The sequence below is a fragment of the Nyctereutes procyonoides genome, unplaced genomic scaffold, assembly GCF_905146905.1.
Source record: "Nyctereutes procyonoides isolate TBG_1078 unplaced genomic scaffold, NYPRO_anot_genome, whole genome shotgun sequence".
In the NCBI taxonomy this organism is placed as follows: domain Eukaryota; kingdom Metazoa; phylum Chordata; class Mammalia; order Carnivora; family Canidae; genus Nyctereutes; species Nyctereutes procyonoides.
Genome location: NW_026575044.1, coordinates 1,003,716 through 1,075,804, shown reverse-complemented (window position 1 = coordinate 1,075,804; position 72,089 = coordinate 1,003,716). Strand labels below are relative to the sequence as shown.

Below are 72,089 nucleotides of genomic sequence, written 5' to 3'. Positions count from 1 at the left end.
TCTTCATGAGAAGACACAGTAGAACAGGAGCTAATTGGGGATACAGGCATACTGTCATTAGCTTGCCTACATGCAAAACTACACTCCTACTTTTCTATTCTTCTGACTTTGAGCAAACTATCTCATCTCTCAAAATTTCCACTTCTCATCTGTAATATAGGGATACTAATGGCACCTACTTAATCACGTTTGTGAAGATTAAATTTGATGAGATATTGAAAATGCTAAAAATAGTGCCTGGAACATGGTAACAGGCATTAGTGTTGACTCTCTTTCTTTGTGGGAATATATTTTTAATATTTCTTTCAGCAAAGGTATGATGAAAGTAAAATTTCTGAGACTTTATCCATTTGAAATAACTCTATTTTGTCCTCATTCCTAAAAATGTTTTTTGAAGAAGTAATGCAAATGACGTAAAATTCAACAAACACAGAAGGATATACTGTGAACAGTAGATATTCATTCTACCTTTGTTTCCCCACCCAGACATCCAGTTCTCCCGAGAAAATCACTCTGAATAGTCCTTAGCTGTCCCTACAGAAATAACCTATGTAACTGTAGTCATGCGTATATACATGTGCATGTGTGAGTCTGTGTATGTGCATAGGTACATGTATTTTAACAATCAATTATAACATGCTATCCTTGCTCTTTAAACTTAAAAATGTATTTCAGAGACAATGATGTATCTATACCTTATTCCTTTTAAAGGATTCATAGTATTATATTGTATTTGTGTGCATAACATTTAATTAGGGCCATATTATTAAACATTTAGACTGTTTAAAAATTTTTGCTACTTAAACAATACTGAAACAAATATCCTCAGAAATAGACACATTAACTGTGCTCATAGAGTAAATGTCTACAAGTAGAAACATGAAGACAAAGTCTTGTATGCATTTATAATTTGATAGCTATCACCATATTGGCCTCCAGGAAGGTTTTAACAGTGTACATGCTCACTAATTTTGTATGAGTACCTGTTTCACTCACCTTTAACAACAGATCATGCCATTAAACTTTGATTTCTGCCAATCTGGCAGGTGAAAGGGCTATCTTAGTATTGTAATTTGTATGTTTCGCTTCTATGGGCGGGGTGAAGCATCTTTTTATCAGTTTAAAGAGATGTGAGGGCTTTTTTTTTAAATTAATTATTCATTTGAGCTCTTCTAAGACATCAATTTTAAGCATAATTCATATAAAACATAAAATTGGGCTATTTTTTATGATCAAATATGGCTCTTTTTTAGTAGCTAATTTATCCACTTATATTTATGGAGGCCAGTCTTGTTTGGTTTTAATTCTGTCATTTATGTCATACTTTCTATTTTTATTGCTTCTACTAAAACACATTATACTACATGATCTATTTTCTTCCTGTTGTTCTCTGTTTATGTGTTCTTGACTTAAAAGCTCTGAATAAAAGGGGAATGATAGTTACATTTTATAATGCAAGGAAGTATATACCTCAAACATTATCTGACTTAATGGGGTATGTCTCCCAAATCTTTAAAAAGTTAAAAATACCAATGACAAACTGTTTCAGGGAAAATGTTTTATTAAAGTCGCAGATAAGACATAAATGTTTATTACCAGTACTTCCATTTCACGTTGTCCTAGAGGTATTAGCCAACACAATTCAATAAGAAAAATAAACTAGGGTATAGAAAGAAAAGAAAGTAAAATTATCATTTGTGGATGATATGATTATATAATTGGAAAAAAACAAGGGAATTAATCTTAAAAAGTATAATATCAATAAGAGAACTCTGTAAGGTGGCTGGGTTAAAAAATTAAAGTACAATGGCAGCCCTTATACATATAAACAACTTCCACTTAGATTACATACAGGAGAGGAGATCCCACTTAACAAAATAATAACAGCCACAAAAACCAAGTATATATTTAGCTAGAAATAAATAAGATCAATATGAAGAAAGTTGAAAAATTCTCTTGAGAATCACAAAACACACAGACACACATTCACATGCATATACACACACACACATAAAGAAAAAGGTATAGAATGTACCTGGAAAGGAATATCCAAAATATCCAAAAATATGTAAAAAGTCAAGATCACCTAAGTTAATTAATAAATTTGATACATTTGTTTTAGAGGGTAGCTGTGAGACTGGGCTACTCTAAAGATCATCTAGGAAAATAAACAAATAGGGGGGCACATGAGTGGCTCAGTTCGTTAAGATTTGCCTTCAGCTCAAGTCATAATCGAATATATATGTCTTGGGCATTGAGCTCTCTGCTCAGTGGGGAGTCTGCTTCTCCCTCTCCCTCTGCCTGCTTTTCTCCCTGCTTGAGTTTTCTCTCTCTCTCTCTCTCTCTCTCTCTCTCTCTCTCTCTCTCTCTCTCCCTGTCAAATAAATAAAATATTTTTAAAAAAGAAAAATAAAAATAAACAAAAACAGCCAGAATTTTTTTTTAAGTTAAAGCAGAGAAGGAAACTTTTCAACCAGGTTTCGATATGCATTATAAATTGAATAAAAATTTAAAATTCACTATTTGCACATGAATAGGCAGACAAGCTCATAAAAGAAAAAGAAAATCCAGAAGTAGATCCAAATACATACAAGATCCAAGAAACACTTCAAAATGGCATTGAAAATATGAATTATATAACAACTTGTGATGGGAAAGCTGGAGAGCTTTGAAAAATATAAATTTGGGTTCATAATTCTCAGAGGAATAAATTTAAAATTGATAAAAATTTGAGTGTAAGAAATAAAATCATAAAAGTAGTAGAAGAAACCATGGAAAAAAATTATTCCCTCAAGTGAGAAAAGGTTTTGTGAGTACAAACAAAATCCAGAACCCATACAAAATTGATGTTTGACTATATAAAAATTTACTTTAAAAGCATTTTTATGGCAAGAAACACAATAATCAAAGTCAAGATCAAACAAAAAAATTGAGAGAAATTGTTTGCATAAGAAACAAAACACTAATTTATCTAATATATAAATAATTTCTACTAATCAATAAAGAAAAAACCAACAATCCATTAGCCTAATGAGTATATACTGTAAACAGATAGATTACAGAAAATATAGACAATGGTTCAATACATACCAAAATGCTCAGGATTGCTATTTTAAAGCACATTATGATAGCATTTTTTTACCTAAAATTTTGGCAAAATTCAGAAAGTATGATACCTCTGTTTCGGCTAGAGATCAGAGAAATACTATGTGCATTGAAATCAATAAAACCTGTTTGCACGGTGTTCTGACCATAATAACCAAAATTACAAATACACATACCCTTTAACTGGCAATTTCATACTTAGCACTCTATCGTATCACACATGTATAAAGGGATATATATACACAAGATTATTCACTGTAACTTTGTATGGAAAAGCAAATATGGTAACCACCTAAATACTTTCCAAAATAGAGTACTCCTAATATAATTGTGGTGTTATACATATAATCATATATGTTAAACAGTTAAAAAAAGAATTTTATATATAGATATGGGATGATCTCCAAGATACGTTTTTAAAAGAAAAAAAAGGATACAGGATATTGTGTATAATATATAAACATTTAAGTAAAAATTAACTGATAGATTGAGAGGAACACGTAAAATATGTATCTTATCTCTAGCCACTATAGTCCATATTTCAGTAGTATCAGACTCCTACCATTCTTCACATATACCTTTTTTTCAGAGCCACCATAATTTTGGTTATATTTTCCCTGTGTAGAATGTCCCTCATCCTTATTTTTGCTTGTCAGAATTCAACCCACCTTTAGATGTGCTCCTGTAAAATTAATCTTTTGCTTCTTTTCTTTAAACATTACCATCTGAACTTGGGCTTTTTTCAAATAAATGGTAGTAAAATCTATTAAGTCTACATAATGCTGGAAGAAGAGAAGGGAGGGAAAAAGAACAGCTACTAAATACATGTCTGCCAGACACTTTAATACCCTATGTCATTTAATTTTATAACAACCATAAAACTCAGGTTTTATTCCAGTTACAAATGTTGAAACTAGCTTGAAGAGATTAAAGAATGTTCCCAATGTCACACATTAAGAACTGGACCTGCAGAGGTTTGAACTCAGGTATCTAGGATCCCAAGGATTTCCCTTTTCCACCATAGAACCTTATACTTTTGGGATTTTTGCCACTTTTCTGAAGAACCCAAAACTTTGAGCTCATCTAGTTCAACATTCTTGATTTACAAACAAGGAAAAGAAAGCTGGAGGGGTTAAGTGGTTTGCAAACTAGTTTGTAGTGTCATTGGAGTTGGATGGAAGGTCTATAAAAACACATGTATGTAATTAGGACTAGGGATGTAAGGTCAACCTGGTACTTTACACTTTTATAGTGGAATTTAGAATTAACAGGATAATTGATAGACTTTAAAATTAAAATGTTGTCCCATACCATGGACCGTGGAGGTTCAGGAATGAAAACGTAAACCTCTAAGCACAATATACTATATGTGAGAATTAACGTCCATCTATGGCATTTATAAAAATGCTTTAGTGTAATTAATTTTTTGCCCAGCATCTTTCTGTGCAAAACGAGTTCTTGACATTCTGAAACAAAGTCCATGTGCCTGACGATAAAATCCTGAGGTCTCCAGTGCTTACTTGCCTCCTCCCTCCAATATCTGGCTCCCATCCCACAGCCTCTACCACTCTAGCTCAGGAAGTAGGCAATTTCCTGCCCTAGCTGAGCCGGATATTAAGACCTCTTTGTTCCTTATCTCTGAGAAATAACACCTCTCTGTAATATTCCAAATGGCTGTCTGACTCATGGTCATACCTACCTAAAAGACACTCTTCTATTCTTTAACATTACTGTTGATTGAAGGAGAGCTATTTGCCCACATTCTAGCCATGAATGTTGTGGGGTAATAGGGAGCTCACTGGATTATTACAGTTTGTAGATTGTCTGATTCTAGGATAAAGGAGATTTTTAAAAGAATGATAAAGTTAGAGGATCTTCCTTTCCACCCCTCTGCTGCCCCCAAATCATCCACAAACCAACCTATGATTTTATGGCAATTTGCATTTGTGAAAGAAGCATCCTCTCTCATATGAGACATCTTAAGTAAATTCATTCATATTGGTACAGACAAAACCGAAACTTCTAGGCTGTGTAACACGGGCAATTTGACTATTCTCCTTGGAAGCAATACATACAGAGATAACAACTGCTGACAACTTCTTGGTACATCCCAATGTATAAAGACATGACATATCGATCTGTACACATAGGCTGTGTTCTCTACTTGACTGATGGTTAGTAATACCATCTGCACATCCACAGCTTGTCCAGTTTGCAGGCTTCTTCCATTTGGTGGAATGTTCTTAATACAATATTCCTATTCAACACTTCAAAGCCCTTTCAAAACATTTCACTTTTCATGTAATGCATGCCCTACATTCCAGCTTCTTCTGTTTGGAGCACTGAGACCAGGAAAAGCTAAAAACAGTTCATCATGATAACCAACCACCGAAAATACAATTCAGAAGCAAAAAGGGAGGGAGCACAATCTATTCTTTTCCTTCATTAGCAGGGTTAAAGAAATCAAAATATTTTAAAGCTGTGAAATCTTGGGATCCCTGGGTGGCGCAGTGGTTTAGCGCCTGCCTTTGGCCCAGGACGCGATCCTGGAGACCCGGGATCAAATCCCATGTCGGGCTCCCAGTGTATGGAGCCTGCTTCTCCCTCTGCCTGTGTCTCTGCCTCTCTCTCCCTCTCTCTGTGACTATCATAAATAAATAAAAAATTAAAAAAATTTTTTAAAAAAAAGCTGTGAAATCTTAAGGATCATATAGTCTCACCAGATCATTATATAATTGTGGAACTTAGGCAAGATAATTAAGAGCAATTTAAGTAGTGGTATGAAAAAGGTTCGAGGTAAAGGAAACTTATCTGCATGGAGACAGGGATGCTGACCGGGCCACCAGGAGACTCTGACTAGATGGGCCAATCAAAAAGGAATGGAACATAATATTAAATAAGTAGTGTTGAACAAATTTACAAAGGATTTTGAAATTTCCATTTCCAAATTTTCAATTTGGGGATCAGTTTCTCACTTTTCTGGAAATTTAGACATTGGATCATGTAGTTTAGATTTGGAAAGGAACTCAGAATCTCAGCTCTTATTTTTCTTCACTGTACTTAACTTTGTTCAGTTGTATTCTTAAATTTAATTTAAAAATCTTTTCCATCCACTAGATTAAATCTTTATAGCAGCTGGCACAATTGGCATGCATATAGTAACTGCTCCAGAGTTATTGTTCATCATACAGAATACACAAATTACAGATAAATGACATCTTTTTTATAGGTTTCTAAATGGTTGACTCCCTAATTATGGTCTCTATGAGTATCCCTGTTATGAAGCCTGGCCATTGCCAAGAACAAGAACCAACTTCTTTTGAAAGGAAGGGGTCAGACTTTAGATTATCAGGATATTGTAGGTCAAAGGACATTAGAATATCGAATGCTTCTTGTGTTTCTGGCAGGCACTAGACTTTAGGTAAGATAAAAAGAAATGTAATACACGAGGGCCTTTTAGCAATTATCAAAAAACCTTCTGGAATTAGACATTCCTATCCCTATTTTCCATATAAAATAACTGAGACTAATCTTTGAGTACTTAATTAAAGACAACGTAGCAGTGAAATGGATTTGAAACCAGGTCTGGCTTGGAAGCTCAGATTCTCCCTAAATTGCTATATGGCCTCTATTGTATAAAACAAAATTGCTACCATCAAATAAGACACAATATACTGGAGAGACAATGTGTAAACACCCACTGTAATGTTTGTCACAAGTGGGTAAAACGCACTAAGCACCCAAAAGAAAGCTATTAGTTTGGCCTGGAATTTGGAAATGTTCAGGGAAGTTTTCACCAAAGAGATGGCTTCTGACTGGAACTCTGAAGGTGACTGTCAGGTTGGAATTAACCTGACTCATCAGAAAAAGTCTTCCAAAAGAAGGAGTCAAAGAGCATTGCACAGCCAGACTTTCTCATGGGGCATAATATGTTCCAGTGAGGCTGAGGACACACCCAAATCAATATGTAATATCGTCAGTGAAATTTTTATAAGGTTTGGTTACCTGGTACAGAAGTACAGCCTTGGAATCCCTGGGTGGCTCAGCGGTTTAGCAACTGCTTTCGGCCCAGGGTGTGATCCTGGAGTCCCAAGATCCAGTCCCACATCAGGCTCCCTGCATGGTGCCAGCTTCTCCCTCTGCCTATGTCTCTGCCTCTCTCTCTCTCTGTGTGTGTCTCTCATGAATAAATAATAAAATCTTAAAAAAAAAGTACAGCCTTAAATCCCTCTACCTATGTGAACTCATACACACAAGCACACATACACACATCAACACCACTACCACTGCATACATCCCACAGTTGTATCTGAACAAATTGTGTCAGTGCCCTTTCTACTAAACTTGATACTTCTGAGCATTAATAAACAATGCACTCAGTTTGTGTGATATAAGAGTACAACCAAAGGAATTTTAAACAGCAGACCTGGTTAACTGACTTCAATGTTACAGACGCTTGTCTAGCACCAAAATTAAAATAGGGAATAAATACAGATTAGACAACAGTAGAGAAATTTCCTGAACTTTTTAAGTTTATAACAGAAATTGGTGAACGTCCTCTGCCATTTGCTTTTAACACAGATGAAACCGGTCCTCATGGAAACAGATACCTTCCTGTATGATGTTTGGTGCATGTAAAAAGTTAAAAAAAAAAAAAAAAGGACTGTGCCCGGCTTTAAGGCAGACACACAGACCACCTCCTTCTCTTGCTTAAAAGAGACTCAACAGATAATTTAAAACTCCAGCTTATTCATCATACAGAATACTATCCAATATGAATGGGCTAAGAGCAAATCACACTTGCTGGTATTATGCTATTCAAACAGAACAACAGGAGTTATTTGAAATATTCAGTGAGTGGTTGATTTGTCATTATTGCTTAATTGTTACTAGGTAATGCAAGAGTGATAACCTTTCAAAGAAAGCACTGCTACTCCTGAACAATATCCCCGCTCACTCCATAAACTTGGAGTCTTTGGTGGCAAATGTTAAATTTTAAGTTTCTTCTGCTCGACATAAATTCATTCAGCAGTCAGTGCAGCAAGAAGTGATTGTGTATCCAAAATGGGCTGGGTGAAACCCAATGAAACCCAATGAAATACTTTCCATTTTATAGCTCAGCAATGATATTGAATCTGAAGGTGGCATATGTCAGGGATTTTGGCACATTCTACTACCAGATTAAGAAAAATATTGAAAAATGATAGTGGGAAGTGATATGAACAGGGTGTGGAAAGAAGTCTAATTTGAGAGTGGACCTGATTTCCTTAGTCTTGAACTTGATATGCCTCAAATTCCCAACACTCCATAGTTCATACAACTAGATAGTCTTAATGAGGTCATGGAAGATGATGTGGAAGTGATATTAAATCTTTACAATGAGTCCTATGAGAGCAAGTGCTACTGCTGAAGAGAATTCAGAGTTTTCCAATGCAAAGAACTTTAAATGTGTTCAAAGAATACAGATATACTTCTGAAAAAGAAGTCCTAGAAATGGGAAGTGCAGTAGTGAATTGTTAAAGAAGATGCCAAAAGCACTGGCCTATAATGAAGTGAATTAGGCAGAAAGAAGAACTGGTACATCTTTAGAAAAACTCAGTTCTCTTTGGATTCACAGAAAGAAACAAGAATATTAACCCAGGAAGAGAAAGTTGAGGAAGAAACTATGCCTCTAAAGAGCATAGCCTTTGTTGCAGATTGTCACATTACTTTCTTAGAAAAAGTACTTCCTGCCACCTCAGAACTTTAGAACTAGAAGGAGTATTAGAGATCATCTACTTCAATTCAACTTATACAGTTGGAGGAACTGAGGGCCTAAAATTAGTGACTGACCCAAAGCTACCCAGCTGGTAACTGGTTAACCAGGACTAGAGCCCTTCTTTCAGACTTCTGGTTTAGACTTTTTTCCTCTGGTTTGGGATCAGAAGACTCTGGATCTAATGTTTGTTCCCATAACAACTAACTGTTATACAACAAAATGATTCTACATGATATCTTTGCTCAGCTTTCTCATCTGCCCTGTGTCATAGAATTATTAGTATAAAATGAAGATGTGGCATGTAGTATTCCTTGTAAAAGGCAAATAGCACTATTCAAAAATAAAGAATTCCAACCATATGGTATTTCCTGGGAGATTAAGGATGGGAATTAGCTTTGTATCTTTCCCACATCCTAACACACATTACATAAATAACAATGAAATACTTCCATTTTAATAAGATCAAAATAACTTAAGATTGTGTACAATACACAAAGATAAACTCAAAATGGATGAAAGATTTAAATGTGAGACAAGACTCCATCAAAATCCTAGAGGAGAACACAGGCAACACCCTTTTTGAACTTGGCCACAGTGACTTCTTGCAAGATACATCCACGAAAGCAAAAGAAACAAAAGCAAAAATGAACTATTGGGACTTCATCAAGATAAGAAGCTTTTGCACAGCAAAGGATACAGTCAACAAAACTCAAAGACAACCTACAGAATGGGAGAAGATATTTGCAAATAACATATCAGATAAAGGGCTAGTTTCCAAAATCTATAAAGAACTTATTAAACTCAACAGCAAAGAAACAAACAATCCAATCATGAAATGGGCAAAAGACATGAAGAGAAATCTCACAGAGGAAGACATAGACATGGCCAACATGCACATGAGAAAATGCTCTGCATCACTTGCCATTAGGGAAATACAAATCAAAACCACAATGAGATACCACCTCACACCAGTGAGAATGGGGAAAATTAACAAGGCAGGAAACAACAAATGTTGGAGAGGATGTGGAGAAAAGGGAACCCTCTTACACTGTTGGTGGGAATGTGAACTGGTGCAGCCACTCTGGAAAACTGTGTGGAGGTTCCTCAAAGAATTAAAAATAGACCTGCCCTACGACCCAGCAATTGCACTGTTAGGGATTTACCCCAAAGATTCAGATGCAATGAAACGCCGGGACACCTGCACCCCGATGTTTCTAGCAGCCATGTCCACAATAGCCAAACTGTGGAAGGAGCCTCGGTGCCCATCGAAAGATGAATGGATAAAGAAGATGTGGTTTATGTATACAATGGAATATTACTCAGCCATTAGAAATGACAAATACCCACCATTTGCTTCAACGTAGATGGAACTGGAGGGTATTATGCTGAGTGAAGTAAGTCAATCGGAGAAGGACAAACAGTGTATGTTCTCACTCATTTTGGGAATATGAATAATAGTGAAGGGGAATATAAGGGAAGGGAGAAGAAATGTGTGGGAGATATCAGAAAGGGAGACAGAACATAAAGACTTCTAACTCTGGGAAATGAACTAGGGGTGGTGGAAGGGGAGGAGGGCGGGGGGTGGGGGTGAATGGGTGACGGGCACGGAGGAGGACACTTGACGGGATGAGCACTGGGTGTTATTCTGTATGTTGGTAAATTGAACACCAATAAAAATAAATTTATTTAAAAAAAATAAAAGATGATTGGCTAAAAAAAAAAAAAAAAGATTGTGTACAACAGGGAAGCCATTCATTTAGTAGGACTACTTCCAGGAGGCTATATTATATTTTCAAAATAAAAAAGTATGTCTTTCAGAAAAAAGCAATATCCTTCTGCAACATAGTCATGGATCTAGTAAGAATTTAGAGATATGGAGCTGGTTGGAAAAAAATAATTTAATTACATTTCCAAATGTCAGAACTCAACAAATAATTTCTAATTACTATTAAACTTATTTATTCCTTAGTTCCCATTTTTAATAGGGAAAACCTCCTCTGAAACTAACTTTTCCTATATTAACAAACAAAATAAATTTAATTTAAAATTTTATAGAGGACCACTCAGTTGGCTAATAATTCCATGACACCTACTTAAAAATACTACCAGTATTATTGAACCAACTTATGTTAAATATTTCAGTTTAAACTTATAATGCAGTTTAAGCTTAGAATTTGAACTTTCTAACAATAGAATTACTCCATTGATATAACCTGACATTCCATTTACTACCTAGTTTTAAGTGGAAGAACATGTATCAGATATTTGAATTCATAAAATGTTGGCCTTTAAAACTTTATTATTTCTATTTGTCCCTGTACTTTCTTAAATATTTTTTTAAAGTTTTTATTTAAATTCCAGTTAGTTAATATACAATGTCATATTAGTTTCAGGTGTATGATACAGTGATTCAACAATTCCATACAACACCTGGTGCTCATCGCAGCAAGTGCACGCCTTAATCCCCATAACCTATTTTACTCATCCCCTCATCTACCTCCCCCTGGTAAACATTAGTTTATTTTCTACAGTTCAAGAGTCTGTTTCTTGATTTGCTTCCCCCCCTCCCTTTTTTTCTCTTTGCTTGTTTGTTTTGTTTGCTAAATTCCACACATGCGTGAAATCATATGGTATTTGTCTTTCTCTGAATATTTCACTAATCATAATATTCTCTAGCTCCATCCATGTTGTTGCAAATGGTGAGATTTCATTCTTTTTATGACTGAGTAATATTCCATTACATATACATATATCTCCCACATTTTCTTTATCTATTGATCAGTCGATGAACAGTTGGGTTGTTTCCATAATTTGACTTTTGTAGAGATAATGCTGCTTTAAATATCAGGGTGCATGTATCCCTTTGAATTAGTATTTTTGTATCCTTTGGGTAAATACCTAGTAGTGCAACTGCTGGATTATAGGGCAGCTCTATTTTTAACTTTTTGATGAAACTCCATACTATTTTCCAGCGTGGACACTTTGCATTCCCACAAACAGTGCAAGATGAGGTACACTGAGCCTCGGTGGCTCAGTGGTTTAGCGCCGCCCTTGGCCCCAGGGCGTGATCCTGGAGACCATGATCAAGTCCCACTGCGGGCTCCCTGCAGAGAGCCTGCTTCTCTCTCTCCCTCCCTCCCTCCCTCCGTCCCTCCATCCCTCTGTGTCTGTCATAAATAAATAAATAAAATCTTAAAAAAACAAAACAGTGCAAGATGATTCCCCTTTCTCCACATCCTCATTAGCACTTACTGTTTCTTGTGTTGTTGATTTTAGGCATTTTCTGACAGTTGTAATGTAATATCAATGATGTTGAGCATCTTTTCACGTGTGTGTTGGCCATCTCTATGTCTTCTTTGGGAAATTTTCTTAAATTTTGCTGTTAACTAGGATATCAAATTCTTTATGTTAACATTTATTTATTCTTTTGCATCTTTTCCAGAGGAAATGCATCATTTAGCATTTAAAATGACACCTTCTCTCATTTCAGAAATGGCTGAATTTCAATGGGTATACTTTGTGAAATTCAACTAACTTTGTGCCAGTACTTTGAGGGGGGAAAAAAGGTCGAAATTGTCACATGTGATTTTACCTCTTAGCTTTAGAGTATAGCAATATTAATTATTTTCATCATCACAAATTTCCAGGACCAAATTCCACCAAGTGAACCGGTATTGTTGCTAAGGAAATAAGATACCTAAGAAAAATGAAGTGGTCCTCAAATTTGGTTGCCCTCACTAAAGAAATTCCAAGTAGTGTATTTTAATATACAGAGCTTTCACTGCCATCAAGACTCTCTTGGGTTCTTAAATTCCTGTCAACAGTTCTCTTTCTTTTTTTTTTTTTTTTCTGTCAACAGCTTTCAATTTGCAGAGATAGAAAAGCACTCCCAGAGAATGATCACCATCCTCATATCTTGTGACACCAATGCCTTTCACATATGAAATCCGGTTTATCAAAATGTAGCCTTGGGTAGACTTTGCTAATCCAGCATAGATAGCAATATTTTAATGTCCATTGACAACTTCCTAACATTTTAAGTTTAAAAAAACCTAAGCCTGTCCCTATTCTCCTTATTCACAGGAGAAATTCCAAAAGGAAAAAAAAAAAACAGACTCTACAAGATAAAAGAAGACATCTAGAGAGTTAGGCTTGAGCAAATTATTATAACAGGGAGTTGATTACCAATAGTCTTCAGGTCCTAAAAGGAAACCACAAGAATGGGAACATCGACAAGTGACCTGCATATTGTCCAAGGTGGTATGAGATATTTATTCAACATTCAGACAAGATAAATCAAGTAAATTAATTGGCTCCAAAAGTAATTCAATGAGATACAGAGAATGCTGTAAGAAGAGTCAAGTATCACTTCTGAAGGCTATATGCAGACTGCAGACCATAGGCTTTGGACTTAGATGGATCTGGGTTTGAACTCTGGCTCTACCACTTACTAGCTGATTGACCTTGCAGAAGACAATGACTATAATAGTAGGCTGCTATGGGATTGGGGGGCACATGAGAATGAATGCTTAACACAGTTTCTGACTCATAGCAAAATATTTTTTAAAGAGTGGCTTCTTGAAGGGATCAGAGATGTAACCAAAAGATTTTTACAAGAGAAGTCCCAATAGTTCATTTTTGCTTTTGTTTCTTTTGCCTTCGTGGATGTATCTTGCAAGAAGTTACTGTGGCCGAGTTCAAAAAGGGTGTTGCCTGTGTTCTGCTCTAGGATTTTGATGGAATCTTGTCTCACATTTAGTTCTTTCATCCATTTTGAGTTTATCTTTATGTATGGTGCAAGAGAGTGGTCTAGTTTCATTCTTCTGCATGTGGATGTCCAATTTTCCCAGCACCATTTATTGAAGAGACTGTCTTTCTTCCAGTGGATCGTCTTTCCTCCTTTATCGAATATTAGTTGACCATAAAGTTGAGGGTCCACTTCTGGATTCTCTCTTCTGTTCCATTGATCTATGTGTCTGTTTTTGTGCCAGTACCACACTGTTTTGTAGTACAACCTGAAATCTGGCATTGTGATGCCCCCAGCTATAGTTTTCTTTTTTAAAATTCCCCTGGCTATTTGGGGTCTTTTCTGATTCCACACAAATTGTAAAATAATTTGTTCTAACAAGAGATTATGTTGGCCAAACATAAAAGAGCAACATCCTATCATTGGAGGTGAAAGGGCCTCACAAGTGCAGAAGATCCATATAAAGCTTCTAGTTTTCCAAGTAAAATGACTGATTACTGGTAACCATATGAAATTCAGGACTAGAATAAAAAGTAGATTTCACCAATAATAATAGGAGATGATTTGATATGGATAAAGGATACCTATATGTATTTTCATCAGACAATTGAAAACTTTACCATCTAGAAAAGGCAAAAAAAGCTGAAAGCACAATAGTCATCAGAATATAACTTGTTAGTGATTACTAATAGTTTGAAGAGGTCTTCTAGGAATTCCTTCATTTGGCTGGAAAGTAGAAAATGACACAATAGTGTTTCCATTGTCTTCTGAAATTGATTATTGCCCATCTCGTACTAAAACTGATTGTTCAAGAGCTAAAATACTAGATTATAATTTTAAAAATTCATATTTTTATCCTCAAAGAGGCTAAAAACATATCCTCTGCCTCAAAAATTTAGTTTTCATTTAATTTAACATTTGAGAAACAATGTTATTTCCATTTATCAGGGCAAGTTGCTATATAGTCTTGCATATCTAGAGGGGGTAATAGAAGCAAAGTATGGAACATACATAGTTTATATAAAACATGTTCCATATTCTATTTTTCAATATCTAACAACAAATAAACAGAAAAGATTTTTCAAAAGCTACAGAAAAGGTTTCATATATAATCTTTGTGGCCCATGAAGAAAAACCGAAAACAAATGGGCCATCCTGCCTCCTTCTCACTCATTGCGGTCTTCCTCTTTAACAGGCAGGGCATAAAATAATTTCCAGAGAAACATGAGATTTTTCTTTATCAAAGAGGGGCAGAGGTTATAAAAAGGTTGAGAAACACCTTTAGAAACCCACCAGCTGGAGAACTATTTAAACATCACTAGGGACAACGTATTCTCCCCATGAGGCATGCTACAGGAAGGAGATGAATTGAAGCCTTTAATCACCTCTGTGGTAAATGAAGCCCAAAAAATCAGATTATAAACATTGGGATACTAGCTCAAGTGGTTCCACCAAAGATTTTATTGCAGTGACTGTGTCTGACCTTTGTTGCTATCTGTTCTCTTAGGAATAAATTTAAGTCAGAGGAACAAGATCCCTGAATGAGGATTCACTTCTTTACACACTGCCAATCTTACACTCATTTACAAAGGAAAATGGAAAAATAAATATTACTTTTACAATTGTAAATTTCATAGGAACTTAACATATTGCTTTTGAAAATGACCTTTCACTAAGTGAGAGTTAGATACAATTTTTCTGTAAGAGCAAAGTCATTTTTGCTTAGACTGAGTCTGATTGCCCTCTGCTGTGAAGTATTTGATTTCAGTACCTTCCATTCTGGGCATCACTGTGATTTCAGCCTGTTTTCAACCCTGTGTCTTTAATGTAGCTCTTCATTAAGGTTAGATTTTTTAGTTGAATGATATTTTACACAAAAGAAAAACAAATCACCTCTCTGGGCAACACTGAGCAATTCAAGATGATTTGCATAGCCCTGAACAACCATAGTTAGGGTGAGTTCTTTTTTTTTTTCACATTCAGTATTTTTATTTAATTGTTTAACAGACAATTTACATTTTTCCCACCGTTTCCTTTAAGTTAGTGTGACAATTTTCCATAATAAACTACTTAAAGAGAAGCTTTACTAAAAACAACAAACAGTAAAACAAACAAACAAGCCAACAAAAAAAAACCCAAATCACTGCTGCTTTTAAAAAACCAACACTGTCACCACTTATATTCAAACAAAAAAACACACAAACGATATTGGCGCCAAATGTGTCTTCAGTGTTTCCTTGCGGCTGGCTCTGCTCACTACCATGCATACGGTGGGGCTGTGTCAGCACATTTTATCAGTTTGTCAGTCTGTCAGTTTGTCATGCTGGATCTGGGAGGCTCACCCAGCTTCACATTAACCGAAGGCCCTGGATGGAAGACTCTAAGGTCTTGAAATCCCAAATTGTCATGGCCCCATCGATGCCAGTAGTGCAAAATTTGCGACAGTCTTGCTTGTCCACCTCATAAATAGACACTTGAGTGATGCCCTTTTGGTGCAGCATCTCCGAGGCTGTGTTGCGGCCTTCGGTTGAGGCCCTCTGGTCCATGTTTCGGGAGCGCTCCATGGCAGACACGTTGCGCTGGACGCTCTGTTTCGGAATGTCTAGTTTGGAGACGAAGGTCAAGCAGCCACGGTCATGATAGTTAAAGAGCATTGGGCAGCAGTCATGGCCTGCCGCTACAATGCTGTTCTCCGAGACAAATGACACACTCAGGAGGGGCAGGAACTCTGTTTTCAGCGTTGAGACCTGCACGCTTTCTGAGGCATCAGCAACAGATACAGTGCTGTCAGGGCTGACCCAGGCCAGGCGGCTCCCGCTGGCAGAGAAGTCAACCCCATGCACCCAGCCACCAGGGCCACTGCCACCAAACTCTGACATCAGCTGACCAAAAGGCATCCTGCTACCCCAGGGCATACTGGCTGTCTTTACATCTCTTTCTTTTCTTTCTTTCTTTCTTTTCTTTCTTTTCTTTTCTTTCTTTTCTTTCTTTCTTTCTTTCTTTCTTTTCTTTCTTTCTTTCTTTCTTTCTTTCTTCTTTCTTTCTTTTCTTTCTTTCTTTCTTTCCTTTCTTTCTCTTTCTTTATTTTAATGTAGGCAGAAAACACTCTGCATTTGAAATCACATGATCCTGCTGCCGCAAACATTGTTGGGATGCCAATCCAAGCTGAGGACCGTGGAACGAATAGGCTTTTTTTTTTTTTTAAGATTTTATTTATTTATTCAAGGGAGAGAGAGAGAGAGAGAGAGAGAGAGGCAGAGACACAGGCAGAGGGAGAAGTAGGCCCCATGCAGGGAGCCCGATGTGGGACGTGGGACTCGTCCTGGGACTCCAGGATCATGCCCTGGGCTGAAGGCAGGTGTTAAACCACTGAGCCACCCAGGGATCCCCTACTTTTTACTTATTGTAATAGGTAGGCATAGCTCAGGAGTTCTGTGATTCTCCCAGTGATTAACTTATTTCATATTGCATTAGTCATGGATTTTTTAAAGTGACAATTGAAATTGGCTAAATTGTCTTCCCTAAATGGAACCAAATTGGATTTTATGTTTTAGTTTCTTCAGCCCTCTGCTAGCCTCTACTCTCTAAATACGACAACCTAACTGTCATTTTCAACCCTTACTGTGCTTGATGGTCTGTTATAAAAATATAGTTGCTTGAACCCATCCTATAACCTAGGCTAGATCAGAATCCCCAGGAGTTCTAAATTGGGAACTAATTAGTTATCTAGACTCCAAGGAGTTCACAGCTCTAGTTAGATTTTTATTTGAAAAAAAGAATCTTCTAGCATACATTTAAGATGAGGAAAAATTTACTTTTCAGTAAATCCCAGGACTCCCAGGACCCCGCCCCCGGCCAAAGGCAGCGGTTGAGCCACCCAGGGATGCCCCGATTTGGCTTTTTAATGTGCTTGCTTACCCACCAGTCATTTTCAGACTCGAAGTAACAAACAGAAATGAGTCATGTTCCACGTCCCACAGCAAACTTGTTCTCTAGCGGGGACCACTTGACAAAAGTCGCTGGACAATTAATTCTCAGGATCACCAGGGTTGGCTTCCAGACACCATCTTTCTGACTCCAGACATAGGCATTGTGGTCTGCACCACAAGTGACGATATGGTCACCCTGGGGAGCCCAGTCGATACCTGTGATGTGTCTGTTGTGCTCCTTGAGTTCATGAGCTTTTACCCACTGGCTCCCATTCTTCTTATAGATGTGGACTTCATGATTATTGGGGCTAAGAGCAATCTGGGTACGTTCCCCGTTCCAGGCATGACAGGTGATTGGCTCTAGTAAAAACTGATGCGGGGACATTATTCTTGGTGTTTTCAAAGGGTAGAAAGCTGGGATGGGGCAGTCCGGACCGGCTCAGAGCTGAGAAATCGCGGACTCTGGTCAGTGGACCCGAACAGGCTCCGGTGGGCGCCAGCGGAGGACCCAGGCCCAGAGGGAGAGGCTGACAGATCCGGTGAATTCTGATATCATATCTGCTGCTGAGTTTCTGAATGTTTCAGGGAAGTTATTAATGACAGTTCATGATTATGAGTACATATTTATATTGTCAAAATCATCAGCTGATACTTGAAAAACTGCTGTGTTCACATTAAAGAGGAAATAAGCGTGCTAGAGATGACTGAATTTTGCCAGTAGTAGGTTGTGGGTGACTGCTGTGTGGGTTATGACACTTTGGGTCTTGCTCAGGGGCCAGTGATAATGCAGTAGAATAAGGATGGGCTCAAGGCCAAGCAGATAGTAAATAAAGAGCTCAGATCTCAGACAGAAGTGGAGGTTATTTGTAGAGTTGTGTAGGAGAAATGCCTAAGCAGCTCAATAAATGTGTTACATCTCCTTACATGAAGGATACTTAAAGACAGTGTTTACTGGCTGAAGCTGCAGAACAGGGCCGCTGTGCAGATAAAGTGCTGGCAAGACAGTTGAGCTCATCCAGAGATGGACTACAATTAGGGTATAAAATGAGTCATGAAAAACATAGAGCTTTTTGGATCATCTGTAGCAGCTGAGTCGATCCTCCCCATCACGTCCAGATGGGCAACTCCAAACTCTTCTGCTGTATGCAGAAGTGTTATCTCAGTGGACAGCTTTGGACTAATGGACAACCATGTAAGGTGGCCTGAACTCCTGAGATGTTTCATGGGCAGCGGGCCCTTGACATCAAACTCAGAATACCTCTTTGAAAACCAACTGTCTAACCATGTGCAATTTGAATAAGCCATTGCGTTTGTAAGACTGACCACTGGATGTTTTTGTCACTTCAGCACCTTCTGAGCTAAAACAGGTTGATATGAGCCAACTGACTGAACAAAGGGAATAGACATCAAATATTAGATGCTGTTGGTGATTGGATACAGATGAAGGAAGAAATTATGACATGGACCTATACCACTAGCACTACTCTTAAATGGAGGATTAATTTCAAAGGACTCACTGTAGTTAGCTTGGTGAAAGAAACAAAATCACAGTAGAATCTCCTAAGGCTTTAGTCAAGACTCAGTTATCTGCTTCAGAATAGTGAATGCAGAGAATCACTCTTGGGCCTAATGATGATTTCTACATTTTCTTTGGAACCTAATGAATCATTTCAGGCATTTGAGTCTCCATATAATACAAAAGGGGCCTAAAATTTTAGGGATGAAACCTTCTATATATTGGTTTGTTCTCAATTAATATAATATGGGCTGGATACATTTTATAGTATTTTCAGGATTTTGGTGTCAACTTCTACGTCACTGATATACTAAGTGTAATATTTTATTTTCTCAATCCTTAAGATGTCTTGATTTCAAGAATGTAAGTTCTATTTAACAGTTGAATATCCATTATATACAACAGGCAATAATTGCATAGAGATGTCAGTTAACCTCAAAAGGGAGTGAAGTTACTCACTTAGGGTACAGTTTCTTATAAACAGATACATAGTTGTGCAAGGATAGAGGCAAAATTTGGTGTTAATATGCATTTTTTTCTAGTAGCTTCTATCAGACTAAAAATTAGCCAAGATCATTGTTTTGTAGTTCGAGTTATAGATTCTATTTCCACATAACATCAGATGCCTATCACTTCTGAGATAAGGGAATTTATAGTTTATGATAATTATATTTCAGAGAGAGAATACCTGATAGGATTTGAAGTAACTGTTCATGATTTTAGTTTGAAAAATGGTTTCTCTTGGAATAACTGGAATAAATCTGCCACTTAATGGATCTGATTTATTGCTTGGAAAAGGAAGGAGAAGGAGAGGGGAAAGTCTCAGAAAAAAAATTAAGGGTAAAAGAAAATCTTAAAATATTAATAAGCCATCAGAAATGTGAAACTATGAGTAGCAGAACATAATTCCTAACATAAATAATTGAAGTAAACTCAAATTCTAAACAAACCTAGGACTAACAATAGTTTTCAACTACTTTTTGCCAAAGCCAAACCTCTTAAGACACTAATTGGTCTATTTTAGACTAAAGTTAGGGAGACAGACAGACAAGTCATGGATATCAGATCACTTAGAATTCAAAATCACAGACTAGCCTCAATTTAGTAGCCATTTTTGAACAGCAGAACAGGTGATCTTAGTAGTGTAAATCTAAAAATATTGTGAACAATCTAAATAGTAGAGGCCAATATCATACAATAAAAGTCATCAGAGCAATAAGGGAAATTGAATAAAGTTTTATCAGAAATCACTATTTAGAGTATCAAGTATATTATTTGGGGCTCCCAGCATTGGAAAGGAGGGACTATATTGTTGAATATTATAACCCTAGAGTCCATTACAGTAGACACTTGATAAATATTTGTTAAATGAATGGACTGTGAAGATTCCAGAAACTTGGCACCCTTAAGCCAACTAGTATTGGCATCCCTGCCATCACAAAACCCGTAGCACTTTTAAGTGTTTTGTCTAGGTTGTCAGATGAATCCACAGAACAGAGAGCTCTTAGCAATATTAAAAATGTGGGACTCTTTTTTTAGAACTGAGCATTAAAGGTAGCAATGACCAAGAGCGCAAGGGGTACAGACAGGGAGGACTTTGTAAATGAAGTATATACATCACATTTATTGGAACAACTAGACCAGCTTGTATCCAAACCATATCTGACTGGTAAAGGAGGTAGGAGTTTTTTCATTCTTATAAAGAACTGTAGTGGTTCCTATCATATATCAGCAATTCAAGCCTCCTGTGACTTAATAAATGCCTAAACATGGATTTTTCTTACATAGATATGCATGCTCAGTAAGGTGTGGCATGCATAAATCAGAATCCAATACAAAATTCTACTCACAAATGACAGATTTTCAACAGACTGACCTTAACCTTCAGTTAATAAAAGCACTTTTGTGTTTGAAATATACCTATTCATGATATGCAACTTATTTTATCTTGTTTCCATATGGATGGGACTGGCAATAGGGGAAACAATGACAATCTGTCTGGCCTGGAAATGTTCTAGCAACCCTCCCTCCCCTCCAATCTACCTCCTGCTCCCTTGCCCCCCAACCATGTGGCTCCAAGAGAAGGAGCAGCAGTTAGGAGGCTAATGGGGGTGATTGTTGTTGGCTGCATCTTCACATTTAGACACATGTCTGTCGGGCAGTGGAAACAAAGATCTCTGCAGCCCTACTAGCCAGTGCAATGTTGCTTCTGTCTCCAGCATTCATTATCGAGGCAACAGAAGGGCAAAACCTTCCATGCCTGTCCTCAATCCCCTCCCCCAGCTGAGCCTGGGATAGGCATTAAGTAAGGCCGCCTTTGCACCGAGCATTTCCCCCCTCGAACATGCTCTCACAAGCCCCCTTTGTTCCCTGCCCTCCACCCCACTATATGCTACAGCAGCAGTCGCCCAGATGTTCTCTATCACAGGCTGAGCCGTGCCAGCAAACTTTGGCACGCATGAAAGTGCACTGAGTACTGGCCCTCCAGAAATACCTTATCCCCCCCTCTGATTTCTGCAAATATTTTTAAATGTTAATGGGTTCCACTCACCCACAACCTAGGGGGAGGTTACAGAACAGGGCTCTGTGTGTCCAGCAAATTAGCAGCCCGGGGATACTGCTTGGCGCCTGGGTTCTGTCCCACCCTCGGGCGTTGGCTGGGGTTCTCCAACCTTGAACTGTTGAGGCCAGTTTGCCAGCACATAGCTTTCTAGTGACAGAGGTTAGATGGGCGGTTGGCAGGAAAGTTACTCGAAGCTACAAGAAAGAAAGGACCCTATCTTGCTATGAAACTTGTGAAAGCAAGAGAGATCCTTTGAGCATCACTGAAATAAGATTTTGAAATTGGTATTTTTTCCTCTTACTCATCCTCTTTTTTTTTTTCTTTCAGTTCAATACATAGGCACTAAACAATTTGATGTGTGCTCTGGTACTTTGGGTATCATGTACCTTTTGAAGTACCTTAATGATAGAAAAGGATACATTAACAGAAGCCTCAGTGCAAATTTTAATAAAATGGAAATTTTGATCTTTCCTATACAGGTAGGAAGGTGATATGTTTGGAGGGAGAAGAAGAATAGAATATATTTGTCACAGGAGAGACTTATTTGTCTTACATTGTGACAGCTGTTTTAAGGTGCAGCTGGAGGCCTCTAAAAAGCCATCTACACTGAAAAGATCATTGAAACCCACCCTGGAAGAGTCTTTGTTTTTAATCCTGTCCTGATAATCTCACTGGTCGCTCTGGAAAAAAACTACTTATAAATTATCCACCTCTAGGCCCTTGTTTGTCCGTACCTAAAGCCCTCTTGTTGCCTACAAAGTCACACTGTGTGAGGCTGGTAGCCCACATATCCTGTCTCTGCCCACGCTGGGGACTGGAGTAACTGACTCGCAGGTCTTCTGTCTCCTGCATCCGAACTTTAGAGCATCACACTATATCTGTCATGATCCAAAGACTTCAGAATATGCCAGTTACACAATCAGTATTCCTGCTTGAGGTGAGATTTTATTCTACCATCTTCCAGTGAGGAGGAGCAGGGAATTAGGATCTCAGTGAGATCCGACTGCAGAGCAAATGCAAGGTTACACAATCCAGATAAATCTTGAGAATCTTGAGAAGTAAAATCATCTACCCACACATCAGTCTGGGCACTGAGAAAGGAAACCACACCTTACTGCCTACATTCATGTGATTTTTCTATTCCACTGTCTCTATTAACTTTTTTTTTTCTTACTTTTCCAAGACTGTCCTACCCAATCAAGAAAATGGTGTGAATGTTCATTACAGGAATTTCCCAAAAGACTCAACAATTCTTCATTGGAAAGTATTGACTGATAGGTATGCTCTTGGAGTCTTTGAATCCCTTGTCTCAAAATCTTCCCCTTGACCTTTCTGCCAATCCTGGACTTCTTACCCAATTCTAATCAATTCCCCACAGCAAAAGATCAGATTTAAGCTAAACTTCCAATCCTCAATAAATTCTGACCTTACCTTTCCCCTTCTGTGAGTTGGTGCTTATTTCCCCCACCACACCAAGCAATAAACTCAGCTCCATATTACCAATGTTTGCATTGTTTATTTAGGGAGCCAGCTCTTAAAACTCTTTTGTTTAACTACAACCTGAGATGGAACTAATATTTTGAGATTTTGAGTTTTAGACTTAAAAAACTAGGGGAGGCGGCATGATTTTTTCAATTCTCTCTTCTTCCTATCAAAATTCTTCTTCTTGACTATTTAAAGCATTCTGAGATCATTTAAAAACTGAAATTAAGAAGAATCTACATTATAAGTTAATTCTAAAATGAAAGTTAAATAATTTCAAGAAGTAAAACTTTACTTAATAAGCTAAAAATATAGGCAGGGACCATGTCTTCAATCTTCAAATTTAAGTGATGATAAATTAAGTAATTTGGTACAAACTGAAATACTTCTAAATGTTTGTGTCAATGTCAAATTACTTGGATTTTTCTGATATGGGAAAATCTAGCATACAGAATTTTCCTGTTGTGACTTGAAAGTGTGACTTGCCCTGGATCTATACGGATATTCCAACATAGGAGACACCTGAATAACAGGCAAAAGTATAACCAAGATAAAAGCACAAATTAAATTTTACTAAATTTGTTTTCAAGCAGCAACCAAAGCACAGTTATAAATGCCTGATATGAGTGTCTCACCAAAGAATATGATTTTAACTACACAGACCACAGAAACCTCTAGATGAGAGGTATGCTGGGTCAAAGGAAATAACTATAGAATAATCATTGCCCTATTTACAAGTAACTTAAAAAAAAGTACAAATCCAGTAGATATCTGAAGTACAACAGTGTTTCTAAAGCTAAGTCAGTAAACTCTAGCTATAAGTCTGCAAAAACTCTGGCTTTGCTTTAAAAGAGGTCTGCAAGTTTGAGGTTTGAATACCACTGCTATATAGTCTAAATCCTTACTTAAGCCAATATAAAGAAGACAAGATTTCTGATTCAAGAAAGCAGCTAAATATAATTGTTCCTCTATTCTACCTCCACCAAATTGAAGAAAGCATAAAAGTCTAAATAAATCCACAGTAAGCCTAAAATTTCAAGAAGGATATGATCAGTGTCCATGAATAGAAAGAATTTTCTGGTAGATGAAATCAGATTGACTGCAAATCTCAAAGGACACACACACGCACACACACATCTTAATTCCATACAAATGAAGGAGACAATTTCCTGAAAATCTGAGTTTACCTACTAGAATCATAGATTAAATCTGTGAATCAGAGACAACAGGGGCCAAGAGGAATGGACACTGAATGGGCAGCAGAATAGCTGAACCCACCTCCACAGACAGAGCCATTTTGGTGTTGCCCTAAGCAGAAAGCACAAATACTGGTCTCCTATAAAAATGGGAGTTCTAATCCATCATGGAGAGAATGGACTGTGGGGGAAGTATGTGCCCCTCACTACTGTAAGGGTTAGGAGATCTCATAGAAGAAAACAAGTACTTCCTACACCCAAGCCTGTCAAAACCTCTCCTTTGCAGAACCAACAGAGTCAGGGTTCCTATACTAATTAGCAAGGGACAAGTATTCCCTAGGCTGATGAACTGTGTTCCAGCAATCAAAGTGATCAGCCTAGCCTGGGGTTTTTAGTGTCTTTTGTGCCATGTGAACTTCTTTGTCTAATGAAACCCATGGAGCCCTTCTCAGAATAATGTTTTGAAATGTATGATATTTTTAAAATGTATAGAATTATAAAGGAAACCAATTACATCAAAATGAAAGTATAAAATGTATTTTTTAAAAGATTTATTTATTTATTCATGAGAGACACAGAGAGAGGCAGAGACACAGGCAGAGGGAGAAGCAGGCTCCCTGCAGGAGCCCAATGCAGGACCTGATCCCAGAACTCCGGGATCATGCCCTGAGCCTACTGCAGACACTCAACTGCTGAGCCACCCAGGCATCCCTCAAAATATTTTTTTAAATTATAATATAAAAATATACTTGCTTATTTATTAGTACATAAAATGACAAGATCTAGCAGTAGGACAAACACTATTAAAGTTTTGAAGCAGCAAAGATTATCATCCATGCTTACAAACTAATGTGATATGAAATGTCTGTGATACTGCTAATACTCCTATAGTTTTTGCCTACATTCATAATTGAGGTAATTGCTAAATTTCATTTTTAAGCCAGTGAAATAAGATCATTTTCCCCATATAAATGCATGAACATCCTGAATTCTATCCTTATTGCTCTATGGTCTTCAAGTTAACAATCTTTGATGATAGACTCATCTTTAGATATATATAGGCAACCAAATCTCAACTACTTGAGGTCAACCAAATGTTTCAAAAAGCACAATATTCAACAAAACACTAATTCCTGAGGAATAAAAATATAGGGAATTGGAAAGAATCAATTTGTAATTACAGGTAGTTTCAAAAGGAAAAGATAGTAAATAAAAAAAAAACTTTCAAAACAGCATGCAGTGAAAAAGAAACAGAGTTTTTGGAAATCATCAAGATTATTGAAATATGGGCTGGACTGCAGAATGAATGAGACTTCAGATTAAAATAGTGAGAGGGAGGGGTAAGCAGAAAAATCCTATCAGAATTCAGTGAGAAGAAAAAAGAGATTAAAAAGATGAGGGGGGGACCGGGTGGCTCAGTGGTTGAGTCTCTGCCTTTGGCTCAGGTCCCTGGATCCTGAGATCAAGTTCCACATTGGGCTTCCTGCAGGAAGCCTGCTTCTCCCTCTGCCTATGTCTCTGCTTCTCTCTGTGTCTCTCATGAATAAATAAATACAATATTTAAATATATATATTAAATATACTTTATACATATATATTTTATATTTATATATAAAGTTAGAGAAAAGATGAGATATATTTATCTAAAAGTTCTGCCATCCATCTGGTAGGCATTCAAGAAAGAAAATAAAAAATAGAAGGAAAAAATCAAATAAGTAGCAAAAACAAGAGCAGAAGCAAAGTTTCTGCCAGATGAAGTCTCTTCATATTGAAAGAACCCATCAGCAGTAGTGCAAGCAATAACATCTAGACATTAAGTAGAAGTTGTAATAGACTATGAAAGAGATAGGGTATAACCAAGTGGACAGAAAAATTAAAACAGCATCAGACCTCTCACCTACAATAGATGCTAGAAGACAACAGAACAATACTCTAGCAAGAGACAATTAGAATTTACATACAAAATTAAACTATACTTTAAAAACTAGAGGAGATTTAAAAATTTTTAAAAATTAAAACCAGGGCAAATTATAGTATGCAAAGTCTGAGCTGAACACCTATAGCCTTTCTGAAAAAATACGAAATAATGTACTATAACAAAATAAAAACTGAATTCAAGAAAGAAGATGATATAAGAAAAAAATTGTAAGCACAGATAAAGCCTGCAGTTAAGTTTGAATAGGAATTGATAATTGACTCTAAAATTAACTCAATTGCTAAGAAATTATTCCTGAGGAATCAGGAAAACCAGGAATCAAAAACACAATGATAAGAGAATATGCAAATACACCCAATCAATCAAAAGGATTCCAAAAGGTCTAAAAATATAAATTGATGGTGTGGTCTTAAAAAAGTATGCTAAACGATGTGCAGATTCTGGGAGATGGAGGAGATTCATAGATTCTGATTAACTCTGGATGTTAATAGTAAAGTTGTTATCACTATGTGATTATAAATGCATAAAAATATTTTTAAATTGGCATAACATGAACACCCCATATTATTTCCCTCCTCTGTTTTGGTCCAAAAAATTTCAGACCCAAAATTGTGATGCAGCTCTTGAAAATATAAGACCTTGAAACATTGTTTCCGTGTCCTATCCTCATTCTTGGCTCCATTTTGTTTTTCCTATTATTATGTTCCCTTAATTTAGATTTCCTTACTTCTTTAAAAAATTCATACATATATGACATATATATATATTTGCACATGTGTATAGGTACATATTCACATATATATGTTGAATTTAAGGTGATATATATGTGAATAAGGAGGGATAGAAAGTATATACATTTACAGTTTGATAGATGATTTCAATTAACTAAAGGCAAGGGTACATATGATTTTGCCACATTACTATTTAATATCCATCTTATTAATGTAATCCAAAGATTACCTAGCTCAGAACTGTCCTAACCTTAAGATGGTTTTCAAACTGCCTATTCTCTGAAAATCAGTGATAGCTTCACTATATCTCTTAACCACATAGGTGGAAATAACCTTATGTAAATTAAATTACTTCAAAGATGAACATTCAAAGCAATCAGCTAACTAGGGTAAAGAGTAGGCTTCTTTCAAAGCAAAAGCAACATATGAGTTGTGTGTGTTGACTGAGAGCACAAACCTGTGAGGCAGACTGCCTGGACTAATCCCAGTTAGCAGGTGTGGCAAACTTGGACAAGTGACTGCAACACTTTGTGTTCGGTTTTCTTATCTGTAAAATGCGGGGTGGGTGGATGTGGATAAGAAGAATCTCTCAGAATAGAGACTACCGCAACAAGCATTAGCTATAATTATTTTAATAAAATATTTCCCTAGAAGACGTATTTCCCAGAACTATATTAGCATTCTGTCATACAAATGATGATAATTTTGAACAATTCAGCTCAAAGCTCATTCAGAGCAGAACATTCAGATTCTTTATGAATAACATAAATAAAAAATTATTTTTGACTTTTTGTATTTCCTTTTGTTTTGTCAGACCACATATTTAGATATACAGTACTATAGCTACTAAAGTTTATAACTAGGACAGACAGAGAAGAACGAGAGATAGTTACCAAGTAGTTATGTACCTAATTCTGAAACTTAAACAGAATTAGCATGGCAAATTCCTCATTGCTACCTACTGAGGTTTCTAGATTCTTAATCAGTGAATGTACTCAAGCCTTGAAGTAACTACAAACCTGACCAACTTTGATTGCATTTCAGTAAGCTATGCAGATTCCTGACTCCCAGAAACTGTGACATAAGTTTTATTTTAAACCACTAATTTTGAGGTAATTTGTCACAAAGTAATAGAATAATACAGGTTAGATATGCTAAAGCCAAAGGTATATATCCTATTACCCCACACTTAAGCCATCAAAAGTGCAAATATAGATATTCACAAAAGATCTAAACAAGAGCATCCATGGCAGCACAGTGAAAATTTCTCAAATGTCTACTATATTAAATGACCACCAAACGTAATGGATAAGTAAATTCACAGAATAGAAAATTACACAGAATTGAAAATGGCCAATAATACCACCAAACACAACAACATGTTTCACAAAGAGGCTGAGTACTCAAGAGAACCTAATGTATCATTTAATTTATATAAAATACTCTTTTCTCAAAATGCTCCCTCTGAAAAATGACTAAATCCTGTTGAAACCTTCCCAGGTGGTCTATACCCAGAGTAACCATATTAGTCCATCTTACCCAGGTAAGCCAATTTTTCCCATTAACTTAGGCTTTTATAACTGATGGCTTCCATGCTGCATGTTTAGAAAATATAAAGGAATTCATCATGCAGGCTGTCATCAATTGCTAAGAGATGATTTACACATGTCTTCTTACCTCCACATTTCATATTTACACTATTAGGAACCATCGAATCAAGGTGGTTCTTGATTCGTGTTTTTTTTTTTTCCTGGAGAGCCTTTGCTAAAAATTACCAGCTCATCACTACCTCTTTTCCAAAACAATCAGCCTTTGTACAGTTCCAAACTTAACGGTGCAGCTTTTACAATGCAAAAAGCTGGTATAAGATACCCTGATTTACATGTATAGAAGAAATATGCTGTGTAAAAAAAACAAACAAATGTATTTCTATCTGAATTATCATATTTGTGAATATAACTTTCTTTTCTGGTTTAAAAATCTGAAAAAAAATCTTTTCAGATGTAACGGTAACTGCTGTAGTAATGATGTGATTTGATTCCATATACTAAATTAACTTGGAAATATTGATACATGATGTAAGTACTCTTCAAAATTCAGTCTGTTTTATTCAAAGAAGCTTAAATTCAGAATATTTTATTTTGTTCTGGAAATTTTATAAAGGGGTTTTGCCAAAAGCATTAAATATTTGATTCTACTTGTTAAGATTTGCAGGAACTGCTTTAAATTTATTATAAAAAATAACAGCAACAGCAACACATTTTCCCCTTTCATTAAGATAGTGAAAAAACGAACTTTAAGAGCTTTCCCATAAAAATGCTCTAAAATATTCCATTAAAATTAAAAGGCAACTGCCATTTCACACGTGGTCAGATTTAACTATTCAAAGTTATTTTAAGTATATCAGCCCCCAAAGACCAAACTACCTGAGAGTCCAGCTGTGTTCAAAGATCTCCAGAACCCAGCCTCCAAAGTCGGATAGGGCTGATACAAAGATTTGTTAGATCTGAGAAGGAAAGGATAGTCCTGGATTCCATGTAGTAGTCTATCCCCTAAAAATCCTCACTTGATTAGTGGTTCCTTAATGAAACAATAACCCTGCAGTGGTCAGGCAAAAATCTACACTAGAACATGTTTAGAACAAAAGCCCAATCTGATATTGAGAGCATGTGACCAGTGCCCCCTACCACTCCACACCCCCATCAGAAATGGTGAATTGAGAATCTTAATAGCAAGCAATCTTCCAGGGTTGTGAGAAATAATGGCACTTCGGTTGAAATCTTAAGCTTTCATGATTATAAAAAGTATCTTTAAAATGCTACAGTAATATGCATATTTGTCATTAAATACTATACTCCTTCTGGTATGGTTCTCCTTGCCCAGTTTTGTTTTATAGCAATATTTATGCATTTTAAATACGGTTCAAACATTAGTTTGCCACAGAGATATGTAGTTTCCTGCATGAGTAATTTATGTATTTCTTAGGGTGGTCCATTATACATATGTTTAATTAGCCTTAGATTGTTAAATACTTGTTTAAATGCCCCAAATATCAAGAAATAAGAGTACCCTGTTTTTTCCACAAATTTTATTGACTTTTGCACTTCAACCTTAACAATCTTTCACCCGGTATCCTTGTTAGGGTCTCCCAAAACCCCAACAAACTTTGGCATAACTTACTTTTACCGTAGTACCAGATGCTTATGTCTTTGGAATTTCATTTTTTTGGTGTAAAAGAAAGTTATCTCCAAAAAAGTGAACTAATGAGTACAAGATAAAAAAAGCTATGGACACAGTGGTACCTGGGTGGCTCAGTCAGTTAAGTGTCTGACTTCTTAGGTTGTGATCTCCAGGTCCTGGGATCGAGCCCCCTCATTAGGCTCCCTGCTGAGAGGGGAGGCTGCTTCTCCCTCTCTCTCTGTGCCCTCACTCTCTTTCAAGTAAATACATAAATAAATCTTTAAAAAAAAACGACAACAACTATGGACACAAATGATATAGTAACTACATTTAAAGGCCAATAGACTTGTCAGTAAGTGTTAACTTCTAACTTCCTCAACCAGTATTAGAAATAGGATATGAGGGTGAGAGTGTTTTTGTTTGGTTTGTTTGTTTAGCATTAAATGAAAAGTATAGGGCTTGAAACCATCCATACTTAGGGTATAATTCTGACTCTCCCATTTACTCATTTGTATGACCCTGAGAAAGTTACTCGACTTCAAGTGACTTCTAGATTTCATCAGATTTCTTTTCAGATTCATCAAAAAATGAGAAAACAAATATAATGAACACTCTTTTAGTGATCTTATTTATGTACAAATATGGTATTAATACTGAGAAAAGCTAGAACAACAGTAAGTTTCAGATTAGGCCTTAACTTTTCCTCAAAATATCCCTGTTAAGACCGTCTCAGCCTTTGCCCTAGAATGATTTCTTATTGTCAAGTATGGCTATATGTCGTTTATTATGTCAAGTATAGAAAATGAAGGATTTCTTCAACTTCCCATACACATTCACCACTTGCTTTTCAGGGCACTGGATTCTCTTTCACCTGAATCAAGGAAGGGGCAATTTCCAGTCTACTTGCCTACATATTTATTGTGAGCCTAACTCCATTTGTTGGAAAGCTGCCATACATTTATGAGAGCTTAAGGGACATTGGGTGGTTATCATCTTTCTGTTGCCCCTCCCACCACAGCAAATGCCATGGCAAGGTTGCTGCACCTGGACACTGCATTCCCTGCAGAGTCCTTGTTACCAAAATTGTAGAATACTTGGACAAAGTTCAGAGAAGAGTTACTAAAAGGATTAAGTGACTGAGGGGAGCAATTTATAAGGAACTCAGAAATGTTTGGTTAAGTGGTAATTAACTTAAAAAGATGTGGCTCTGACATTAAGTTTGAATTTCAAGCCATGCTTGTCAAAAAGGCCTCCTTTCAGGCCTCCACATTGAGAAATACTCTACAGAAGGGGGAGAGTCTCCCTCTTGCTAGGCCCTGTGACCACTACACAGGCTGCTTGAGTGGTATTCACACGCCAGTGCAGTGACCTCTACACATAAGCATGGAAGGCAATACTACAAAGCAGAGAGCTCATTTAAGAAGGCCAAAATTCTTACAAGAAAGTCTTCTCAGGAATCAGGGAGAACAAGCCTGGGTTGTGAAGGACTGATTCCTCCAACCCAGTAAAGCACTTAGCCACACCCTATCACCAATCTCCACTTGATGGATGGCTCTATCTAATAAGAGCCATTGATTGAGTCCTAGTGTGCAAGCCTGTCCAAAATACCTGAAATTTCTTTAAGAATGACAGTTCCTACTTGGCCACAGAGGAAAACTAAGAACACCTGTAACAATTAAGGAGGCTGAAAGAGATAATTCCTAAGAGCAGTGTTGCCCAAAATGTTTTCCAGGTGATACTACTTTGTGTTACACACATTTAAAAAGAAAAGAGCTGAACACTGGGATAAATGAAGTCAATCTTTGTGCGTTGTTGTGTGTGTCTTTAAACAGTAGTATCTCTCAGAGCCATTTGTATACTGAAGTCTATTGTAGCTTATTAGGAGGGAGGGGGGTTGTGTATATACTATTCCCCAAATTCAAATTGGGCTTGGAATGGTTTACTCCTGAAGAACAGATTTGTCATGTTCACAGCCACTTCCATTATGCCTTTCATAATGCTGCACTCAGGAAACGAATAATAAAATGTGTGGACTAACCTAGGCTATAACCCAGGTTCTAAATCTCATCTACTCCTCTTTCTACCACACTGATATTCCAGTTACTCTTCACTTACAAGATCTTTTCATCCTCTATGAATGAAATAAAATGTGTTTAGTAGAAGCATTGACTTGAAGCTACTAAAGGTCTTCCACTTGCTTGAGGCATCCAAATAAGTGTGTGTTTATATATTTTTTTTCTTATGGGGTCCCCACAAAACTATAGCCTTCATGTCCTGCAAAACTTGCTGCTACCATATAATATGAAATGTCCCAATGGGATTTCACTAAAGTTAGAAGTTGTGATTGAGACAGTTGAACTTAAATTACTAATTATATGACAGGCTAAAATGCACTTTGAATTATTCTGAGGTCACCCTTGAGAGAGAGATATTCATCCTCCTGTGTGGCTAAAATGTACATCTAAATAAGAACTAAGTCTAGATGCATCCTTTCTATACTCTTCATAATTACATGAACTTTAACCATCTCACTTCTTAGCATTCCTCTTAAGACATTTATCATATTGGGGCTGCCTGGGTGGCTCAGCAGTTTAGTGCCACCTTTAGCCCAAGGCATGATTCTAGAGACTCAGGGTTGAGTCCCACATGGGACTCCCTGCATGGAGCCTGCTTCTCCCTCTGCCCGTGTCTCTGCCTCTCTCTCTTTCTCTCTCTCTCTCTCTCTCTCTGTTTCTCATGAATAAATAAATAAAATCTTTAAAAAAAGACATTTATCATATTGACTATTTGGTTAAATAAGCACCTTACCCAATAGTCTCACAACCACTCTCCCATCTCTCAATATTTTCAGACTATAAATAGCCACTGGGAAATCATCACATTGTAAATACTACCACAATTGGAATCCCTTCTGATGACCATCTGAAGTTTCTGCATCAAATTTTTCCATGAGTGGGGACTATCATAGTTAAACTTGAATCTACACTACTGCAATTTGGCATTCTATTTCAGTTCTTTAAAAGCTTCATTTATATTGATCTTGTCTTTTGGAATTTCCTGTAGGCTGCCTCAGATAAAATAATTTCCAGCCTAATCTTTGTCTTGTCTGATCTCTAGTTTGACGTTATGCTTTCAAAATCAAATCTTAAAAAAAAACAAAGAAACAAAAAAACCCCCACAAAAGCAAATCTTATCACTTAACCCAAAACAAAAACTTTATTAAGAATATTAAATCAGGGGATCCCTGGGTGGCGCAGTGGTTTGGCGCCTGCCTTTGGCCCAGGGCGTGATCCTGGAGACCCGGGATCAAATCCCACGTCGGGCTCCTGGAGCATGGAGCCTGCTTCTTCCTCTGTCTGTGTCTCTGCCTCTCTCTCTCTGTCTCTGTGTGACTATCATAAATAAATAAAAATTAAAAAAAATATTTAAAAAAAAGAATATTAAATCAGTAATATACACAGACTGGCCTTGGTAATTCATTTTTGCCATGATTGAGAAGCCAATGTTAAGCTTTGACTATTGATACTCAAAACTTGGCAAATTTCTTCCAGACTATTCATAATTTAACAAGATATGCTAACCACCACACACACACAAAAATCATTGTCCAACCACTTTGTGTCTTAGACCAAATAAAGGCTTTACCCTCTCATTTTTCAAGTAAACTTATAGCCCAATTTATAAAACTAGGACTGAGTATGAAAGACAAACATTTTACCTCCCTGTGTTTCCTTCCCATCATTTTTCTGGGTTGGTTACTATGAAAATATGCTAAGCCCAAAATAGCAGTTGTATAGTGCCAGGTTGGCCTCAGTAATTTCCAAGCCAAAAGGGAATTGACAGACACCCCCTTTACAAGTCTAGTGTTTGTAAATATCCAGTGAAATGACTTCATTCGGTCAATTATTTCTGGAGAAAGCTGGCAGAATAACGTAGTAATTAAACTGCGGACTGATGGAAACTGTTAAATAGGAGAGCTATTTTGCCCAGCAATTCACGTTAATGCATTTGCATTTTTTAAAAAAATATCTGAACACTAGGGCAATTAAAAGAGACTGTCTCTTCATTGAGAAGCATATTTAAAATTTCAGTGAATATGGCAAATTGAAAAGGAGAAACTCAGTTTTCCAGTATCATCTTAGAATCAATAGGATTTATTTTAAGCATGATGAGTTGTGAAATCAAAGCACAACTGTATTCAAATATAAGTTGAAAAGACATCCTAAAATCAGAACATCATGTACTCAAGACTCATTTGCCTGTGTGCTAGGTATTCATTTCATAGTGAATATGCTGTCTGCAACATGCTTTTACTCTGTCTGGTTTCCATTGGTTCTTCCAACTGGCCACCTGCATACCTTGATTCATCCATCCAATCATTCATTTATTCAACAATATTGGGCTGCCACCTCAGGCACTGTTCTAGTTACTTGTTATTTAGTTGAAATCGAAAATACTTTCCCACATACCTCTTCTAACTGCCTAATGGCTACTTGGAGATAGTAAAATATTCTTATATATATATAAAGTAATAAATTGGAATCTGAAAGCTGATCAAACAGCTCTGAATGCTTCCCAAAGGAAAATGCAAGCTGTTAAATTACTTATATCACTTCATTTTAATTAAGTTTTTAATTTTAATTCTAGTATAGGTAACATACAGCGTTATATTAGTTTCAGGGGTACCATATAGTAATTCAATAATTCTATACATTATAGAGTGCTCTTCATAAGTATAATCTTAATCCCCATCATACCCCTACCTTCTTCCCCTCTGATAACCATCAATTTGTTCTCTATATTTAAGAGTATTTTTTCTTGGTTTGTCTCTTTCTTTTTATCATTTGTTCATTTGTCTTGTTTCTTAAATTCCATGAGTGAAATCATATGATATTCGTCTTTCTCTGACTGACTTATTTTGCTTAGCACTATACTCTCTAGCTCCATCCATGTTGTTGAAAATGGCAAGATTTCACACACACACACACACACACACACACACACACACACAGGGGTGCATGTATCCCTCTGCATTAATGTTTTTGTATTTGGTGGTGGGGGGAGTGGTGGTAAATATCCAGCCGTGTGATTACTGGGTTGTAGGATAGTTCTACTTTTAACTTTGTGAGGAATTTTCATACTCTTTTTCACAGTGGCTACCCCAGCTTGGATTCCCACCAACAGTGCATGACAGTTTCTTTTCCTCCACATCCTCACCAACACTTGTTTCTTGTGTTTTTTATTTTAGCCATTCTGATAGGTGTGAGGTGATCTCATTGTACTTTTGATTTGCATTTCCTGATGATAGGTGATGTTGAGCACCTTTTCATGTGTCCATTGGCCATCTTGATGTTTTCTTTGGAGAAATATTTGTTCATATCTTCTCCCTATTTTAATTTTTTTTAATTTATTTATGATAGAGAGAGAGAGAGAGGCAGAGACACAGGCAGAGGGAGAAGCAGGCTCCATGCATCGGGAGCCCGACATGGGATTCAATCCCGGGTCACCAGGATCGCACCCTGGGCCAAAGGCAGGCGCTAAACCACTGCGCCACCCAGGGAATCCCTCTTCTCCCTATTTTAAATTGGATTATTTTATTTGGGGGGTATTGAGTTGTATCAGTTCTTTATATATTTTGGATACTAACCCTTTATTAAACATGTCATTTGCAAACATCTTCTCCCATCCAGTAGGTTGCCTTTTAGTTTTGTTCATTATTTCCTTTGCTATGCAGAAGCTTTTTATTTTGATGTTGTTCCAATAGTTTATTTTTGTTTTTATTTCCCTTGCCTCAGGAGACATATCTAGAAAAATGTTGCTATAGACAATGTCAAAGTGTAGCACTTCATTTTTTAAAAACTCTAGCATACGAATAACCACCATCTTTCCTAGTACCTGATGTCATAGGTACAAAGTATAAAAAAAGGGAAACTTTTAGGTCATCTGTAACAATATAAAGCATGGGGTAAGAGAAGTTGGCAAAAATCAAGACCAACTTGGAAAACCAAACCAGAAAATCCAAGGTAGAGTGAAATTGGAAGAGCTAGTGACTAAAAAAAAAAAAAAAAAAAAGAAAAGAAAAGAAAAAAAAAGTTTCTGCTACACTTCAGAAATATTTCTCATTTCTCTTTGAATATTTAGCTGACTAAAGATTCTGCTGAATAAATAAGCATACTTCTTTGAAAATGCAAATAACATGCGAGTGTGGGATTAAGAACTCAGTCATTCACATTCTGCTTGTATGAGTTACATAAGAACTTAATGAAATGTTTGGCACAGTTCTTTGTAAACTGAGGAAGGCTATCAAATCAAATGGCAGGGCAGTTAAGATCATAGGTTTTGGAGCCATACTGCCTGATTTTGAAGCTTAGCTCTACTAATAACAAGCTATGCAAGTTTAGGCAACTAATTTAATTTCTTGATGCCTCAGTTTCCTCATGTACAAAATGGAAATAATAGCTGAAACTATTCCATAATATTATTGAAAGGTTTAATTAGTTTGTATATGTAAAGCACTTAAAACGTGCTGGGACTTGCCCTTTTGGCCAAGAGTAACAGAGACTGATTTTATGCTCCCTCCTAAAGCTACCAAAAACAAATAGAGTATGAAATAAAATATGAAATAATGATTTTCAAGACACAGTATATCAGGCAATGACAGTCCCTGAGACATGGGAAACAACTGAAGCAAGTCTGAATGTTGAATTTACTGCCTTGAGAGAGTTTCTAGGACACACTATAGAAGGGAGTTGAGGGGAGGATCCAGGCAAAGCTTGCAGGACACCCTAAGTTGAGGAGATTGATTTCAGAGTACAAGAAAAATAAGGGAGTTAGAAATTGCAAGACAACAAGAAAGGAGAGAGTTGAAAAAAAATAAAAAGGCAAAAAATAGTCCCCCCCAAAACAAAAACAAAACCCATGGGATCATCAGAGTATCCCTTCAAGCATTCAGTAGAGTAGTGATAAGCACATGCCATGTTAGGAAACTATGTGAGGCCAGGGAAAGAACTACATAAAAGCACCAGAAAGTATAGTACACGGTACTCACATAGACCAGGAATAGTGGCTATTGCCAGCAGTCAGACTCACAATTCACAGATATTTAGTAAAGTATTCAGAAGATTCTTACCTCAGTAGTAGGAAGTAATTAATCTTGACTAAGCATTTCTCTGATCATATCTAACACATTTAAAAAACAATTTTCAAAGGGGGACCTGGGTGGCTCTGTGGGTTAAGTGTCCTCTTCTTAATTTAGACTCAGGTCATGATCTCAGGGTTGTGGGATTGAGCCCTGTGTCAGGCTCTGCATTCAGTGTGGAGTCTGCTTGAGATTCTCCCTCTCTCCCTGCTCCTTTCCCCACCTGCTCTGTCTCTCTCTCTAGTAAACAAATATTAAAAAAAAACAGTTCTCAAAAAGATAAAACTATTTCCAAGTAGCAACTGCATCTCAGATCAAAGCTCAAAAATATTTATAGGAAAACAAAAATAGCAAGCAAAATACACAACAAGGTAAAATTCACAATGTGAATTAAATCAAAGATTACCAGGTATGCAAAGCAGCAGAAAAATATGAGTCAAAATAGGGAAAAATTAATCAACTGAAACTGACTCAGAACTAACACAGGTTTTAGAATCACCAATGAATGACATTAATTATAATTAATAATGACATTATTATATTCCACATGTTCAAAATGTATGGACAGACATTAAAGATCTAAGAAAAAAGACCCAAGTTGAACATCTATAGATGAAAGCTACAAATTCTGTAATGAAAAAGACACACCAGATGGGATTTGTAGAAATTAGAATTAGAGAAGAAAATATTAGTGAACTTGAAGACATAGCAGTAGAAATTATACAAAAGGAAGCAAAAAAAAATATTAAAATTTGAAAAGAGCATCAGTGAACTATAGGAAAACATCAAACGGTCAACCAATATGTACTGGAGGCACCCAAAGAGTGGGGAAGATGAAAAATATATTTGAAGAAATAATGGCCAGAAAAATTTCTAATTTGATGAAAGCCATAAATCTACACTTCAAGAATCTCATATAACCTTAAGCTCAAGAAATATGAAGAAAAGTCCACCATGGAACTGTACTCAAACTGCTCAAAAACATGATAAAGTACAAATCTTACAGGCAGACAAATAAAAAGATAAATTATATATGAAGAGATAATAATCAATTTCTCATCATAAGGGAAAGAAGCTAGAAGACACTGAGCAGCATCTATAAAGTATTAAAAGAAAAAAAAAGCCAAGCTAGAATTTTATACTCAGTAAAATATCTTTCAAAAATAAAAGGCAAAATAAAGACTTTTTCAATCAAGCAGAAAGAAAATTATACCTGATGGATATATGGATCTGCACCAAGGACTAAAGAGTACAAGAAACTATACCTATATGAGTAAATATTTGTATCTTTGAAAAAGATAATTATTTCAACAAAAATAATTGTGAAGTTTGTAACACATATAAGTAAAACGTACAAAAACAATAACATAAAGGCCAAGAGTGAAGAAGTAAAAATACATATTTGTAATTTTCTTATACTATATGTTAAATGTTATATTACCCGAATGTCAAACTGACCATTGAAATAATAAAACAGTTATAGCTAATAAGTTATCAAAGGAAATGAATGGAATCTTAAAAAAAGGAATACAAAAGAAGATACAGAAAGGGTATAATATAGGAGATAAAAAGAGAGCAAAGACTACAATGTTTTGTTTTGTTTTAAGGTTTAGCTTAGAGGTTTAAGACCTAAACATAATAATTACATCAAATGTAAATGGTATCAACACATCAATTAAAAGGAAGAAATTGTCAGATTAGATAGAAAAGCAAGAGCAACTATGTGCTGCCTAAAAGAAAGGTACAAATAGGTTAAAAGTTAAAAAAAAAAAAAAGAAAAGGGAAAAGATATACCAAGCTAACATTTATCAAAGAATGCTAGAGTATGAGATGCCTGGGCAGCTCAGCGGTTGAGCATCTGCCTTCAGCTCAGGGCATGACCTCATGGTCCTGGAATCAAGTTCCACATTGGGCTCCCCACAGGATGCCTGCTTCTCTCTCTTCCTCTCACTGTGTCTCTCATGAATAAATAAATAAAATATTTTTTAAAAAAGAATACTAGAGTAGTATATTAATATCAGACTAAGATTTCAGACTAATATTATCAGGCAAAAGAAGGGAAGATTTTATAATAAGTGGATCAAATAATCAACATGGCATACAATCCTAAATGTTTATGCACCTAATAACAGGGTTTCAAGACACATAAAGTGGGGCACCTAGGTGGCTCAGATGGCTAAATGTCTGCCTTTGGCTCAGGTTATGATCTCCAGGTCCTGGGATCCAGCCCCATGTCAGGCTCCCAGCTCAGTGGGGAGTCTGCTTCTCATTTTCCCTCTGCCTTTCCTCTCTGCTCGTGCTCTCTCTGAGTCTCTCTCTCTCTCTCTCTCAAATGAATAAATAAAATCTTAAAAAAATACACATAAAGCAAAACTGACAAAAGTACAAAAAGAAATGGACAAATTCACAATTACAGTGGTGAACTTTAATCCTCATCTTTCAATTGAATAAGTAGAAAAACCAGTAATGATATGGAGGACTTAAAAATCACAATCAACCAAAATTGCCTTGATATTAACAGAACACTCCATCCAACAATAGTAAAATACACATTCCATCTAACACACTCCATCTAACAATAGTAAAATACACATTCATTTTATTTGTACACAAAACATTTCCCAAGATAGACTGCATTCTGGGCCATAAAACAAATCTCATTAAATATAAAAGCATTCAAATTATACAAACTATTTCTCTGATCACAACAGAATTAAAAATAAATGAGAGGTCTCCAGAAATCTCCAAATATTTAAAACTAGGCAACAGAATTTTAAATAATCAGTAACCAAAAGATGAAAAAAAAAACCTAAAAGACATTTTGAATTAAAAGAAAGTACTAAATATATCAAAATTCATGGGAGTCTGCTAATGCAGTATTTAGAAGAAAATGTATAGCACTGAACATTTATTTAGAAAAAAAGGTTTTAAACAAAGAACTTCAATTTCTACTTTAAAAAGAAGAGCAAATAAACCCAAAGCAAGCATAAAATAGTAAAGATTATAGAAGAAATAAAAAATGTATTAAACTAATAAAAAGAGAAATTCTGTAAAACCAAAAGCTGGTTGTTTAAGAAAAATAGAGTTGGTAAACCTGCAAAGGGAGTGATCAGAAAAAGAAACAAGATACAAATTACCAATATCAGGAATTACAGAAGTGATATCAGCACAAAACCTAGTCAGTAAAAGAGTAATAGGTGTTAGGGATCTCCATGCCCGTCTTAGTTTTGATAATCAGCACTAGAAAGATTCAAGGAACTCAGAAAAGCTGTTATAAACTCACAATTATAGTTTATTATAGTAAACAGATACAGATTAAAATCAGCAAAAGCAATGGGGCACCTGAGTGGCTCAGTCGATTAAGCATCTAACTTTGGCTCAGGATGTGATCCCGTGGTCCTGAGTTAGCCTAAGCCATGAGTTAGGCTTCTTGTTCAATAGGGAGCCTGATTCTCCCTCTAACCCTGCCTTTCCCCCTGGCTTGTGCTTGCTCTCTCTCTCTTTCTCTCAAATAAATAAATAACATCTTCTTTAAAAAAGAAATCAGCAGGGGGGATCCCTGGGTGGTGCAGCGGTTTGGCGCCTGCCTTTGGCCCAGGGCGCGATCCTGGAGACCCTGGATCGATTCCCACATCGGGCTCCCGGTGCATGGAGCCTGCTTCTCCCTCTGCCTGTGTCTCTGCCTCTCTCTCTCTCTCTCTCTCTCTCTGTGACTATCATAAATAAATAAAAATTTAAAAAAAGAAAGATTTAAAAAAGAAATCAACAAAGGCAAATGCACTTAGAGAGGAGTCCAGAAAAAAATCAGATATAAATTTCCAGTTGTCCTTTCTTAGTGTATTGCATGGATCGCACTTAATTCTCCCAGCAATAATGCATGACAACACATACAAAGTATCACCAACTAGGGAAGTCATCTAAACCTTGTTGTCTAGGGTTATTATGGGACAGTCATGGAGGCATGGAACACCCATGACTGACTTTAGCTACCCAATGCAATAAGGCAAGAAAATAAATGGTATGCAGATTTGAAAGAAAGAAACAAAATTGTGGTTTGCAGACATGATCATTCATGTACAAAATCCACTGAAATCTACCTTAAAAAAATGCTGCCATGACTAGTGTTTACCATTGCTGACCAACAAACATAAATCAATTTTATTTCTATATAGAAGATACAAAAATTGAATATCAAAAGTGCTACTTACAATGGGTCATGCTATTAACCATTTGGGGATAAATCTGACAGAAGATGTGCAAAATCCCTAAACTGAAAACTGCAGAATATTGCTAAAATATTATTTTAAGGCTTATAAAAAATAAAATGGCATGTTGATGCTTCTCAACCTACTTTTAGTTTTTTATTTACTAACCAATGAGTCCATGGCTGCAAATAGCAGTAAGTAAGAAATGGATGTCTAATGTTATTCACCATCACAGAAATTCGTAAAAAGGAATCTCAGAATGCATAAAATATGGAAATGTTTCATCTCAATACTTAACTTGGGAAAGTTAAGTCTTTTAACATTTCTTTGAAGGCTTAGTAGGCATCAAATATTCTGTTATACACTAGGTTTTTCTGCAAAGAGTCTCTCAATCCAAGATACAGGGGACTTTCACAAAGCAAAAACTTCTCTGAAGCTAAGCTCCCAATAACACATTACACATCATTTGAAGAAACCAGTCACCATGAGGGAAAGCCAACAGAAACAAGAGTTAGAACCTTGCAAAGTGGAAATTGTAATTTTATACAGATGTTATTTTTTTACTATAACCTCACGTTTGGGTTCTCATTCAGGCCTTATGCAAACCTTTTAAAATACCATAATTTCCATTTCTATTACGATTATTGGTAATTCTTGAAGTTCACTCAGAGCTTAAAAAAAAAAGTTTATGTATAAAATTTAACATGGGGTATACAAGGTACTTCATTTTTACTACATGGCCGATGCTTATAAATGGGAAACCAAAGTAATTACCATTGGTACTAATGATCTCCACCTGCTTGATAATCTGTATTTTTTTTTAAGATTTTATTTATCTATTCATGAGAGACAGAGAGAGAGAGAGAGAGAGAGAGGCAGAGACACAGACAAAGGGAGAAGCAGGCTCCACGCAGGGAGTCTGACGCGGGACTCGATCCCAAGTCTCCAGGATCATGCCCTGGGCCGAAGGCAGGCGCTCAACCACTGAGCCACCCAGGCGCCCCAAAATTTGTATTTTTAAGACATTTAATCTATGTCCCCAAAATGTATGATCTATCTCGCCAATCCTTTTGAATTGCACTTAAAAAAAAAAAAAAGGAAAAAGGAGTCCACATTTAAAATGAAGAATTTGTGCACACTTAAAACTTCAGAAATTACTTTTAAGTTCAAAGGTTACAAGAGGAATTCCCAACATCCTTCACCTCTGGTCTCCTATCTTAACCTGAAAATCTCATTCCAAACTCTTTATTTCCAGTCTACTTTTTCAATTAAAAAAAAAAAAATACTGGCACACTAAAAACCAAAAGTTACACTTGGGATTTTGTAATGTAAGCCAAAATAACGTTTTGGGTTTGTTTTTTTTTTTTTTTTTCCAATGCAATATGGTGATGAGAAACATGAAAAATAAGAGTAACTGGTCTCTTTTAAATCGTCCTGATCTATATGTATTCTGCATCTTAATCTTTCGAGATCTTGCTGGAAATGGGAAAATGGAAGCGCAGACAGGTGCTCAAGGTCGAACCAGAACGATGGAATCAGGCCTCCGGGGAGAGAAAAGCCTCGTGTCGGCACCCCAGCGCCGGCCTTGTTGGACACGGACTTCTCTGAACGACAGCTGACGAGGGCTCATTGTCAGTAGAGAGATACAGGCATCCCTCAGGAGAGAAGTTCCAGATCTGAGGGAATCGTTCACAAAACATCACGGAAACCACCTACAATCACGCTCCGTGGGAGACCTAGCTAGGCAGAGAAAGCCGGTTAACGTGTCTGTTCCCTTCCCTTTATGATACCCCCCACCCACCCCCCCGGCCCTCTGAAATGCTTCTTCACAACTAAAACCCTAACTCTGGACATCCCCTTAAGTCAATTTGCAGAAAAATCCCAGCGCAGTTCCAAAAAAAGACCCGCACCGGCCCGGAGCGCCCCGCCCCTGCAGGCCCAGCACCCAGGAGGCTCCGCCCCCATGACGCCCCACAGGACCCGAGGGGCGGTCCGCTCCTCGCCGCCACCGACTGGTAGCCACTTCCTTCCTGCCTGTCTAGCTCCACCCTCATCCCCATCGCCACTTCTCCCCTTATCCCGTGAAGCTATTAATACAACAAGAACAGGCGCCAGGGACGTAGAGCCGACTCACGTGAGAAGACAAGAATGTGTCTGTGGCCGAGATTAATTCAGGCAACTCGTCCGGCACTGCTGGAGACAACCCGAAGGGGGCCGGGCCCCGCTTCGGGCGATTGGGGTCCTTTCAGCCAGAGCTCGACGCGCTGATTGGCTGTTCGGCCGCGGCCGGGGAAGAACCCGGATGTGCCCGGGTAGTCGTGTTGGCAGTCGGGGCTCTGAGGTTTGGGCGCTCTGCGGGTGCTGGCAGCCGAGGCCAATGGCGCGGGGTTGGGCAGGCTTCTCTGAGGAGGAGCTGAGGCGGCTAAGGCAGACTAAAGGTAACGGGACGTGCCGGTGGTGGTTTAATCTTTGGGTCTGTTGAGGGGAAAGGGGCGGGGCTGCAGCTTTTGAGGGGGAAGGGGGCGGGAAGGAGGGTAATGTGTCCATGTTTGGGGAAGGAGCTGTCCTGGGAGGAGGGGGTTGAGGGGCTCCGGAGGTAGTTGGATTGGGGAGCCGACGCGGGAGGGGCTGGTCCAGGGGACCGGGGTCTTCTTTGAGACAAGGAAGTTCGGGAATCCGTTCCGGGGATTTGGAGTGGACTTTTTTTTTTTTTCCCGTGAAAGGAATGGGACTTGGGAGAGGAAGTGAGCCTACGGCCTAGCCGTCGCCAGTGGGAAGATTGCTGCATAAATCAGTGGCTGGAGGATTGGGGTCGGGTAAAAGGAGGAGGAGGGGCGTGTGAGAGTTGTGGGGAATTGATAGACGTTGACAGTGGTCGGGAAGAAGGGAGCACAGGGATCTGAATAAACACGAAAGGATAACAATGCTTTTCATAATACATCTGGAGCCTTGCATTCACTTCTGGTTGCCAGATGACTTCTGTGATTCTTTCTAACTCTCTCGAGAGAAAAACCAAGAGTCTTTGGGAGGGTACGAGTGAAATCATACACGTGGGCTTTGTTGTAAAGCGAAGATGTTGGGCTTCCTTCGCTGGAACTTGTACTGTTTTGTTTTCCTTTTAATGAAGGAGTTAATTCTGCTGCTACTTAGCGAGAAACTCTTGGTAGTATAAACTATGCTTTGCTTGTGGTTGGAACTTTATGAACTTTTCTGTATGGGTGATCCTGGTAGTGCACGTTACTTTACACCGCGCTGAGTACCGTAATTTATATATTTTACTTTGGGAGAAAATTAAAATGGGCCCTGGCATGCTTTTGATTAGAGTTTGTGATCAAATTGGGTGTTGCTCAGGTAAGTCTGTGAAAACAAGCACAGGTGTAGAAATATTAGCATTATTATTAGCATAGGTGTAAAAACAATCTAAGGCTGACCAGTGGGAAAGGAGCTAAAGTAGTAGCATAGGGCCAGTGTAGATTGGAGTACGGATGGACAAATTTTTTTTTAATTTTTTTTTTATTTATGATAGAGAGAGAGAGAGAGAGAGAGGCAGAGGCACAGGCAGAGGGAGAAGCAGGCTCCATGCACGGTAGCCCGACGTGGGACTCGATCCCGGGTCCCCAGGATCGCGCCCTGGGCCAAAGGCAGGCGCCAAACCGCTGCGCCACCCAGGGATCCCCCGGATGGACAAATTTTTGACTGGTCCAGAGGCCTTTAAAAATTGTATCATCAAAGACAAATAATAATAAATTTAAAAATAATAAGTAAATAAATTGCATCATCAAAGTTATACTACAGCGTGTAACTGACTCCATCTAGTTTGATGTTCTCAAATTCGTTCACATATTCAAATGTACAGAGTACAAATGTTCTTGCTTCTGGTCTGACTCAAAGAAGTATCAGCTTCTGTATTACACACTAAGATGAACAAGGTATCATCCTTGCCTTCAAAGAGCTGATAGTCTGGTGAGGAGATAGACTATAATATAATATAATATAATATAATATAGTATATATAGATAGTTTATAAGAGCTTGTGTTAGAGCTAGCAGGAACCTGACTGTGCTGGGGTTGGGGTGGAGCTTGGGAAGATTTCACAGAGATTGCGTGTTAGCAGAGGTGAGTTTGCCAAGAGAAAGGAGGATTAATATAGACTAAAAACTATAGATTCATTATGTAGAAGTACATTTCTAAATATCTCTGCAATTTGGGAGAGAGAGGGCCTGGAAGGATGTTAGCTTCAAGGCCTGTCATTTCATAGTGGGATGTTAGAGCATAGACCCCAACCACTAGTCTATGACCTCCATACTGAGCATCTTTGTACGCTCATAGCCAAACACAGTGATTGGCATGTAGATTTCCTAGCTCTGCCTCTAAATCCTTTTGCATTGGAATTTCTCATGTATAAAACTAGACGATCTGGATTTTTAAGTTTTAAGGCTCCTTCCATCTATTCTCCAACCTAAAAATATAATTAAGTAATCCATGAAGATGGAGTTGGTTGCCAGCAAAAATAAGCATGACACTACTCTAGAGAAACCTATATGCACATTAAGAAAGAATGTTCTTAGCATTCGTATTTTAATATTAAAGAGCTGAGAACAAACCAAAGGTTCATTAAAAAAAGATAAATATGGGGCACCTGGGTGGCTCAGTGGTTGAGCATCTGCCTTTGGCTCAGGTTATGATCCTGGGGTCCTGGGATCAAGTCCCGCATCAGGCTCTCCACAGGGAGCCTGCTTCTCCCTCCACCTATATCTCTGACCCTCTCTCTGTGTCTCTCATAAATAATAAAATCTTTTTATAAAAAGTAGATTAATAAATTGTGATATAATCATCCAGTGGGCTGCTCTACAGCTATGGGAATATATGAAATATACCCACATGTATTAACGTGTAAATTTCATAAGTATTGATGCATGAAAAGAGCAATTGAGAAAAATATATACAACTTGATACCTAATTTGTAGAAGATCAAAATCATGCAATGCAGGTATGTTCTTTTGGGAATATAGGACATCAAAGGATATAGGACATGCAGGATACTAGAGAGGCAAGGGAATATTATCAGGAAGGGGCAAATACATAGGGAATTTCAAAAGTATTGGTAATGATGAAGTCAAGTTAAGACAAGTTACACAATAGTAACAAATAGCTGTAATATATCGACTTTTTAAAATAATAAAGATATATTTTTCTTTCTAGTTTCATGTCTAACATAGAATGACAGGTCATTCTTTTCCATGTAATTACTTTACACTGTGTTTTGGTGCTATCATTTAGGAGGAGTTCACCATGGCAGGAGGAGAAAAAGGTTGAGAATTGAGTATTGGCAATTAAATGGGAGTAATATGATTTGGAGAGCAATAAATACAATTATCTTGTGTGTTCCAAAAGAGAGGATAACATGTGTATCATTAAATAGCAATTATGTCTACTGTAGTGATGTTTTACGTGTTAAAATGTTACTATTTTTAAATTATCTGTACAGGTTAGATTTGTGTCATAACATATATGTCTATTTGATGTATGACTTGTTTCTTAATTAAAAATTAGAAATAGGGACGCCTGGGTGGCTCAGCGGTTGAGCGTCTGCCTTGGGCCCAGGGCGTGATCCTGGAGTCCTGGGATCGGGTCCCACATCGGCTCCCTGCATGGAGCCTGCTTCTCCCTCTGCCTATGTCTCTGCCTCCTCTCTCTCTATGTCTCTCATGAATAAATAAATAGAATCTTTAAAAAAATAAAAAAATAGAATTTTTTTTTAAAAAAGTAGAAATAAAAAAAAAAAAAACAGTGCTGCTACAATGCCACCAATGTCTAAAGAAAAAAAATTGTGGATTCTTTATTCCTGATCCTAGTTCTTTGCTGGATATGTTACAAATATCTTCTCCTCTGAATATCTTCTCCCAGCTTGTACCTTGTCTTATAACTTTTATCTTAAATAACAAAGTAGTTAATTTTAATATGATCAAATTCATCAACATTTCTGTGTCTTAAGAATTTAGTACCCTACCGTGAGGTGGTAGTACCCTACCATAAGATATTAATCCTCATATTCAATTAAGAGTTTTTAACAGTCATTTTTATTATAAGCTACAGCAGATTCAAAACATTGCATAAAGAAATGTGTTTTTTTTTTAAATTTTTATTTATCTATGATAGTCACAGAGAGAGAGAGAGAGGCAGAGACACAGGCAGAGGGAGAAGCAGGCTCCATGCACCGGGAGCCCGATGTGGGATTCGATCCCGGGTCTCCAGGATCGCACCCTGGGCCAAAGGCAGGCGCCAAACCGCTGCACCACCCAGGGATCCCAAGAAATGTGTTTCTAATAAGAATTTTTTAAAGTGTTGATTTGACATTGAGTCCATAATCCATTTAGAGAATGTTTTGTTTTTAAATGGTGTGAGTTATGTATCTGATTTTATCTTTTCTACATAGCCAGTCCATTTACTGAATGATTCCACCTTTTGCTGTGATAAACTCATGCTATCTCAGTCATATACCAGTGCTGCGTACATGAATGAACCTGTTTCTGGGTTCTTTGTTCTATTTCATTGGTCATTTTGTATATTCCTGTGTTCTCTGTTCTGTTCCATTGGTCTGTTTGTCTATTCTTTCACTAATACCCACTGTCTTGATTATTGTAGCTTTATAATGAATCTTGAAGTCGAATAATGCCAGTTCTCCAGTTTTGTTCTTTAATATTATGTTAGCTGTTCTGAGGCTTGCCTTTCCATATAAACTTGAGAATCATTGTGTCGGTATGCAAAAAATATCTTGGCTGGGATTTTGATTGGGATTGCAGTGAATCCATAGATCAAGTTGGGACGAATTGACATCTTGACAGTATTGAATCTTCTATTCATGAACATTGAATATCTCTCTATTTATTTAGTTCTTTGGTTTCACTATCAGAGTTTGTAGTTTTCTTCATAGATCTTGTACTTTCTTAGATTTATTCCTAAATATTACTTTTTTTTTTTTAGTGCTAATGCAAAAGGTTAGTTTCAGACTCTGCTTCTTCATTGTTGAGACATAGGAAAATAGATGACTTTGATATATTAATCTTGCATTTTGCAGCCTTGCTCTAATGGCTTATAGTTCTAGGAGTTTTTATATCATATGTTCTATTTTTAATTGGCCTGATTTGTTTATTGTTTGGTTTATTATTTTTTACTTTATTGTAGCATTTTAAATTTCATATGCAGGTTCTTTGAAAATGCAAAATAGAATGGAAGCTGCAGTACTGGATTTCATAGGGACTATTAATTCAGCTGATTGAGTGTAACTGGAAAGTAAAACAGGCTCAATGTTATTTTCTCATGGTGTGGATAAAGATCAGTAGGCAAGAATGAGTTCCTATCCTAAGATAAAGGGGGCTACTTTGTGTTTCTGACAAAAGTCAACAATAATATTTTACTTTTAGAGTGGGCTACTTTGTGTTTCTGACAAAAGTCCACAATAATAACATTTTACTTTCAGAGGTACATTTATCTTTTAAAAACATTTTCTTTACCTATCTCATTTAATCCTTGCACCAACTCCATGAGTTAAATAGAGTAGGTAAAATGTTCAGCCAGTTTGACAGATGAAGAAACTGAGGTATGGAATAATTAATTGACTTGCCTACAGTTACTGAGCTGGACAAAAGCAATACCAGAACTATGACTCCAGAGCTTTGAATTCTCTTTCTGGAGAAATAGATACTAGGCTTGTGTTGCTTCAGAAGTCAACATGCAGAATTTTAAAAGTCCTTTTTGAATTTGTTTACAAGGAGTTAACCACAATTTCATTTCCCAGGCATTTTATAAACAATACCATTTACAGATCTTATTAAACATAGTGTAAATGTGAGTCAAATTCACCAGTACTCTGCCTTACAAAGTTAACACTGGCATGGACAACCCAAAAAGTATAATGGGGGTAATAATTATTTAGTAGTGCTTTTTATAAAAAATTCTCCCAGTTGTTTTACCTCCCTCTATGGTTTGCTCAGGCTGCTATTAAAATTAGCTTGCATATATTGATTAATGGCTAATTGACTTTGGGGAACACAACCTTGCACTGCTCTGGAAGATGAAAGCTAGCAATTGAGGGTTAACTAGCATTCTTAGAAACAAGAGACTTCATTCAATTATACTTTATGTATAACATCTATCTATGTATCAAATTAGCCTAAGATCTGCTATTATTTAAGAAACAAAGTGCAGCCCATTTGTAAATGTAACCACCATTTTATTTCAGGAGAGCAGATAGAATCATAAATTTAAGACCTATCAAGAATTCATTTGTGTACCTTGTTTGGTCAAATTAGTTGATTCTTTAGGCAATTCTCAATTCAAGTTGAAAAGGAAACCTTTTTATTCTGAGGCCTAACTCAACAGACAAATGGACTTCTTTTAAGGTAAATTTGAGTTGGGACAGTTTTTGTTAAATATTAACAGTATGATTGGAGAACTGTCAAAATGCTACAAGAAGATGGCTATTTTTCCCTGGGCTTTTTTGGATAAAAAAGGGGGGAGAAACCCTGTAGAATTACTGTCAAAGTTTTAATAATGTTAATACTTTATTTTCTTAGAGAAATCCTAATTATTTGCTGCTCCATTCTCTTTTTCACATAGACCCATTTGAACCACAGCGGCGTCTTCCTGTGAAGAAAAGTCGACAACAACTTCAACGAGAAAAAGCCCTTCAAGAGCAGAGCCAAAAACTTGGACTTCAAGAGGGATCAACCTCAGTACCTCCAGAGCAGTTGCTTTCCACACCAAAACCAAGTTTTAATAGTCCAAAACCACATTCTTCTCCCCCTGTTCCTCCTAGTCCTCTGACACTCACCTCTCCTGTTGGTAATGGAAAACCACAGGGTATTGAAAGTCAACCAAGGGAACTAGGATTCGAGAATTCCCATGATAGTCACAAAAACACCGAGGTTCTACCCCCAGAGCCAGATTGCAAAATGGAAAAAAAGAAAGTGGAATTGTTAGTAAGTCTGTATATCAATGAGATTTTTTTTTCCATTTTACTTTTTTTTTTTCCTTCACTACGTTTTGAAGAAATAGAGTTTTAACCTTTTCTCTTTTAAATTCTAACCTAGAAGTGTAGTGAATAGTCTTTGAAAGAATAGCTACCCCATAAATGTATGGTAAGCCAGTTGGTGTTGGCATGTTATACGGGTTATGTCACTTAGTTTTCACAGCAGCTTCCAGATCCTGTTCATGATTTTCACTTTATAGATGAAATCTTGGACTCAGAAAAGATACTTTATTCCCAAATCAAATACATAGCCAATAAGTACAAGAGTTGGGGTTCACTTACAAGTCTTTCCGGATCCAAAGTCTCTGCCCTTTACCCTCACTAGAAACAGTTCTTATGCACAGTCCTCACCTAATCCCGAAATCAAACCAGTCTTCACTTTCCAGACTCCATATACATTGGCCAAGAAAAAAGTATTTGTGAAGAGATACAATATGAAGGGATGCTCAAAGGAAAGTTGAAATTGAGAGGACTAATAAAACAATTCACCTGCATCATTAGATTTCTTTTTATTCTTATTTAATGTGCTTATGTTAGAAACTACCTCCAGAATTTAGTTTAGAAACATTCTTTTGGAAATTGCCAATCTATCACTTGTGAATTCTATAGCTTAGTTTTAATATCCATTCTTATTTGTTTCCTCCTGATTGATCAGGATGCCATTTGTTTCTGTTTTCCATTTTCTGAGTCTTTCGAAGTATCGTATGATTTCTCTGATCCAGATTCTGTGCTCTGAGTTCACAACCAAGAAATCATTTTTACAAGAGAAATAAAGCCATATGAATTATGAGATCAGCATTGAATGAGTGCATATAGTTAAGTGTTTTTAAGTGTAGTTTGCCAGTGTAGTTGTGCCAACTTGACACAAGTTGGGGAGGGTGGATTTAAATTAAGCTGGACAATTTAGATTGAATGTTGTTAGGAAAATAAATTTTTTTAGGTACTCGGGAGAATTTTCATAGAAGACATGCAATCTCAGGAACTATTGTTGACAAAGAGGAATTCTGAGCCTATAAGAAAGGGAAAGGGAAATCTCTATCCTGAAGAGTGCTCAGAGATGGCATCTCACTTCTCTGGAAGATCCAAAAGCGAGGCCAGAGAATAGTGGAGAATGAGGGAAGCGAAGAAGGATATGGAAATTGAGGGTTCCTATCTATCGAGTTCAGTGTAGTTGGTTATCATCAAGGCCTCTGAGGGAGAGATGCCCTGATCAAAACAACATTTAGGGAAAATGCAGGTGTCAGTGTTGTGGCGCATTTGGGAGAGGGTGCTCACTGAGCTGGAACTCTGGCATCTGGTGAGAAGATGCCTGCGATAGTTGAAAGTGGACCAGTGCTAGCACCAGAGTGGAGGCTGTAGGAATGAAAAGAAAACGATAAATTTAGAAGTGGTTACTGAGTCTGGGACTAGAGCATTTTGAGACAATGGCCATAAGAATTGACAATAATAGGAATAAATAGCTTTGTCATTATGTTGAGTTGACATCAAGTTGTTGATTTTATGGAAAATTTTCAATATACCTCTTCCAGAATTGGACAGATGGAAGACTGTTTTCAGATCTTTCAAGTTTCTCAGTAGCCCAGCATTCAGATCTTAGCTCATAGTGTTCCACTCTGTTTCATGTTTGAGAACTGAGAGAAATTGAAAAAGTAAAATAAGCATTGTTTGTTGTCCTAAGGGTGTAAAGTGATAGAGACTTTCATTATAGAAAACTCTAAAAGATAGAACGTGACATTAGCGACGTACCAATTTATTTTGATCTCCATTTTGCATATAATACATAATTAACTTATACAACTTTCTTTGTACTCCTAAGAAATGCCATAGTACTCTGGCTTCCAGTTTGTGGCTTCCTAGATTATACACATATAATGGATTTCAAAGGACCAGTTTATGTAAGCCTTCTTTATTTTAAATCATAATCTTTGTTCCTATTAGAACAAAATAATGAGCTGCAGATGGGTTCCTTTTAAGAGGGTTTTTGAAGGAAAATATACATAATCTGGTTGATTTTATTTTATACATAGGGAACTGAGACTGGTAAGGTGTAGGATAGGGCTTCAGAAACTCATTTTTGCTTTTTTTTTTTTTTTGCCCTAGGCAAGAAAAATCTCGTTGGGAAGTCCTCCAACAAGAGCAACGGCTAATGGAAGAGAAAAATAAACGTAAGAAAGCTCTTTTGGCTAAAGCTATTGCAGAAAGGTGAGGCACCCGAATTAGGAGTGGTTGTTTGTAACCTGCAATCAATTCTGTCATGTTTTATATGTGTTTGCCCTTGTTTTTTGATAAATTGACATTTTCTCTACAACATTCCTTTTTTAAATTTTTTTGTAAAGTAGGTTCCCTGCCCAGTGTAGGGCTTGAACTCAACCCTAAGATCAAGAGTCACCTACTCTACTGACTCAGCCAGCCAGGCGCCCCTCTACGGCATTATTTCTAAGGCTAACTAAACAAATTATGTTTTACAAATGATACTAAAATTCCAGTGTTGATTTATTAAGGAGGACTTTGTAAGCATAGATTGTACCAAATTTGTGAATACAGGTGCAATTAAAACTTCACAATCAACATCAGTGTTTTCAGTTTTAACCATCTACACATTCTTTTTTTTTTTTTTTTTAAGATTTTATTTATTTATTCATGAGAGACACAGAATGAGAGAGAGAGGCAGAGACTCAGGCAGAGGGAGAAGCAGGCTCCACACAGGGGGCCCAATATGGGACTGGATCCCAGGACTCCAGGATCACGCCCTGGGCCGAAGGCAGGCGCTAAATTGCTGAGCCACCCAGGGATCCCCCCATCTACACATTCTAATAAGGAAGCAATGACCAGTATAAGGGCACTAGCAACAAACACAGGTTTTAATTTTGACAAGGGAGGGCTTGACTGTGTGACAGGTTAGAAGAGTAAGATTATTTATTCTACATAAGTGACTTCCACTCCCAGAAATCTTGATTGTATTTTCTGTGGACATTTTTCCTGAATGATTTACCTGCCCCCGCCGATGCATGATGTAACCTTTTATCAGTGACTCAAGGTCACCATCATGAGCACTCTGCCATACTATGTGCACTTCAATTTTTCTGTCACCTTCCAATGTCAGTTTGTTAGCAGCTGCTTTTCCTTTACTACATTGTGCTGGCTTCCAACAGCAGCATTGATATTTGAGCCATTTGCCAACCCTCACCCACTCTTTCTGCCTTTTTAGTTTGTAGTTTACCATGTGCTGTGGCCTTAGGAAACCAAGCTCAGTCGCTGAAGCACTGATTGAGAATAAGGAGAATGAAATGCAAGCAAGCATTCTTGGCATTTTCTTTTCAGATCTCCAGAAAAGCCTGGAAAAACTATTGGTTATTGAAGCTTGCATATGTGTCAGGGGAGGGCAAGGGACAGGGCTAGAGAGACAGACAGGTAGGTATGAGTAATTCAGAATTTCATCTGTCAAGGATATATGTATTCACAAATGGCAATTTTTTTTTCTCCAGCTGCTCCCCCTTGATGTTTTATGAAACGTAGGAAATATACAACTTACTGAACTTAATGTTTCAAGAAAAAAAAACATGATTATTGAAAGTGAAATATGATTTTGGAAATCACTTTGGAAATCACTTCAAGTGGAATGATTTTTGGAAGTCTTCATTTTGGGAGTGTTTGGGGAGGCTGTTCATAGGGGATTTTACAAAAAGATTATAGGATCAGCACTTTTTTTAAGATTTTATTTATTTATTCATGAAAGACAGAGAGAGACAGAGGCAGGCTCAATGCAGGGAGCCCGATGTGGGACTCGATCCTGGGACTCCGGGATCACGCCCTGAGCCCCAAAGGCAGGCACTCAACCGCTGAGCCACCCAGGCATCCCTCAGCACTTGTTCTTTATGTGTTTTTTATTGAAGACAGAAAGTATTGATACAGGCAGAAATGTAAGGAAATGAACCTGATTAGATTATTAATAAATGTGCCAGTGAAGTACTTGAAGTAAAGGAATCATCATACTGTTATCTTTAGGCAGAAAACAAGGGAAAATGTATAATAGAGTAGAAATCAGGAGGATGTAAGTTGCAATATAATGATTTTCTGGGGGAGTTTTAGTCTCCTGTGAGAATGGGTATGAAATTTTGAAATAAGTAAAATCAGATTAAAGGTTGGCTTTTGAATTTGTTTATTCTGTTTCTTCAGTGTGTCATGTATTTGGAGATAGTGTGCCGACTGAGGTTGGATGTGCTTTAAGCACAGGAAAAAGTAAACAGTATTCTGGGGTTTTGAGCGTCAGAAAGAATTTTGAGGACCTGTAGTACTGCCTAAAAACAAGAACCAAAATAGTAAAAGTTTGGGGAAATGAGTCCTAAGAAGGTTAAAACCAAATAGACATATAAAAAAAATGGTGTTTTAAAAACAAACAAACAAACAGAAAGAAATGGTAATTAATGTAGGCATCAGTTCTTTTGTCTACTAAGTATTAGACAAATGAAAATGGGCTTAGCAAGAATTTAAAGCTAGAAATTTGGAAAGGTTTGTTGGATATTCCATGTAAAGAAATAAAGATCTGTTGTTTCAGTGCTTATTCTCATCCTCATGAAATGAATATAGACCTATAAGTGAACTATTAGTTGTTTTTTTTTATCTTTTTCTTTTGTGTATTGGAATAGTAAGGGACAATAAATAGCACAAATGCAATTTTAGAGATATACCGAAATATTACCAGCATTGGTTTTATTTCAATTTGTGCTATTTTTTTTCTAATTTCTAAAAATTATACATTAAAATCATATTGTATATATATAGTAGGTTGCTTTTTTTACTTGTGTATAGATAAGTGATTTTAAAATGCTTTTATTATTATACTCATTTTTCTAGATCTAAAAGAACTCAAGCAGAGGCCTTGAAACTAAAGCGGATTCAAAAAGAGTTACAGGCTCTAGATGACATGGTGTCAGCTGACATTGGAATCCTTAGAAACCGGATTGATCAGGCCAGCCTCGAGTATTCATATGCTCGGTGAGTTGAGAGACCTCTGAACCAGGAACCAAAATTAACTAATACTTAATGCTAGCTGGGCCAGAAGCTTTCGGGTATACCATCATTGAAGCCTCATAACAATATCATTAAATCCTGTTTTGTACTCAATCAGGTGTCTCCTCTTCTTAAAGTCTTCCTTAACTTTCCCCACCCTTGTTCATATTCCTTTTAGAGTGTTTCTTGCATTATTTATTTATATTTTAGCCTGCCTTCTTGCTAAACAATCAGCTATGTAATGTTTGGAACTGTAAGTGTCTAAATGACTTGTCCCCAAATTCTGTTATTCTAACACCATGTCTATTCTCTATTAAATTTTGATTATCTAAGATGGTCCTTAGAGATTAGCATAGTTTTCATTTCATTTTTCATCAAAGAAAGAATATCTAGTTTATTTTTTTAAAAAGCCTGTATTTTGAAGAAAATACCACTCTGTCCTGAAAGCTTGAAGTTTTTTCTCTTTTTTTTTTTCTTTTTGTGTTCTATATATAATAGTTTGCTATCATGTGTTTGGTTTCAACCATTGGCATTTTTTTAGTAAAAAACCATCATGGAGTATTTCTAACATGAACTAACACATGTAAAGAATTACATGAACTTTGCAAGCAGATAAAAGGGCAAAAAATTAGGTCCAATTTCAGGGTTTTCAGTCCTTTCAGCGTTGCTTTAATCATCCTGGTTTGTCTTTTTTCACAAGGGAATGCCGTGTTAATGACAGTTTTGCATCTCTGTAACATTAGAAATCAATCAGAATGCCTCATTAGTCCAGGGTAAACCACAGCATCAGAATGTTTATATAACAATTTAATAAAGCGGAAATACTTGATTGTGGTTTTTAATTCATTGTTTATTAAGAAAGAGGTTTGTGGTGCCCTTGTGATTTTTTTTAATTGTTTAACCGTATGCTGTTAGACTTAATGGGTTGCCTTTATTAATTAACCGCTTAAGTTAATGCCATCAGTAGCTGATAACTGGAGGTTCCAGATTTCTATTAAGATCATTACGGAGGTAACCAAGATTTCATTAAGCTTAAATTAATCCTAGATTTTTAGCATATTTTATCTCTGTAGCCTAAGTTTACTAGAGGAACATTCTTATGCCTTTGTAGCCCTTTATATGAATAATTCAGATAATTATGGATACATCAACAGAAAAATCATCTCATGTTTTAATTCTGTCCTAAAGGAGGCTGGAGAAGGATTCATTTGTATGTCAAACAGTATATAAGAAATGTCATGGTTTTAGGCTTTAGGTGGTATTACTGGTTAAAGAAGAAAACATCCCATAATATATAAATGTGTTTAATGAAATTTTAGTAATATTTACATAGTAAAAAAATTTTACATAAAATTTTATGTCTCTTAACAAACTAAAGATAGCAATTTCTCATGGTACTGATATTGACATAGTTGTATGTGAATATCCTTTTGTATGTGTGAGGCTATTTTTAAAAATCTAAGCTCTTGAGGAAGTTAGGGAAAAGCTGTAGACAATTGTGACTAGGACCAGCATTGTATCTTGTTCATGCATAAGATTTTAAGACATCATTTTCTAAATTTACATCTGTGGCTATTGAGAAATTAGAGATTGATGATACAATATTGTGGTTTAGATTTCTACTAGTAAGCTAATCCCCAGGGCAGCCAGTTTCTTTGGGAGATTTCCTTGATTTTTTTTTTTTTAATGAAAATAATATTGTGGTTTTTTAGTACCTGGTACAGTACTCTCTGCACAAAAAGTTCTTGGTTAATGAATAGGCCAGAATTTGCTTTAAAAGTGGTTTCTGTAGAGCACTGCTAGGGTAGACCCCACTAAGAAGACCAGCACTTTGAACCAAAAAGAGTTACTGCTGCCGTTCACATCTGTGACTACCAGGCTGCAGTGTGCTGCATAGATCAGCTTGTGAAGCAGAGTTGCCATGTGTAGAACTTTTCTTTGACCATTTGTGTACCAGGAAAAAATATAATTGTTGTTTGTCATCTATGTTTAATAGACATTCTCATTAACATGTATGCATACATGTGCACACAAACACACATAAATGTTTTATGTATAATTTACAGAAGTAAAAATAATAGGGATTGTGGGAAACAACTTTATTAAAAATTTTAATAAGAATGTAAGCATAGCAGACCTCCTTGTATCAAGTAATGTTAGACTCCCAACATAAAAAAAGCTGAAAGAATGCAGTTACCTCCTTTTACAACACAAGATGGTCCAAATACTTGTAAAATACTCTGTGATCGAGTTCTTCCGTTGGAATTATTAACTCTATGAGAATAACATATCCTTTTTATCCTCAAAAATATGTTTTTCATTCATTAACTCTGAATTTGAGAAAATTCATCTAGGATGTGTTTTCCAAAGTCTCCTGCTCTTGAGATTTCACACATGTGATCAGTTTCACCACTGAGACCCTAGGCTGTCTGTTTCTGCCTTTGTAATAGGTTCCTAGGGCTGCCATTACAAACAGTGATTTAAAACAACAGAAATGTGTTCTCTACATTTCTGGAAGCCAGAGTTTGAAATCAAGGTGCTGGCGTGATCAGTCTTCCTTCAGAGACTCTAGGAAAGAGTCCATTCCTTGCCTCTTCAAGTTTCTATGGCTGTAGGCACTCCTTGGCTTGTGGCTGCACCAAGTTGTGTGCCTCTGTAGTCACATTGCCTCCTCTTCTTCTCTCTCAAAACTTCCTCTGCCTCTTTCTTAAAAGGATACATGTGACTGTATTTAGGGTCCAACTCAATAATTCAGAATAAACTCCTTTCAGAATCTTTAACTTAGGGACACCGGGTGGCTCAGCGGTTGAGCATTTGCCTTTGGCTCAGGGTGTGATCCCAGAGTCCTGGGATCAAGTCCCACATCCAGCTTCCTGCTTGGAGCCTGCTTCTCCCTCTGCCTATGTCTCTGCCTCTGTCTCTCTGTGTCTCTCATAAATTAAATAAATAAATAAATAGATAGATAGATAGATAGATAGATAAATAAATAAATAAATAAATAAATAAATAAATAAAATATTTAAAAATCTTTAACTTAATATATTTTGCCACATAAGATAATATTTACAGATTCTGGGGACTAGGAAGTAAATATCTATGGATGGTCATGTTTTTAGCGTACCACAACAATCATCTTTTGATTTGTCTGATAGCTGCAAAATACCTTTATCTGTCAGCTCTCTCTACTTTGCCACTGTGGGGAGGAAATGAAAAATCTTAATTCTGAACTGTGTTCAATGAAAGCTGAGAACAAATTACAGAAATGATGTTTCTAGTCTTTTTTTTATATCTTTTTGAAAGATGAGGTAATACTTTGGACACCACAGTAAGGAAACTAAACAGTGATGGATTTACTTCACTGTGGCATCATCCACTTCACCGTGGCATCATCCTTTAGATCATTCCATCATTCTTTGTTTTCTTATTAAATTTTTCCCTGGATAAATGGGAATAATTGATGAGTAATAAGGAAATAATTCCCAGGCAAAATGTTCAAGATATAGGAAAAATATATCCTATCTCAACAATCCTGCAATGTATCTCAGATTTATAAAAGCATCCAATGGACCCGTATAGAAATTGCAGAATGTAGTTTTATTCTATCCTTTCTTATGATAAAAACCTTGACATGTTGATCCTTACAAATAGAACTGCTTGGAAAAGGAACTGGAAAACTAAAAGTGGATCAGTGGAACCTACTGACATGCTGAGGGTTAATGATTGAGTTCTCAAATAATTTCAGGATACCAAAACCAAGAGACAGTTTCTAGAATCCTTTAAATAACATTCATTAAATCACTCGATGTCCCTTTAAAATAAAACAATTCAGTGATTATATTTCCAGTTCAATTTATTTTACTGTGCTATATATAATGCTCTTACTATTCTGTTCCAAAATATGTCATCATATTCTGATTTGGTATTATCCACCTGACCCTCCGGCTCATAGTGCAGTTTGTGAAATTAATCAATATTTCAAACATAAATCACTCTATGCAAAAATATATATGCATATTTCTGGCCAGAAGAACTTTAAATAAATAAACATAATGCAAAATCTGCAGTGATTTATCCAGGGTGAAAGATCAATGGAAACCTAGGGACCTATTTGCAAATTTAATTTCAATTCAGCATTCATGAGCGCAGTCAGTAAATCTTTACTAACTGACTTTGGCTGGGCTAGGGAGTCCCCAGACCACAGAAAGGAAGCCTGAGTTGGGGGAAGGGGCAAGGTATTCATATACCTGTAGAGAATGTTGCCAGAAATCTTAAGCTTGATGCAAGAATATTCATAAACAGGATATGTTTTAGAGTATGGAAATAAGGGATTCACATGTCCACCAAAGCTCCTTCTGAACAATTCTTTTAACACAGAGGGTAATTGAAAAACCATTAGTTTTCTCATTCTTATAGTTACTAGATGACAGTTTAAAAAATGAAATGCAGTAAATGAACATTATATAAATATGAGTTTTCAAATATAAACACCAGGTCCTTAAACTTTGCATAATTTCAGTGTTAGATACAGTACATGTTTAATGATACACTAACAATGTTTTTTGATTCTGGTGCTCTGAAGGAAGAGTTCTGTTTCTTGAGTGCCTACCAGCCACTGGGCAAGACACTTGTCCTGCTTAATCTTTAACACTCCTGTAAAGTAATAGTAATTATTGCCATTTTCCAAATAAACCAAAACTTAGATGAAGATACTACCAAGGGTCACTGTACTGGAATTTTCGGACATTGCACACATGTTGTCCACTTTCCTCCTTAAGAACCTAGCTGTGTTTTGTATGTACAATGCTGACCTTGGGGTACACCTGATGAGAACAAAGATAGGCTACCGATTGCAGAACATTTAATCCATTGACTAAATAGTGGTTCGTGACATGGCTGTGCTCTATAAGAGCTCTGTCTAAATTGATATGAGCCAAGCAGAACTAACCTGAGTCCTCCCCCTAGAATTGGAACACTTAGAAATTGAGTGGAGTGAATTTGATGTAGAGCCACAGCTGGTGGCCATATTGGGCTGTATGACTGGAAAGCCAAAATGAGAGAAACTGTGGTTTCTAAGCATTAAAGAGAATAGCTTTTGATTCTGATGACCTGCCTGTGAGATTGCCTCTTGTATCCTACAATAAAACCCACTTTTCACCTGAGCTAGTTTGACTGGGTATCTGTTCTTTACATCCAAAAAAGGTCTTGACCAGAACAGATACATACACATTAAATGGGAAAGGCAGGTTTTGAACCATAGGTTTTCTAAAATCAGGGCCTTTCATTTTTTCACTATATTTCTTTTCAAGATAGAGAATCTTGCATTGGGAGGTATGTTTTGCTGTAACTGTAGTACGAGAAATTACTTATTACTATGTTGAGTTGATGTAGCCAATTGTAACAGGTAAGGCAGCATGGCTTTCACAACCGTTAGTGGTTATTAAAGTGAATAATCAGTTGATTAAATTTGGGCGAGTCTCTTTTCCTGGCCAAAAAACAAAGCAAGTAAACAAAAAAAAACACAACAAATTACATGGAAAAGGCAAAAGACAGTGAACCAGCATATGATAATTTTTCTTTTCTGCGTTAACCTAATATAAAAGAAAAAAAAGACATCACAGGGTGACTTCCCCAGTAGAATTACCTCTTCTAAGATTGGCATTGTCTGTCTTTGAGAGTTGTATATATGTTAGAAGATAAAATGCCCTAACCAAAGTCACAGTAATCTGTTGTTGCAGAATGGAGAGAGAACAGCTTAACCCAGAGATTCTCAACTGGGGGCATTTTGCCCCTGAGGAGACTTTTGGTAATATCTGGAAACCTTTTTGGTTATTGACAAGTATTGGATACTACCAGCAGAAGTGGGAGAAAGCCAGTGTGATGCTGCTGCACATCCTACAATGTATAGGATGGCTCCAAACAACAGAGAAGGATTTGGTCCAAGTTGTCAATAGTGCCAGGATTGAGAAACCCTTCCTAAACCTATCCTGAAGTGTTTCTGTTCTACTTGCTGCTTGCTTCTTGCCTCACCTAGCATCATTTATATTTACCTTGCAGCTGCCATTAAGGATAAGGAAAAGGATCTTCACCAAAATTCTTCCTTTTCTAATCTGCTAATCAAAAGATGCAGATTTTCTTTTTTTTCTTTCTCCTATTGTTGTACTCCTACATCTTGACCAGTTGTCTGCTGGAGCTAGGTTGCACTGGTTTATGAGAGCAGAGTTTGTATATCTCTTCTCAGTTGTGCATTCAGTGATGTCACATTGACAGCCTGAAATTAACTTGGTGGTGGTAATATTTATACTACAGAAATTGACAAACACTGCAAATCAGAGCTCTCCCTAACCAGACCTAGCTCATGAACACTGAATTAACCTCTCAGCCGGCTTTCATTCAAGCACAGCTTCAGAAAGAGGAAATCAGTGCAGAAGAATGTTGTTAACATTAGGAAAGTCTAAACGTGGATGTTGTGAAAGTTTCAATATCAACAGCCTTGTTTGTCTGATATGCAGGACAGGTGTGCATAAAATATCACCATCCATATCTTCATTGTACTTTTTTTTTTTTTCCAATTCTGGAGTTTAATTATTCTTTCTAGGCCCTCCTTTGAATATCTTCTTTAGTGGCAAACCAATGGACCAATCTTTGTGCCTGTCTCTACAGGAAGCGCTTTGACAGGGCCGAAGCAGAGTATGTTACAGCAAAGCTAGATCTGCAGCGCAAGACTGAGATTAAAGAGCAACTCACTGAACACCTCTGTACAATTATACAACAGAATGAACTCCGCAAGGCCAAGAAGTTGGAGGAATTGATGCACCAACTGGATGTACAAGCTGATGAGGAGACTTTGGAGCTTGAGGTGGAAGTGGAGAGATTGCTGCATGAACAAGAAGCTGAAGCAGGGAAACAAATTGTTCATTTGGAGAGGCCATTTCAGCCTTCTGCAGAGTGTGTTGCATCAGGATTTGCCAAAGAGAACAAAAATCCTCAAGAACACACCACTTCCCTAAAGGTAGATGAACAGTGTGAAAATCCTAATAGCAATCCCCTTCTAAATCAAAGTCAAGAAGTCAAAACTACTGTAAAGGCCATTTCAGCTGCTCTGACCACATGAAGTGTGTGTTTGTTCCTTTCAGCTAGCGTGGTATTCAGTAAACTTCTGTTGTAGATTATGTTGTGAGCTCGGATAAGTGTGTCTTTAAGATGGTGTTCATTTTTGAATCCCTGGTTAGTTTTGGTATAACATGTTTGCCATTCTAAACCCTCAAATTATGATAATTTTATATGTAGGCACAGTTCACCTTGATCTAGGGCCATTTTCCTTAGTATACCCTGATTACCAGGTGAAAACAAATGACCTAAAAAGATGGAAGAAAAACTACATGGCTAAGAGTGTTAGACCAGGTAAATATAGAAAAGTAACATGGAAAATAATACTCAACACCTCGTCAAACTTACATGATTTCTCCTAGGAGAGCTGTTGATGATGAGAGACCTATTTTATGTAGTTAGCAAAGAAACACAAAAATTAAATGTGAAAAAGAGAAGGAAAAAAAATAACAAAAACAGCATGTTAAATTCTTTTGGATCCTACTAGAGCTGCAAAACACAACTTGGAAGTTGCAGTTTACAAAAGACAGCTTAAGTTACATTTTTGTCTTCAGTTTGCCTTTTAAATGGCTTTAATTTACAACCTGAGTTTCGGTTAGTTGATATACACAAATATACCACTAATACATGTAATCTTGCTGTTAATATATCATTTTTTTAATCAGCACATTAAATTTAGACAATGAAAACACTTCTACAATGAAGTTGATAATACAGAAAAATCTATCAATACTTTTGATATCAGAAAAAATTGATATGTTTCTTTCTAAAGCTATCTGTAAATATGTGTTGTTGGATATAAATTATCCTGTCATAAAGCATTTAAATTGTTAAACTGGTGATTTTTCTTAGTATTTTAATAGTTTTTAATTATTATTACTAGTACTTGACCACCACATTGTGTTATATGTGAATGTGTAAATAAATAATGTTGATTTGTCACAGCATCTGTGACTTTCACATTAAATTGTGATCGATTTATCAGAAATTCTGGAAAGTACAAATAATACATTTAAGTCTTGAAAAAAGAACTATTATAAAAAGAGTAAGGACAAATGTAATATTGTATTTATAATAATGCTGAGAAAGTTGGGGACATCCTATTTTTTAAATGAGTTTGAGGACATTTTAGCAGTGTGGATGAGCTGTGTATTTTTGTATTACATAATTTGAGTTGAAATTATAGCTTTCCATTACTGACTTATCTAAACAGGCATTTATATAAATAGTTGTATTTTTATTTATTAATGATATTCATCAAAACTGAAAGCATCATTGTCCAATACACTTATTTTTCTAAGGAATAAACGAGTCTGATAATCTAGGATGTGGTTGTTTGTTGACTCTTAAAAAAGTCTCAAGCACTTCAGTATGTATTCCTACACGCTACATAGCAGTCATGCATCCCATATCTCCATGTAGTAAATGCAGTCCTCTGCTTTTGTGTGAGCCTCTGTTAAGGGAGATTCTTCAGTGAATGAGGTTCCGTAAGATCGGCTACATACAAGGAGCTACAATCTCATTCTCGGTGGAAGTATTTATAAGGTATATGGAGAAAGGAGAACCATGAAATAAGTGAATTGGTAGGGACCTCAGAGATCATCTGATTTTATCTTCTTACTCTACAGAAGAGTAATTTGAGAGCCAGAGATTTCACTTACGACATGTTGGCCAACTGGCTTATCTTAGACTTAAAGTGCTAGTCACGTCGCAGTTCTAAAACTCTTAGTGTATCTCTTACATATTTTGAGCCATAAAGTTCACTGCATCCCTCCACTTGAAATTTTGTTTTATAACCCATTCAGGAATTGTGTTTGTGCTTGTGAAATGTTCTCAAATATGTCTATAAAAGGTCCACTGATACCATTATTTTGAAAAACTTGCTTTGCTTGGCTTTCCCAGGGTGGTATCCAAGTGCTCAGGTGATGATATAAGTGACAAAGTTCTATTGCATCAGTTTTGTACAAGGCAGCTGTATTCCATGTGTGGGAGGAATAAGAGCAAATGAAGAAGTGGGGGCTAATCGGTATGAGGACCATATGCACTAGCTTTGCCAGGATAGCCCTGATATCTTTTAAAATCATAAAACACTTTCAAAAGACTTTTGATATATGGATTCACAAATCCACAAATAATTGTTACTTTCTGTGAAGGAAATTATTGGTTCACAATTACTGCCCTCAGTTTATTGGAGCACTTTGTAGAACTTCCTCCCTGGTGTTAAACTCCTCTTCTACTTCTCAAATAGTTGGAGCATAAGGTTATCAGGGCTCTTAATAATGTGATGTATAATTTAGGAGTTAACTACTTTGTGTTCGTTCTCTCACTTGTTCTGTTTAAAAGATAACCAGTGGTAGTCATTTTCAACTCATTGTCTTAAAAAAAATGAAATCATACTCTGAAGGGTAAACTTGAATTCCTGAATTTAATAGTTCTTATTCCGTGATTCCCCACATTTTCTTTAAATGGAACCATTTTTATAGGTTTCAGAGAATTTTTTGAAGCACAGGCCTCATTGCATTTAAAATACAGTGAGAGTTTTCATGCTTTTCACCTTTGCATAATTCTACTGAATTACAGCACTTGCAAGGTGGTAAATCTTTATACTCACTGAGAGCACAGCTGGTTTCCAAGTCAGATGATAGAAATCTCTGATTGGAATTTCTAGAGCATATTTTACTGCTAGATTGGCATTTGAATTATAGAGCAAAAACTCAGCTATAAACCTCTCTCATTCTTTGTTTGGATTTAGCAACATAGTACTCTCAAGGAGCTTTATCTAAGTATTCAGCAACTTCCTTTTCCGAGACATTGGCACAAAACGGACTCAAGTTATTCTGACCCAGGCCATTCCCAGTGACCTTTATAAATGATGTTTTGGGTTTTGTATTTCTAAGGAGCCAAGTCAGCATTTTAAAAGGCCCTGATAGATATAACTCAGTCTGCCAGACAAGACCTGGGGCCACTCTGGACCAGGGTAATTATACCCCCTCTCAACATAGATCTACCCCAGGCCTGACTTGAACTACTCTCCGGAGGGATGAAGCAGGACACTATTCTCCATCTGCCTTTACCTTAATGTCAGCTACTTTTGCAAGCTCCTAATCCCAAACAGCTGTCTTGAAAATGCAGCATTATTTCTTTATGCAATTGATCAAACAACTGTATGTAGCTACATATATGGACAGAGCCATGTGAGAGGTGTGTAATCTGCACCTTTTGTCCTTAAACTTATAGTCTACTTGAAGGACTAGGATTTACACTCAAAACAAAGGCTGATACAGAGTATGTCTTCTTGATAGGAGATAAACTGAGTGGTTAGACCACAACATAGATGCATCCTTCAGAAGTACCAAAATTTTAGAACACTTCTAATTTTAAATGTTCTGTCCAGTTTTTTGTTTTGTTTACAATCTATGAATGTATCTAGGGCATGCCATATCTTTCAGTTTGCCTTTAGCAGTGAGGAGCAACACATATACAACTTACACAACAAAAAGCCTCTGATAGACAACATGTACAGATTCTAAGTTAAAAAAAAAATCATACCACTGCAATAAGAGTATTGGGAAAAAGAGGTTTTTGCATGATTTAAAAGAGGGGGCCACTGGGATTTATTAGAAAATTTTATTTTAAAAACCCAAGTATTAGAAAAATTAAGTACATGACAGAGGGTTGAAGGTGTCTTATGTGGACAATAGCATAAATATAAGAGCTCATTGCAGTAACTCAAGGTGTTGCTGAATCAGGGAGCAATAATTATTTACCCAAGCCAGAACAAGGTGGAAATGGAACAGACTTCTTGTGTGAACTCAAGGATAACTCAACATGGTGCGTGTTCCAAAATCACATATAAGAGAGGTCTTTCCAAGCCAAATGACTCTAGGAGCCTAAAATAGAGCCATAATTAAGCAATAAGACGTGACAGGGAACACATTTCTCAGTGATTATAGCATGCCTCAAGGGATAAGTCACTAGGCCAAAGGTTCATGTGATGAGTGAAATAATAACCCTGCAATGTATAGCATCACACTGTTAGTGGGAGAATGAGAAGGAAATGAATAATTGGGGTTGGAAGAATCATTTCTTGACTCCAGTTGTTGGGCAATAATACTTCCATACGTATAGTACATGTCGCCATTAGTTGTATCCAGCATCCCGGAGCTCTGGATTTACACTAGAGCTTTCACTTTAAAACTCTGCAGAATTGTCCATCTCATTTTCTTAGCCAAGCAAAAACTAGGCAATTAAGGTACAACCTTGGAAGTCCATAGCCATATACATGGAACTTCAGTCTGGTAGAATTATAATTGTGGACGCTTATATCTGGCTCTTAGAACTGAAAAATAGCTGAAGCAGCCACACTGAATCATTTTCAATATTTTGTCTTATTTACCTCATGTGTGTTTCCCTCAGAAACTACCAGTAGACATGGCCCCAATGTCACACAGGTCCAGAAACCTCTCTGGTCTTCTGGGCTAGCTTTCCTTGCCCTTACTGCTATGCTGCTGGTGGAAGACAGGGAAAACTCCAGAGCCAGTAGCCAGTGGAACTCCATGCTATGGTAGAGGCAGGCCTTTTACCTGGATGAGAAGGGAGACTACCCACTAACTACAGTGGGGTGAAAATTTTCCAGACTGCCAGATGCCCTGAAAAGCCAATAGAGGCAGTTGTCTGTCAGTTTCCTGTCCATGTGTCTGTGATTCTTTTTTTTTTTTTTTGGTGTGTGTGTGAGTGTCTGTGATTCTTAATTCATCACTTCAGAAGATCATTAAAAATCTTCTGAACCAACCTCAGAGAACAAGATTTTTGTGCTCCTTAATGTCTCCCATGGCGTAGGCTAGGGCTATACCCTGGACGAATTCTGGTCAAATAGTGATTTATCTTAGCCCAGGTGACCAGTGCCCTCACCCTCTCCCAAAATCTGCTTTTAAGAAAAGAGCTGAAGACAGACTATAGACAACGTTTGCATCCCTCCAAAATTCGTACGCTGAAACCTAACCATCACATGATAGTATCAGAAGATGGGACTTTGGGGCGGTGATTAGGTCAGGACGGTAGAGCCGTCATGAATGGGATTTGTGCACTTATTAAAGAGACCCCAGAATGTTCCCTGGCTCTTTCCACTGTGTGAGGACATAGCAAGAAGGCATCCTATGAACCAGGATACAGGTTCTCACCAGAGAGCAAATCTGCCAGCACCTTGATCTTGCACTTTCCAGCCTCCAAACTGTGAGAAATAAACATCTTGTTTTTAAGTATATTATTCTGTTACAGCACCCCAAACAGACTAAGACAACAGTTACATCTTGAGGAGACTAAATAGGTTACTTTCCTCAAGTGTCTCCTTTTAATATAATGAAATCTATTTAAAGCAATGTATTTTAGCTTGTGTAGTGGAAATCTTAACCTGGCATCAGCAATTTCAAGCATCAGAGAGCACATGTGAGAATGGGGGTGTAGTGAGCTGCCTGGAGAGAGGGCTTGAGGAGATCCTGCAATCATACTCCACTGCATGAACTAAGAAAGGAGTCCCTGGAGCCTGTATTGCCCATGGGTTTATAAACTCCATTTGAAGAAAATTACCCCAAGCTGTCCTCCCCCAACTTCCTATTGCTAGTGCAATATGCAGTTAAAGAAGTGAAACCAAGTGTGCCATTCCAGCTACATATATGGTTGCATAGTAAACCATCCCATAACTGTCTTCAAACAGCAACCACTGTTTTGTTCATGATTCTGTGGGTTATTAATTAGGTCTAGGCTGGCCAGTTCTCTGGTATTTTTGGTATCTCTCATGTGGCTGCAGTAATTTGGTGGGGTACGTGATCTAAGAGAGCTCCACTTACATTCTGGCAGTTGGTGATACCTGTCTTCTGGGCCTTTTTCTCCAGTTTGTCTCTTATCTGCAAGAAGGCTAGCTTGACTCTCTATTCATGGAGGTTCCAGAGTTTCAAGATGGCAAGACTGGAGCTCCAAGGCTTCCTGGGACCCAGGTTGCACAGTCACACATATCACTTCTGCTGCACTCTGCTGATCAAAGGAAGTCACAAGACCAGCCCAGATTCCAGTGGTGGGGGAGTAGACTGAACATCTTGATGGGAGGAGTAGGAGACTCACAATGCAAAGGAATGATCATCTAGGAAGGGGAGGAATTGTGGTCATCTTCGCAAACCATTTACCATGGTGTGCCCCTGCTTGCTCCAATAATTCACATTTGTCCCATATACAAAATGGACTCACCATCCCCCCAAATTCTCATTCCATTATGGTGTCAGCCATGCAGTCCATGATCTCATCATCTGATCAAGCCCAGATGTGAATGAGCCTCCTCAGGTATGGCCCCTTCAATGTGGCTCCTCTTGATCTAAAGACCTCCGAGCTAAAATAAAAAGTCACCTGTTCTCCCCACACCTCAATACACAGTGGTGAGACAGGGCAGGTTAGCTCAGTGGACATTCACTTTTAAAAAGGAGGGGTGTGAAGCAGAGAGAAGGCACTCTGAAATCTAACCTGGGGTATATTATCAGGTCTCCCTCTTCTGGGAGCAGGGAATAATGAAAGGCCGAGTTTTCATCTCAGGGAATGGCTTCCTAGATCAGTGTTCTCCACAATTCTCAGCTCTATACTTAGAGATATCTTTGCTTTTCCACAAAAAATGACACGGGTTTGCAACAGAGAAGTTTTATCAGCCTGCTTCCTGGCCATAGAAACTAGAGGGAGGGTCTAGAGGCCTCTTTTCATTTTGGAAAGTCTTGGTCTCTTTTAGTTCAAACTGATGGTGATTTTGCCAATTTAATTCTCTTAAACCTTGTTGGTTCTCTTTGACTCTTAATGGAGTTCACTTGATAATTTCAAAACCACATTTACAATTTTTTTTTATGAAAACCTCTATTGATTTTGTATATGTGAAGGAGATGTGACCCAATTCTTCTACTGTGGACTGAATTGTGTCCTCCCCCAGAATACATATGTTGAAATCTCAACCTCCATTGTGACTATATTTAGAGATAGGGCTTACTTATAAGTAAGGTTAAATGAGGTAATAAGGGTGAGACCCTGATCCCATAGAATTAGTGTCCCCACAAGAGGCAACAGAGTTCATATGAGCTCTCTCTGTCTCTCTGTCTCTCTCTATATATATATATTTATTTCTCTCTCCTCTCTCTTTCATATGAGGACACAGTAAGAAGATGGCCATCTACAAGCCAAGAAGAGAACTCTTATCAGAAACCAAATCAGGTGGAAACTTGCTCTTGATTTTCTAGCCTCTGGAACTATAAGAAATACATTTCTGTAGTTTAGGCCATCTAGCCTATGACATTTTATCACGGTAGCCCAAGCTAATACAGATTTTGGTAGCAAGAAGTGGGATTCTGCTATAACAAAATCCATCCCACAGCTCCAGAAATCTTAACTCACTCCAGGGTCTGAAGTCTGAAGTCCAAAGTCTCATCTAAATATTATCTAAGTCAGGTATGGCTTACATAAAACTATGCATCTCAAAAGGGTAAATTTCACTGTATATAAATGATGCCTCAAAAAACAAGACTTTAAGTGAGGAAGAATAGGAGCTTAAAACAACCATTTTATTTTCTCACCATTGTATGTCAGCAATTTGGACTAGAATCAGATGGGCAGTTCTTTTGCTGTTACTATGCACAGAATCAGAAACAAATAAAATGTTGTTTTAGAAGAATGATTTGGGGGTTAATTTTTTTATACAGCAATAGATAATTGATATGGCACAGGAGATTGAATCAGGAGCTCCTGTATTTGTATGAGGCAACAAAATACAAGCTGGCCATAAAGGAGGCCAGTCACCCTTCAGGTGATTAGCATAAACTGTCCCATCTAGGGAGGAGGTATATACCATATCTAAATGATGCCCATACCATCTGATCAGAGCATCCATTTGCAGAGTGCAGAGAATTGTGGCTCAAGTTCAAATTGCTATCTAAAGGGAGGCTGAGCTACTTTCATCTAATTGCCCTGACAGGTCTCAGGATCTGGTGTTTTTGTTGTTGTTGTTTTTAACTTTTTTAAAAAAGATTTATTTATTTGAGAGAGAGCACACGCACTCATGAACGGATGGGAAGGGCAGAGGAAGAGGGAGAAAAACTCAAGCAGACTCCCTGCTGTGTGCAGAGCCTGACCTTGGGCTCCATCTCACGATGCTGAGATCGGGACCCTGAGCTGAAACCAAGGGTGGATGCTTACCCAACTGTGCCATCCAGACACCCCTCAGGGCCTGGTTCTTGACTATTATCTGTCCAGGTTGGCATCTTCTGAACTCTATATGGTACGACTAGTCCCTCATAACTCAATTCTTACAGATTAAATCTTCAATATCCCTTAGACCAATGGGAGACCCCCAGGGCTGGCTTTCTCTTGGCCATTTCTACATGTCTCCAGGGGCTACAGAAAATATTAGGCTCACCTTCTTTACCACTCTCAGACCATAGAAAACTCTGAGGCAACCCATCCCCTTTTGCTCTAGATGTGCCAGACAGCTTCTCTGGTGCAGTGCTGGATAGGGGTAATCTCTCTGAGGTTTGCCATCTTTTGGATTCTAACCTGAAAAGAAGGCCTAGATCTCCTTGTTCTTAGAACCTGAAAACCCCACAGGGTTCAGCCTATAGGGAGCATGGTGGCAAGAGTAGAGTGCAAGAACTGCTTTCAGGGACTCACTAGCATCTAACTCTCTTGCTCTGCCTTAGAAGAGCCTCTTGTCTTCCAGCCAGGGGAATTTTTATTTTACGTGGGCAGGAAAAAATTGGCTCAAATTGATCAAATATTCTTCCAAATCTTTTTTGTCTGAAGCCTGAAGCTCAGCCTTTTAAACTCAAAAGCCAAGAATTTGTCTCTTTTGTTCTCTGGTTCTGCTGTGACAACCCTCCCTTGAGGCAAGCAATGACTCATGGTCTAGCTGCCCGGATGGGGGAGGGTCAAGGGTAACAGGAAATCACAGGGAAAAACACATTTGTTAATACATCAAAATATGATCCTGCAACACTAGGATTTCTATTCTCTTTCTTATTCTCTGTTAAGTGGAGACAAACCCATCCTTCTCATTTCTTACAAAACCTCCTGCATTAGATAGGGTTCTTTGGGATGTGAGTAATAGAAATCAACTCATTCTTGCCCACCCTCTCTCTGAAAATGAAATGCAGGTGTTCAGGGGGGGGGGGGGGGGGAGGACTGGAGGCAGAGACAGAAATGTAACCACATCTTTTACCAAGGCACCAAAGACCTGAATTCCCACCAGAACCATGCTTTCTCTGATTTCTGCTCTTCTCTGCATGTTGGTTTTGTTCACTGTACACTTGGCCCCTCTGTAGATAGGGTCTAAATTTCAACTCCTGTTTCTATGGTGTGACAGAAATGTCTCGCTCTGCTACCTGAATGCCAGTGAAAGGGCTACTGGTCAGGTCATTGTAGTCCATGATCAAGCAGCT

At 37.3% G+C, this 72,089-nt stretch overlaps 1 protein-coding gene and 1 pseudogene across 4 annotated transcripts; one reads left to right on the top strand and one right to left on the bottom strand.

Moving 5' to 3' along the window:
- Nucleotides 1-15,731: 15,731 nt before the first annotated feature.
- LOC129508928 (actin-related protein 2/3 complex subunit 1A-like) lies at nt 15,732-17,980 on the bottom strand (annotated as a pseudogene).
- Nucleotides 17,981-43,746: 25,766 nt separating this feature from the next.
- Nucleotides 43,747-64,337, top strand: GORAB (golgin, RAB6 interacting). Of its 4 annotated transcripts, none has more exons than XM_055324219.1 (5): nt 43,747-43,924; nt 50,106-50,463; nt 52,618-52,719; nt 55,372-55,512; nt 62,188-64,335. In XM_055324219.1, exons 1-5 carry the CDS (start codon nt 43,789-43,791, stop codon nt 62,636-62,638), a joined length of 1,188 nt encoding a protein of 395 aa, XP_055180194.1. In that variant the 5' UTR covers nt 43,747-43,788; the 3' UTR covers nt 62,639-64,335. The 4 variants fall into 4 exon arrangements, with proteins under 4 accessions (XP_055180194.1, XP_055180198.1, XP_055180197.1 ...); XM_055324222.1 differs by lacking the exon at nt 43,747-43,924 and adding an exon at nt 52,334-52,412 and having other exon boundaries at nt 50,388-50,467; nt 62,188-64,337; XM_055324223.1 differs by lacking the exon at nt 43,747-43,924 and having other exon boundaries at nt 50,360-50,467; nt 62,188-64,337.
- The last annotated feature ends 7,752 nt before the right edge of the window (nt 64,338-72,089 follow it).

Coding starts and splice junctions, on each gene's coding strand:
- GORAB (XM_055324219.1), top strand. CDS start 43,789: ATGTGCCCGGGTAGTCGTGTTGGCAGTCGGGGCTCTGAGGTTTGGGCG. Junction 43,925..50,105: donor GCGGCTAAGGCAGACTAAAG/GTAACGGGACGT, acceptor TTTTTCACATAG/ACCCATTTGAACCACAGCGG. Junction 50,464..52,617: donor GAAAAAAAGAAAGTGGAATT/GTTAGTAAGTCT, acceptor TTTTTGCCCTAG/GCAAGAAAAATCTCGTTGGG.